The sequence below is a fragment of the Pteronotus mesoamericanus genome, unplaced genomic scaffold (assembly GCF_021234165.1).
Source record: "Pteronotus mesoamericanus isolate MK-2021 breed Mesoamerican mustached bat unplaced genomic scaffold, CSHL_Meso_final contig_272, whole genome shotgun sequence".
NCBI lineage: Eukaryota > Metazoa > Chordata > Mammalia > Chiroptera > Mormoopidae > Pteronotus > Pteronotus mesoamericanus.
In genome coordinates this window covers 412,621-484,709 of record NW_026555116.1, presented here as the reverse complement: position 1 = coordinate 484,709, position 72,089 = coordinate 412,621, and the positions used below count along the sequence as shown (strand labels likewise).

Genomic DNA, 72,089 nt, shown 5'->3' with positions numbered 1-72,089 from the left:
GTGTCCTTACATTATAATAAAGACAGTGCAGCTTGGAATTCCATTGTTCCACATGCAAGTTTCAACTTCAGGTTTGGTGACCAGAAGTCTTACTCTGTGGCTACAACATATAAGGGTGTTTTGAGGGGGAGTCTTGGGAGCTCCCCGCATGCTTTCCCAAACCTGAGTATGTTACAATAGCATGAATAACAAATTCACTCAAGAGGCAAGGAAGGGTGATGATATTTAATAGAACAGAAAGAAGATTTTCAGGAGCTCTTTCATACAAGGTGCTATCTAGGTGTGCCCTACATGTAATCCTCACACACTGCTGGTGGGAATGTAAATTGATGCAGCCTCTATGGAAAACATTGTGGAGGTTCCTCAAAAAATTAGAATAGAGCTCCCATCTGATCCAGCAATCTATCATTTGGGTATGTATCTAAAGAATTTGAGAACACTGATTCTTAAAGATGTATGTACACCTAAGTTCACTTCAGCAATATTCAACAATAGTTAAGATATGGGAAAAACCTTAGTTTCTTCTATGGGTGATTAGATAAATATTTTCGGTACCTATATACAATGGAATACTATTCAGCCATAAGAGAGGAGGAAATACTGCCATTGTCAAGAATGTAGATGGGTCTTGAGAGTATTATGCCAAATTAAATGAGTCAGACACAAAATGACAAGACTCACATGACTTCACACATATGGAGGACATGAAACAGAAATCAGCAAGTGAACAAAAGAATACTCAGACATAGACAACATATGGTAGAGACCAGAGGGAAACGGTGTTCAGGCAAGATTATTGTCCTCTATAAAATTAAATAAAAAAGGGGGGCAAATTGTATGGTGACCAAGAGAGACTAGACTTTTGGACGTGAGCATACAATGCAACATACGAGTGATGTATTATGAAATTGTACACCTGAAACTGATATGATGTTATTAACCAATATCACCTCAATAAATTTAATTTTTAAAAATGAACTAAATGGATATTGTATTACTGATGTGTATAAACACATTGTACAAATTTATCAATAGCAGGCATTTGAATTAGATACTTGAAAGATTTCCATATGAAGTAGCTCAAAGTATAAGCTCTCATATCACCCAAACTTCACCAACTTAATAATAATGTTGATTTAAAGAAGTCCCTTATACTCAACAACCTTCACTTTATCCATGCATAAAATCAGAGAGTACATATTTACAGGGTGTCATCAGTACTAAAAATAATATATGTAATAAGCTACAGTGCTTGCACCTCAACAAAATTATTTGTCTTATATTTGTGTATATCCTGGAGTATAGAAGCTTAATACAATCTATAAAATCTATTATACACCCTCTCTTCCTTTTTCCTTGAAAGTACAACCATCCACAGTCATCTCTATTTGTTGATCACCCTATATTTTTCCAACCCTTTTCCAGCAGAGTAATTTGCATGTCATATATGTGTAATTTGCAAGGGGATATGTTTTAAAAGGAAATTAGATATTGTCACCCTTGACAGTTGTTTTAGTCATTTTATATTAGAGCTTTTTACCTGTAAATTGATTTCAGGGAAGAAATAAGGCCAAAAAAATGAAATGACAGTAATGGAAAGTAAAATTTAAGGGCAAAAAAAATGTTTTGGAACATAAATTTGAAAACCCAAAGATGTTCAATGCTAAATAAAAGGTCAAAAGGCCTGACCCATGGAAGGGGTGGAGCTTCAGGCCCAGCTGCAGTTTGGGTACAGGCTGCACATCACCTGAGAGCACTGTGCCTCCGCCGCACAGAAGTAAGTGGCTGAGTCTTCCAACTGAGAGTTTGTGATGTGCAGGGTACTGTACAGGTCCTTAAAATTTATTGTGGAGCTTAACCTTCCAAATTGCTTTGACCCTGAAGTCAAGTAAAATAAATTGATGAGGCCACCACCAGGATTCTGTCGGAACCACTGCACATAGGTCACGGTGGTAGAAAAATTGCATCTCAGAGTAGAGTTGGTTCTGTCCTGGAGGCTCAGGGCTGAAGGACTCTGCTCCACCTTCAGCCCTCTCACCCCTGCTTGGAAAGAGAAAAACAGACACAAATGATGTCACTGGGGGGTGAATGATGCATTTTTCAAACCTGTGAAACATCCCAAGAAACACTCAAGTGGGGCCATCTCAGAACTCTGTGTCAGGTCTCCCTCCTTCTCCCTCTGTCAGCTGTGGACACTCCCGCTCCGGGGCCCCATCTGGGACGGCCCCAACTCACAGCCAACCTGGGCCCACAAAAGCCACAGCAGAGATCCCAGGTGTCTCTTCATGACTTTTTGCCCCTGCTCTGGAGGATGTAGGGTCCTGGACTCAAGCAAATTTTGTTTCTTCAGTAAATATGCTCCACAAGGCTCACTGAACGCCAGTCACATCTGTGCTCTGAACAGCAAACTCCACCCACAGTGGCCAACGAAATGCACAGTCATCTCTCCAAAATCCTGAGTAACAACAGTGCAGGAGGGTAAAGGACAATATATACAATGTATGGAGATATACATTTGGTTTTTTTTTTAATAATTAACGTATAAGAAGTTTGTGAGATAATGTGTGAGGAATGGTGGATATTTCTGGAAGAATCGTTGTCTTGGATATAACATATGATCTTAAAGAATCCTAAGAAGTGTGACCCCTATTTCCCAAATTGCATGGATTGATAGAGAACTTGAGAATTGAGTTATATGATTATTCTGATAAAGGAAAGCTGACAACATGTGTTGTGTATTGCACAAATTTAATCCATTTTTTTAAGTCTGTAGAGTCCTAGAAACCAAGGCATACAGACACTATCTGCATTAAATTGATTACAACAAAATTAGCCTGATGAAAATTAGAATACTTTTGTAATGTCTACTCTGACCTAATTTCCACCTCTCCCATTCCCATCCCCACCTTGGGCACCCTGCTGACCCACACGGCCAGTTCTGGTCCAACCACACTATGCTTGTCGAATTAAATATTGTCCTTTCCCTTTGTTTCCGTTTTTCTTTTCTTTTTCTCCAGTTTTCTATTTTTGTTTTTAATTTGTCCTTGTTCCTTCACCTTCCACAGAGATATATCAAAAGGTAGGATATTTGGGGTGTAGGAATAATGCTGGGTCAGTGGGTTTGGGGAATTTTAGTCATAACAATTAAAAAATTAAAAACAGGTTATCGAGATTTTTTCTGTTGAGCTTCCATGCTCACAAGGACCAGCAACATCCTCACTCCTGTGACTCGGCACAGAGAACCGCTCTCACAGTGCATGGACAGCACGTGGAGTCCAGCTTTGTGCAGTTTACACTGAGTGGCAGAGCTGAAAAACGGAGCTGAACTTCACCCAGGCACTGTGAACCCTCTCCTCATCTGTGCTGTCTATAATTTGACTGGCTCACATGCTCACTGGTCTCCTTTCTTAAGGGCTCGCTCAACCCTCAGAACCATGATAAAGTTATTTTTTGTAAAGCCTGCCTTGCCCCCTAGGGGCCCAAAGCCATCAGTAAAGAGGACTTTAGACCTGCTGACTCACCAGTCACACTGCCCCAGCCTCACTCACTCCTGGTTTCCTGATGGAGGAAATGCAGATCCTTAGAAAACAAGGTAACTCCCTACAATGAAAGGAGATAAAAAATGAACCAAATCCGCCTATATGATCTTATTGACCAATGTTACTCCAATCACTTAATTTTAAAAAGAGCCAAATCCTATTTTTAAAACATCATTTCATGAAAATTATTTTTTTAAGATTTATTATTTTACTATATTTTAAATTTTAATTTATTTTTTTAATTTTCAAATACTTTTGTCTCCATTTACCCACCACCACTTTCCCCTGCCCCACCCACCCCCACCTCCCTCCCTCAATCCTTCCCCACCCTGGCTTCCTCCATGTGTCCTCCACACCCTTCCTTTGTAATGGGGCACAGCCAGGGCCCCCGTTAAGGGTATTTGTAATGGGGTTCCGAGATTGGGGTGTTCAAGAAAAATACATTCTCCCCACCCCAGGGCAGACTGCCATGGGGGATGGGAACCTTCAGCAGGGCCATTGAGACTCATTTAATATGTCAATAACAGGATAGCTTCATTCTTCATATGCAAAGAGGGTTATTTTGCATATCACCAAAGCTAATCAGGAAGGTTTCAAAACTTAATAGAAAATGTAACAGAGAGAAAGAGAGACAGGGGCCTGCAGGAGAGACAAAGGGACACAGACTCTGGGGAACAGTGTGAAGACCGCGCAGGAAGAAGGGGGGGAGAAAGGACTCTTGCTAGTGGGCCAGGAGAAGGTGCCACATGGTTATGGATTAAGAGCTGGAGATCGCGGCGACACAGCGGATGGTGCTGAGACCCGGAGAGGCCTGCCTAGCGGAGCCCCGGACTTCTGTTCTTTTTCTTCTGAAGGACGGTACCCCTGACTGGCCTGACTGGGCAAAGGGGGGAAGGCAGGACGGTGTGTGTGCTGGTGATTGTTTTGAAGGGATTTTGAGGTTTAAGGGTGACATTTAGCCATTAATCAAACCTGTAAAACTTTTGAATAAATAGTTCCTTTTCCTTTTCACAAAACTCTGTCATTCAGAGCCATAATTCCAAGGGCCGCAGACAAAGGACCCACAACCGAGAGATCCTGGGGAAGGAGGGTGTCGTTGTTTCAGTAACAGCATCTGGGCATCCCCCACTCCACGGGTCCTTTTGTTCGGTAACACTTTGATCTGACCCTTTTCTTTCCCCTCCCTACTACCCACCTCCCTCCATCCCTCCCATCCCTGTCAGTTTCTTCTTTCTTTCAAAGTTGCTTGGTCATATTTTCCTTGCCTGCTTGTTTTGCTGGTTAGGTTCCACTTATAGATGAGATCATATGGTATTCATCTTTCACTGCCTGGATTATTTCACTTAGCATAATGTTCTCCAGTTCCATCCATGCTGTTGTGAAGGGTAGTAGCTCTTCCTTTCTGCTGTGTAGTATTCCATTGTGTAAATGTACCATAGTTTTTTGATCCACTCATTTACTGATGGGCACTTAAGTTGCTTCCAGCACTTAGCTATTGGGAATTGTGCTTCTACCAACATTGGGGTGCATAGATACTTTTGAATTGGTGTTTTGGGATTCTTAGGGTATAATCCCAAGCAGTGGAATTGCTGGGTCAAAAGGAAGTTCCATTTTTAGCTTTCTGAAGAAATTCCATTTATTTTTAGAGAGGAGAAGGGAAGGAGAAAGAGAGGGAGAGAAAAACATCAATGTGTGGTTTTGCCTCTCATGCCTCCTACTGGAGACCTGACCTGAAACCCAGACATGTGCCCTAGACTGGGAATCGAACTGGTGACCCTTTGGTTGCAAGCTGGCACTTAATCCACTGAGCCACACAGCCAGGACTGAAAATTATTATCTTAAAATAATTTCACAAACCACATCTTGTGCTTTTTACCTGTTTAATGTGATTGTAATGAATCTGTAAAAATTTATTGAAATTTTAGTGTAAATGCAGTAATTAACTAAACCTTAAGAATATATAAGAGAATAACATCCAAAGTAAAGGCCCCTGGGGAAGACAAAAATATAGATAACTACAATATAGTCAGAGGATGACCCCAAGGGAACTGAAAACTCAGGGATGTGGTCCCAGAGGAAGAAAACTGCTTATACCTGGGGTGGGTGAGCAAAATCTTATGAAGTATGTTAGGTGCCATTTTCTCCTTTTTCCCTTTATTTGTGAGAAGATTAAAGAATATGCTTAAACCTTTATAATGGCTTATGACTATTTATTAATTTTAACAAGAGGAAGAAGTCTTGAATATGTGAATTATTAAAAGTGATAACACATTACATGTAGACTAAACTCCCCTTTGAATACCACCCTCAATTCCCACTCTTCCATCACTTATCACTCCAATTCTTCATCCTGACCAATTTGGCGTTGATACTTTTGGGTTTATTTACTAAAAATTTAAATCAACAGAAAATATATAGTATTTTATTTATGTTTTATTATAATACAAACAGACATGTTGTGCATACATTGCTATAACTTGTTTTATAAACTCAATTTTATATAACAGAGACTAAAATTTAAGTCTCTCTTAACGCACACAGATCCTTCTGCTACAGCATTTCCCATATTAAGGATATACTACTGTGTAAATAGCCCTTCCGAAGTGGACAAACAGTTAAAATGTTGATTTTTATCAATGAAACACAACACTACAACAAACCTTTCTGAGCAATTCACCCTTATTCCCATCCACACATGATTCTCTAGGAGCAGAGACTAGGACGAAGTGGAGGAGTGAGCCCTGAGGCCAGTAGGTGAGAGTCACTCCAGGCAGAGGGAAGATCGGGACAAAGGCTCTGAGGGAGAAAGGAGCAAAGTCCTGTTCTGATTATTGTGTTGGATGGTTCTCTACTTTATTCTGCTAAACTGCATTGAAATGTAATTTAAGAGCAGAGTTGATAGACTTTCTCTGAAATTACTGTCCTACCATACCGCTGGTGTGTCTTTGTTCAACCAGACACTGAGGTCATTCAAAAGATAGTAAATCAGCAAGAGAAAAGGTAATCCCCTGTTGGGAACCATCCCACCTGTTTTCAGGGACCGTAGTCTTACCTACAGGCGAAAAGGCCTCAAGGCCAGAGCTGAGCAAGGAGCCCTTGGGAAAATAGGCCACTGAGGAGACAAAACCTGTCCCTCTGTCAGGACTGCAGCTCCTGCCTCCCTCACATCACCCTGTTTGGCCCCGGAAGATGCCTGGTTAGTCACAGAGGGGTAAGACCTCTCGATGGCAGGGGCAACCTAACACAGGCACAGTCGCATAGGGGCCATCAGGAAAAGAATTGGGGGACACAGAGAAGGGGAAAAAGACCCTCACCACTCAGCTCTGTCACGGCCAGAGTCCTCATTCTATCTGACAGAAGTCTTATCTCGTGGCTGCTCTGCTCCGCTCTCCTGGCTCAGGCTTGAAACAATACTTAAGGCAGGTACAGCCCTAAATTGGATCAGGCAGTTCCCAGGGAGAAATCAGGTCTGGAAAAGGAATGTATTAAATCCTATGAAACTTTGCTAAGAATGCCCTCAAGTTAATGAGCCCTGATGTTTGCACTGAATATTGAATGGGATCAGTTTCCCAGATTTCAGGGCTGAATGGGCACCACCCTGTCTACAAGACCCTGACCTGAGGCAAATCTCTTGTATTCCTTCAATTGTTATCTATGCTCTCTATTTGTTTTATGTAAACATAGCCTTTTGACATTGATTGATGAGCTTTGCATCCATGCTGTATACCCCTGCCCAAATGGTTCTCAAAAAAAGCCACTTCAGGAGATGGGCTTAGGGCATTCTCCATGAGAGGGAATCACCCCCTCCTTTTCCTAATAAACTGAGAAATGTCTAGAACGACTTATTTTATTTTCACTGTCTGTGGAAACCCAGGGAGACTCTGCAGGAATGGGGCACCCCCATCATTTGGTACCCACACAGGAACGCCCCTAAATCCCAAAAGAATGATATAATAGAAGGAAATGTTATAGAATAACATACACACAGAAATAATTTAAGGATAATGGGATAATGGTCTAAGAAGAGAAAACTTACATTTTTCAAATCAGCAGAGAGAAAAAAGAAATTTTTATCAATGAAACAGGAGACTAAAAAGAAAAAAAAAGCATGGGAAGCAAAACCAAAACATTAGCAATAGGTCCAAATATATCAGTAATCAAAACATATACAAAAGCATTTGATTGAGTCAAAATTTAAAAAGTCTTGTTGCATATTGCTTAAGAAAAAATACTTAAAAGAAAATGCTATATCCAAGAAGCTGAGCACATAGGGTGGGATTCTTCCAGATGCTCCCTTGTGACGAGAATGAAGCCTCTACCGACCCACTGTATCCAACACACCTTCCAAGAGTCATCCCAAAGGAAGGCTGATTCTGCTGAAGGGGCCAGGGGACTCCAAGAGAACACCAAGTCAGTGAGCGAAGTTAAGTCCTGCACGATGAGATCTAGGAAAAAAGAATAAAGACAGAGTTTCCAAAAGTTAATCTTCAGATACAAAACAGGAATGAAAGGAAAGCTGGCAGAGACAAAACAGGAAAGAGAAATTAAGAGTTACAGAAAACGATGAAATCAAAGTTAAGAAAATCCTGTATGTTTCTGTGGCAAAGAATAAAGAAACCAAGTGTTCATAACAGCTATTACATTTTTATCAGTGGTCCGTCGACACTCATTGTTTCACAACTTGCAACCTTTTATGAACTCTGTATAAAAGCATATTTCTAAACCTCAAAACACAGTCAGAAAAGGTGAAAAACCCTAATGATCAAAACTGTGTGTAACATTTTTGTGCACAAGCACTTAGTAAAATGTTGAGTCTAGGCAGGCTTTAATGCTCTGGCTTATAACCTCACATTTATTTATGCAAGGGCCATTTTTAATATCTTATTATATAAAATATGACATGAAAAAATTTGGAGTCATACAATAGCCTAAAGATTTTAATACTTTATCTGTTTTTATTTCCATGTTTTAGCACATTATTTCCTAAATGAAAACATTCCTTTGTATTCAATATCCTTGTATGTATGGAAGTCTAATATGCCCAACAACTCTATTAATATGCTTAAAAGATTGGAAATTTGTATTAAGTGTACTGTATATTTGATGTTCAATAATAAAATCCACCAGAAAGGATCACACAGTCATAGACACTCATTGGCCAGAGTTTTCCCTCAGCTCCCCCTGCAGTTTCTGTCACTGTGTCACTCAGAGCACAGAAGTACGTTGCCGAATCTGACTCCTGGACTGAGGCTTTCTCCAAGTGGAAGGAGTTTGGTTCTTTGCGATATGTGGCTTCAAAACCGCTGTTGCTTCCCTTCTCATCGGCCCTCGTGGCTCTCAGGAGGAGCTGTGGGCCTTCTCCAGGATACTGAACATACCAGAAGAGAGTGGGATAACCTGTGGTTTCATAGGAGCAGTTCACAGTCAGGGAATCCCCTTTAAACAGGGTCACTTGGCCTTCCGCCTGGGTCACTGAGTCTCCATGTGTTCGTCCTGGGGAAAAATAAAACTCTGCCACCTTAGATATAAAGTTCTCAAATGAAATCAAAGTTTAAAAAAGTTGCTGACAGAAGTAAGAATCCATTTTTAAGAGGCATGTTACTTACCAAGCACTAAGAGTACCACAGTCACTAAGCCTGGGGCAGAGTTCATCTCCGCAGTGTTGCCTGAATAATGTTCTTGATACTTCACATGAGGGAATGTTGGACTCACAGTGAAATGCTAAGTCAAAGACTACATTTCACCAGGAAATGTGTTTACATTAGGAAGCATCACCCCCTGGTGGACAGGGACTGACAGAATGTTTCTTAGGTTCCTCCCCAAATAGCAGTACATTCTCAACTCTGATTTTATTTATGAGGCACATGTCTATCTTCAGATAATGCTTAGAAACCTGAACAACAACTGTCCTACGCTCTCAGGTCTTTTTCTTATAGAACAATACCTGACATGGAAGAACTTTAACACAGCATGCAGGGTAGTATTCTTTGTAGTTAGAAAGCATAGATTTTCTCAAGCATTTTAATACAGTACATTATATTTTCATGTATCCATTGTGGACCTGCTTTTAAACCATCAAATGTTAGAAAATGGTTTGGGGCTGAAATCAGAGGAAGTAACACGAAGTCTAGTTTTGGCTGAGTAATTCTTAACTTTTCAGCATTGTACATAATATAGAACAGTGACCAACATTTATTACATATGTAGTAAATATTTGTTACATTAAACAGAAATAAACAGTCTTCCATTGAGGATTCACTACTACATGACATACAACATTTTCTCAGTCTTCAAATATTATCAATGGTAAGAAATGCTATCTTTTTAATAAAATTTTTCTGGAGAAAAAATCAAAAGTGAAATTATAAATGAATAAAGAGAGATCTTAGAACAATATCTTCATCTCCCACTATTTTGGTTCTTCCAAGATAAGACGGCTAACCAATGTGAGTCGAGCAAGGAATACTAGTCCTATAGCCTTAATGAAGATTTAGAGTCAAAAATGCTTTCTACCACCATTTATCTGCCACAATCTGTGCCCAAACTTTTATGACATAATTTCTCCCAAAGCGTAGAGAACCCTGGAGATGTGGAAATGTATGAATAGCCTGGAGCACAAGTTAGAACTTTCTCCTTTATCGTCTATCTAATCATTAAAGATATAGCACCTATTATTCATACAACACCTGATAGCAGAATCAATGTGAGTGATTTAAAGTTACAGATCCTGGAATCTCAACATAAATTTCAAGAAACATATTTTCCAGGATTGAGACCCATATGAAAATTTTAAAAACTCCCCCAGGTGGTTTTCTTACATTGAGCCTGATACCCATTTGAAAGATTTCATTTGTGATAACTGTCTAAGACCAAGGTGACTCTGGGAAAAAGTCCTGGGATCTGCGTGGGGAAATGTCCCTATGGCAACACAAATTTTTAAAAACTAGCCCTTTTCCATTACTGCCAGCAACAAAGGCAAGCAATTCTTTGGTTCATTTTCTATGATCTACCATTTTATAAAACAAAACCAAAAACCACTGAGAATTATCAGGGTAAAGTTCTGGAGAGGGACAGATCTCTGTCAACATTTATCCACAGACAAAGATAGAAGCTTAGTTCATGCTGTTTCCTGGAGTTCTCTTTACACAGACTCAAATCAAGGTGTTTCATGAGTCCTTGAGTCGACCTGTGAATAGATACCCAGATGTGAACTTAAATCCAGGCCCAGATGCTTAACTTCTCCTCCAACTTCCAATTTACATTCTCAGAACTGACCACAAGACCATGCTAGAAAGGAATTCTGAAAAGGTAGCTATGAACTTGTATTCTGATGTACAAGGAATAACCAAAGTAAGTTGGGATAAAGTTGGGTTTAAAGTAAACGATACAGCACATGGGTATACAGAGTTGTTACGTATACTTTAAAAAACACATAATTTGGCCCTGGCTGGAGTGCTCAGTGGATTAAGCATCGGCCTACGAACCAAAAGGTCACTGGTTTGATTCCAAGTCAGGATACATGCCTGGGTTGCAGGCAAGGTACCCAGTGGGGAGCACATGTGAGGCAACCACACATTGATGTTTCCCTACCCCTTCTTTCGCTCCCTTTCTCATAAAATAAATAAAATCTGTCGTTTTAAAACACACATAATTTAAACCCAATGAGAACCAAAAGAAGACACATTTTTTTATTTTGTGTTGCACAAGAAAACTTGTACAGCATGAAGGAAAAATACTTGTTAAATTTTAATACTAATGGTTTTGTAAAGGCATAATCTTCAAGCACCTATTTATTGTAAACAATTTTATAAGATATTAGATTTTTTTATGTACTTGTGAAGCCATCACCGCAGTCAAGATAATGAATACAGGCCTCACCCCCAAAGCTCCCCACGTCTCCTTGGAATTCTTCCCTCAACCTTCTCCCCACAACCTGTCCCTACTTTCAGACAACATCTTTGTCACAAATTACTTTGCATATTTTATAATTTTACATAAGTAAAAATCATATGTTCTCTTTTGCCTGGCTTCTTTTTCTCAGCATATTTTGAAATTCTTCCATGGCCTCATCAGTATCAATAGTTCATTCCATTATGTTATTCAGTAGTATTCCACCATATAGAGATAAAATAATTTGTTTGTATATTCAGCTGCCCACACACATTTTTGTCTTTCCCAGTTTTGGACTGTTACAAACAAAGCTGCTATGAACATATGTGTATGAGATACACATATGCTTTCATTTCTCTTTGGTCAAGACCTGAGAGTAGAATGGCTGGGTTATATGAAAGATTTACAACTGAATTTGTTAAAATTAATTACTTGTTCTAGTAGCACTTTTGTACATATGCTTAGATTTTCTACTAGATAACTATGATGTCTATGAATTAGGATAGATTCACTTCTTCACTTCTGAACTGCATGTCTTTTGTTTCTTTCTCTTGCCTTATTGCACTGCCTAGAATGTCTTGGACAATACTAAACACAGGAGATGAGAGCCAAAATTCCTGACCTTCGAGGGAAAGCATCCAGTCTTTCACTACCAAGTATGACATTAGATATAGGGTTTTTTGGAGAGGACTTTCATGAAGTTGGAGAAATTGCCTTTGATTCTGAATTTGCTGGGAGTTCGTAATGAAGAATGGAAGGAAGATTTCTCAAATGCTTTTTCTATACCTACTGAGGTTACCCTCACTAATTGATCATCTGCTCATTATCAATCTTTTTGAATATATTATTAATTTACCTCTAACATGAAAAGAAATAACATTTTAAATAAAAAGCATTGTGGTTAATAATGTTTCACTCAGTCAAAACATGAAGATGAGGCAGAGAGATTTGTCACAAGCTATCTATACATTATGCATACATCTGATACCTTTGTGCATTCTATAAATAATAATAATATAGCTGATAAATACTTATAAAAATGTCCCTTTATAGCCCATAATGGAAAGAAAAAGGACAAGTCTAGGAATAAATTTTATTGGCTTAATATAACAGAGCTTTATTAAGAAACAAAGACATGTGTAAATAAAAATTGTACATTCTTCGATAATGAAATAATCAACTATACATATTTAAGTCATCTTCTGATATTCACAAATCAATTTATAAATTTAATTCTACCACACAGCTTAAATTAAAATTATGAATAAATACCAGAATTCACCTTTTGTACTTTAACAAACATCTATTGATTATCAACTATGAGAAAAAATTTGTGGTAGGTATTGAGGCTATAGCAGTAAATAATAAACAACTCTGTCTTCTAAATTCTATGAGAAACTAAATGTGAACAAATATGTACAGAATTTGGTAAAGAGTATTGTTTTGTGAGTTTTATTAGAAGCTCACATTCTCAAATCACTTCCAATCTTGATTGCCTCAAACACACAAATGATACATACCATCAGCGAGCTCTAGGAAAAAAAACAAAAAACATGTCATATTTTATTAACCAGAAAGTGTACAGAAAACATAGAAAAGACTCAGATTTTGCCACAAATGTAGACAAAGGAAATTAATATAAACTGTGATTTCTTAAAATCTCTCACAGAGCTATTAAAAAGTAGGTTTTGCAGGAGAAGACTTGATGAAATGGAAAATGCTCAAGTCAAGGTATATAATTCAATGAAAGAATTATGATTCTAATTACAATAAAAATTGATGCAAAAATTAATTAAGGTATCAACTATTATCTGACTACATAATTATCAACTTCATATTTTTGTACTCTACATAATTTATACATTTAGCATATAATTACTTTTAATAGTAAAATTAAAAATGCTGTTTTGAAAACACAATATTTAAAAACTCGTCCATAATAAGGATTGTGATAGTGACGCTAAGTGTTTTTTTAATAGGACAGGAGTCGATACATCACATATAAAATAATCATTAAAGCCTTAATTTTAAAATTAAACATTGCTAACTCACTTCAAGAATTCATTATGCAACAGTCTATCTGAAAAAATGTTTAACACTTTCTTCATGATCTTGAAACTATCCTTTTTATTAAGTGTTTTCAACATACAACACATTAGTTTCCACTTGGAGATAGTTTACATACAGGATTCGGGTTCGTGGGAAGCAATGTGCGCGCTGCACAGAAGTACACAGCTGAGTCTCCAGGTTGAGTGTTTTCGATGTGCAGGGAGAAATGTTTGGCTTTCTCATACAAAACAACAGTGAGTCTTTCTTGCTTCCTTTCATTCATATTTGAACGAATGTATGTAATGAGCTCTGGACCTTTTCCAGCCTCTTGCTTATACCATGGAAAGTACTCTGATGCACTGTCTGAGTAAGAACAGGTGATGACAGAGGTGTTTCCCTCTGGGACACTCAGGATAGGAGGTTGCTGATCCACTTTCTCTCCTCGGCTGACACCTGCACAGCAAGAAAGATTCAGAGAAAGGAGAAGAGTGACCAGATTAATATGTTTCAGGATTTTCTTTCTCTTTAGTAACTAAGGAAACCCAACTAAAGCCACGCTTGGCTCCTAAGGAATACCCACTGATACACTCTATTCCCCATTCACGATCAACTCACAGGCCAGCTGCAGACAAAAGAACAAGAAAAGGGCTCCAATGGATGTCTTCATTCTTCTTACTTAAGGCCAAACGTGGACCTGCAACCTACAGCCAGGGGACCTACTGCTGTTACCAAGTTCTCTCTTTTTGTCTCTGACAACATGAAAATAAGCGTTTCTCACATTCTCTACCCAGCCAGTAAGAAAAGGACTGTGCTTCTCTCAAATGCACTGAATGCACTGAATGCATTCAGAATGCACTGAATGCATTCAGAATGCACTCAAACGAACTCTCCACAAATGCTGCATCAGCAGAGGTGCACTGCCACCTTGTGGTCACATCTCGCACTACTGAACTAGCTGCTTAAATGTTATTTTTCCCTATGTCTGTGAGAGACTCTGACACAAAAAGACAGAAACGAGTCAAAAAAATTAACTCTTAGATCAGAGACTAAGAAAGAATGTATAGATCTATATTTATATCTCTGCACACAACTGAGTCATTGTTAATATTTTGGGACGATGCAGGTGCTCTTGGTACTTACGCAATGATGGCCCGGGTTTACATGTTTGAAACCAGGAAAATGCCGTGATTCACTCTCATAAACAAAGAAAATATAAAGCCTTCCTTTTCAAGCTGTGGTACATATGCACAATGGAATGCTAGTCCACCATAAAAAGGAAGGACCCCCTACCCTTTGTGATAGCATGGGTAGACCTAGAAGGTGGTATGTTAAGTGAAATAAGTTATACAAAGAAAGACCAATATCATAAGATTTCACTGACGTGGCATTAGCCCTGGCTGCTGTGGCTCAGTGGATTGACCACTAATGTAGGAACCAGAAGGATGCTGGTTTGAGTCCCAGTCAGAGCACATGCCTGTGTTGTGGGCCAGGTCCCCAACTGGTGGGATGCAAGGGGCAATAGATTGATGTGTCTTTCACACATCGATGTTCCTCTCCCACTCTTTCTCCCTTCCCCTCTCTCTAAAAATAAATAAATAAAGTCTTTTCTAAAAGATAATAGTCACAGGGATGTAGATTACAGGATAAAGAACAGATTCAATATATCAGAAGATCTATGTATGGGGCAGGGTGGGTACTTGAAGAAGCATGGGGACCACTCTGTAGAGTATGAGTTACTAACACCTTGGTGCACATCTGAATCTGATACAAAATACTATGGTTGCAAAATCTAATTGAAAATTATTTAAATAAAAAATATGAAAACACCTTTTCTTTCAGCCTAGCCTTACTTGTCTGTTTTAAAGATAAGGTCTTTCTTAAAGTAATATGTAAGTAAAATATCAGAGTATGAAGAACACTACTGGATATTTTAAATACCTATGTCAAACTCCACTCCTCCAAGCTGATCTTGCCTGTGACCTTGCTATTCCCAGAGAACAGATGGTACCAAAGTAGAAATTCAGAATCTTTCCTAGGCTTGACTGTAATCAAAAGTAAAGAATCAGATCTCCATGGTAAGGAAGGAGGGGCATATCTTCCATGAGTTATTAGGATTTCAACCATAGAAAACAATCTGACCCATAGATTGGGTTGAATTTCAGTGAGAAATCTTCTATAGTCTAAGAAACTTATTCTAATTCTGTGCCTTATATTCTTCAAAATATTGAAATAGTAGGGTTTCTGAGAAAACATAAGGCTGCAGATTCTGAAAATAAAACCACCTGTAAGTTTATTCTTAAGGTGGTTTCATTTTCTCATCAAGACAGATGGTCTCTCCTAATATGCATATTGACTCAAATCCTTAGTAGAACTTTTTATACAATTCTTACAGCATGGATGCCTGCCTCTCTGGCCATTGCTGTCTCACATTCCATCAGTTATCACTTTTCTCCCAAACTCCACTTTCTAAGAGAATAGTACGAACAGGAAGTGACCCTAAAGAACTGATCATTAAAAATGGTTCCTGGGAAACCAAGGCCACCTCATTTCTAGAAGTGGGAACTCCATTCCTGTAATTTGAACTTTCTAGTCCTCTAGAATTACAAAGAATAAATCTGATTTCTCACATTCTACACCCTTGAAGATTTAAAGGCAGCTATGGTGAAGAATATCAACTCAGTATATAAATGTATGTGTATCTGTGTGTGTTTTTAAGTATGTAAAATTACTGGATTTTGACGGTCTTCCATTCTCTGTCAGATAAAATTTTGTCAATTCTTACTCTTGGCATATTTCCCTCTTTTTGAAGAGAAATACTTAGGTAAATATTTGTGCTTTTGATACATACAGCATATATATGATATGAAAACCAGTGTTTCACTTATTAACTACAGCATGAATATAGCAATGCCTTGGACAAAATTGTCAGTTCTATGATTCAGTGATAAAACATTATTTTACCTGTCATCAAAATATGGCCTCAAAACATTTTTCTAGCCTCTTCTGCAACTGCCAACTGCATGAGTTCAAATTTCAATTATCATTTTTGATGACAATATGTGATCTATGTTCATTATACTCATATCCTACCCTCATATCCTGCCCTCAAGGGATCTCCTCTTTGGAAAATGAATAAATTACCTACTTTCTGGAAAGTAATAGAAATACATCTGTGTGTTGAGAATGGGACCATCACCCTCGGCTTCCTCTTCCAGAAACAGTAAGTAATGGACTAGTTTGCAGGTACAGTGGCTCAGCCTGAGTCTTCTTTCCTGCTCAAGATGGGAAACATTTGCACAAAATAAAAATCTCTGTTCTGGTGATCACGTGATTGACTGTGGTTTTCCCAGAAACAAACTGCAGAGATCTAAGTGGCTGCACTTGAATTACACAGTTTCTCTTTGCTCGGAAATTTGGTCCTGCAAGAAGGAAGCAGGGGAAATTTTGGTTAAGAGTAAATAAGGAAGTCCAGTTTTTTCTCACTCACATCTAATTTATTATCTAATTATTATTATACTGAAATCCTGGATTTAGTTTCTGTCTTTGTAAAATAAGGTTGACCTAACAGATATTTAAGGACTCTTGAAGTACTGAAATGCCTGGGTAGTATGGACATTTTGATGATACTAATTCTTCCAATCCATGAACACAGTATATATACTTACCTTTATTTGTGTCTTCCTTAATTTCAGTGTTGTGTAGTTTTCCAAGTACGAGTCTTTTACCTCCTTAGTTAAGTTTATTCCTAGGTACTTTATTTTTCTTGTTGCTATATCGAATGGTATGTTTTTCCTGATTTCTTCTTCTTCTATTTCATTGTTGGTATACAAAAGTGCTTTTAATTTCTGAATATTGATTTTATATCCTGCTGTTTTTGCCAAACTCACTTATTAGTTTGAGTAGTTTTTTTGGTGGAGTCTATGGGGTTTTCTATGTACACTATCATATCATCTGCAAACAATGACAGTTTTACTTCCTCCTTTCCAATTTGGATGTCTTTTATTTCTTTTTCTTTTCTGATCACTGTGGCTAGGACTTCCAATGCTATGTGGAATAGGAGTGGTGAAAGTATACAACCTTGTCTTGTTCCCAACCTTAGTGGGAAAGCTTTTAGTTTTTTCCTATTGAGTATGATGTTGGCTGTAGGTTTTTCATATATGGACTTTATTATGTTGAAGTATGTCCCCTTTATTCCCACTTTGCTGAGTGTGACTAAAATTTTTTAAAGCTCCCTTTTTCTCTGAAGTTCCAACAGTAAAAACAAAACACTTCTTTAGCTTCTTTTTTATGACCTTTCATTTATAAAAGAACACAAAACAGAAACTTCTGAGGGTTATCAGGACAAAGTTTTGGAGAAGGACACATCTTTCTGTAAACATTTATCTGTAGACAGGGAGGTAGAAGCTTAGTTCAGTCAGTTTCACGGTGTTCTCTCTATAACAGATACAGATCAAGGTGTTTCATGAGTCCACAGTCAACAGGAGAAAAGATTCACAGATGTAGCCTTAAGCAGCAAATTCAAACTCAAGTACTGCTTGGGTTCACATATCCCTTCTTTTTCTCTTCCATCTTTTAAATTAGACTGCTAAAACTGGGCACAAAACTATGCTAGAAAGAAACTCTGGAAAAGCAACTACAAACATCTGTCCCAATACACACATAGAATGTAAAATATAGGTTGGGATGATGCTGGGTTGAAAATAAACAGTATAGGATATAAATACGCAAAAAGTTGTTTTCTATACCTTAAAAAAAAACAATTTTAGGCTAATGATAATCTACAGGAGGAATATTTTGCTTTTGGGGGCACACAAGAGAAATCATACAACATTGAGGGAGTATACTTGTTAAACTTAGACTTTAATGGCTTTAATTATGTCTAACTTTCATAAAAATAGACTGCACCTACTTAAGATGAACAATATATAAAATATTCTATAATATTTGACATTTGTATATACTTGTAAAGCCATCACCACTATCAAGACAATGAACATATTCATCACCCCAAAACTTTCCCCATGTCTCTTTATAATCCTTCTCTCAAGCTTCCCCCCAACCTCCCACCCCCTTTTTCAGGCAATTCCTCAGTCATAAATAAGTTTGCACATTTTATCATTTTATGTAAATGGAATCATATGTATTCTTTATCTGGCTTCTTTCTCTCAGCATAATTATTTTGAGATTCTTCCATGGTCTCATGAATATCACTGGTTCATTCGTTTTGTTGCTAAAGTATTATTCCATTATATAGATATGAAACAATTTTTTCATTCAACTGTTGATGCATACTATGGTTAGTCCCAATTTGAGGCTGTTACAAGTAAAGCTGCTATGAATATATATTTAAAACATTTTTGTATGAACATATGTTTTCATTTCTCTTCAGTAAATATCTGGGAAGAATGGCTGGATCATTTGTTAAGTTTATATTTGACTTCAGTAAAGTTACTTATTCTTTCTAATAACATCCATTTTAGATTCCATTGGATTTTCTACTTGGACAATTATGCAATCTGTGAATAAAGATAGATTCACTTTTTCCTTTTTAAGATGTATGTCTTTTGTTTCTCTTGCCTATTGCACAGGCTAGAACCTCTAGTACAGTATTAAATACAAGAAGTGAGAGCCAAAATTCTTTCCTTATTCTTATCATAGAGGAAAAAAATTGACTTTCACCATCAAATATGACATTTGATGTAAGGGTTTGTTGTTTTTCTTTTTTTTATAGAGGTCCTTTGTTAATGAAATTCCCTTTGATTTCTAATTTTCTGGGAGTTCTTAATCAGGAATGGATGCTGGATTTCTTACTTTCTTTTTCTGCACCTGCTGAGATTACTCTTATTAATTAATCATCTTTTGTCCAAAAGAAAAGAATTGATCAAAATCTCTTTGGATACATCTTTGATAAATTGCCACAACAAATAATAAAGAAGATATCCCCTTTTACAAATAACAAAACACAGCACACAAGTGTTTGATTTTGATTCATCCAAATTGAAATATTGAAAAAATAAATAATTGCAGGTTGGACTATTTACCAAAAGATGCAAAAAAAATTATAAAATATATACAAATTATAACTCAGGAACTGCCCTCCAGATAGTGTCATGAACATTCCTCTCAGACCAATTATTAGGCACTTGACTTGAGCAAAGCATGCAGCCAAGGGTTACACACTCTCTAAGCTTTTGAGCTTCCTCATTTTTTTCTGGATTATGTTAGTATTCTAAGTGGGTTTTTTTTTCAGAATAGATCGTTGTTTCATCATTGACTTTATTTTTCTTTGACCAATCAACTTCTTCTCTTATCTTTGATCCCTTTAATATGCATTATTAAATTTTATTTTATTGTTTATTTTTTAACTTCTTGAGTTGTATGCCAAAGTTATTTAGTTTAGTTTTTATTGTTCAGTAAAAACGTGTCAACTGAAACCAAATGACCTGAGTTGAACTGTTAAATTTTCCATTTACTAGAGTTATGCACAGGGGTAAAACATAATGCTAATATATCTCTATAGTATGTGTGGACCTTGAGAAAGAAGGTCATACCAAGAAAAGTTCCTGATAGATAACTGAGCCCAAATTCTAAAAACAGAGTCTGGCAGCCATTTCTAAACAGGGGTCTCTCACACAAACTGTGATTCAGAGAGAAGCCTGCACTGAGCTGTCAGCCTCTTGCACTGTACTGCCTGCATGCACTTTGTTTCTGCCATCTGAGCCAACCCTTAAAAAATGAGTTCCAGGAATTGTATTTCCATCAATAGGACTGAGGCTTTCCCCATCCAATCAGAGCTGTGCAACTATATTTCCATTAGCATCTTCACCAACCAATCATAGTGTCTCCATACTAACCAGTCAAGACAGTGCTCTTCAGATCAAACCATGAGGATTTGGAGTTCTCCTTTGCCTGAGGATGGGCCTGTTAAGGACTGGAGCTGGAACCGTCTCTCAATACAAGTCAGCTCATCTCTGGCTTGGAGAGCACATTCTCCATTCCAACTGAAGGCTGAATTGACCCAACAGGAACTGACACATCTAAGATGCCTCACAGGACCAGGGCACAACAGAACCGAGCATAGCAGAGCAGAGTGTAAGAGTGTATGGGACTGGAGCAGACAAAGTAGAGCTGTCTAGCTAGAGAGGCAACTCACCTGAGGGCTGTCTCACCTTAAGGCCAGCTCACAGCCATCCTGTTCTACAGCTATGCTATATCACAATTGAGCTGTTTTCACAGACATCAAGTTTCCTTCTTCACTCTAGTAAGGGATTTCTATTGGTGTTGAATTGATGACAATGAACATTGGTCATTGGCATATAAAAAAATTAGAGTAGACTTTATTTTTGCCTGCTTTAGTATTCTCAATTACTAGTAAAACATTGCTTTAAAATCAATATTCAGTTGTAAATTCTGCATTTAGTTCAGCACACCATCATGTATTAGATATTTATTATTAGAAAGATCATCCTCTCATGTCTCAACTTTTAAATTAAGATGTGGAGAAATCAACTGGGAGAACCAGCTGAAGACTAGCTGAACAGAAGTCCTATAACTAAGACTATAAAGAAGAAGCCACATCAGGATTGGTAGAAAGGGCAGAAATGCTAAAGAGCCTGACCCCACACCCATGTGTGGCAGTAGGGAATTGTAAGGGATATCTCAGCTGCAGCAGTTCCCTATGAGAAATAAGGTGTGCCAACTCCACAACAGACACTCCAGCCCGGAATATCATGCCAGGAGGAGAAGCTCACACAACATCCAGCTGTGAAAATCAGTGGGGTTTTGTCCCATTCGTGTGAGACAGACGGCTGCTAGAAACCTAGGCCAAACTTCATCTTCCTAGCCAGGGAAGGAAAGGACTAGTGAAACTTAGTTGGACTTCCATTAGTTCACACACATTGGTCTTACCAATTCTACATAAATTTATTGTTTTTTATCAAAAAGTTTTAAAAGCTTCCTGTACTGGTCACATCTTCAGATCTTCATTTTCTTATGAGGGCTTCCATCTACAAATGAAAATTCAATAAAATTTTTATGCTTTTCCTCTGTTATTCTGTCATATGTCACTTTAATTGCCCCAGCAAGTGACCCAAAGAGGGTAGAGGAGAATTTTTTCTCCCATATAAAATATATACCCAATCAATATTTACTGAACAAAATAATCTGAAAATACAATTCATGCATATGTTTCTTGATTTGGAGTCAGATATTTCTGAATTTCCTAAGTCAATTCTCCTAGCTCAATCTCTCACCAAATGGCAAGTTGTTTATTGTGGCTGTTCTTTAACTTCAATAAACATTTTCAACCCGAATGTTTAAGGATACAGATGTTTTTTATTAATGATAACTCTACACATGGTCTATGGACCTAAAGAGATATTTTCATAGAGTGTTTTCCCTCAAACCCTACCTACACCTGTGCTACCACACCTCTTGCCACTTCCTGGCTTTGTTGACAACCTTGGCCCTTGGTCCCTACAGCAGGTGCATGTGACAACCAGGTCCCTGGGGTTTTGCTACACCTCTTCCTACACATCTCTCACTGTGGGCTCACTCAGGGCACAGAAATACACTGCAGAGTCCTCCAGCTGTGAAGCTGAGACGACGAGGTTGACAGAACTGTTTGCTTTCTGAAAATTCAATGAGTAGCGACCTTCAGTGGCATTTTTCTGGTTATAGGAGTCCTGACGAATAAGAAAAATCAGAGCCCCACTGCTGAACTGCTTGTACCAAAATAGACTATAACGACTATCTCTGGTGTCATATGTGCAGTCCAGGGTCACAGCCTCCTTCTCCTGCACTAACATTGCTGGTTGTCCTTGAGTTACCTTCTGGGCAATACTGGATCCTGCAGAAAAAAATACAAATAGAAGGTCTGGGGATAAATGGTGTGTGGCAAAAAAAAATTCTTTTTTACATCTTGCTACCTCTCCTTCCAAGGACACTTATAAAACACTGCCTGGACCCACCGCCCCTTCAGATTTTAGATCATAGAGGAGACCCATTCCCACTGGGGCATGCCTACCTAGCCACATTGAAGCCAGGACCACCTTCAGAAGGCTGAAGAACATGGTCAAGTTCTCCCAATAGGTGAAAAATATCTTGTTCTTCAGTTTCAGGTCTCTGCAAGGTGAGGTGACTCTGAGAGAGGAGAAAATAATCCTAGGCTGTGTGTTGCTGCTGCCCCAGAACAGGAAACAGAGTTTCCTGGAGTAACAAGTTACCGTTGGTCACGTCAGACTTCTCTGTGGACTAGCTGAGAGTCTCACCCAAGCCAAACTTCCTTTTGCATTAACCAACTCTTAAATGATAAAAATTACATCTGAAGATAAACATGGTACGTTTTGTATTGAAAGGAAGATTGATGATTTGACCAACTGCTATGTTCATTCATTGCATCTGTGATGGAAATGGGTGTTGGTACTTATTTAAAAGAGTACATGTGATAGATTATGGAAACAACATAAGATGTAATAATCATGTATCCTCACAGCTATTAATGCTGTTATTGCACCTCAGGTGAAAGATACCACGTTGTGATTTGAAGGCAATGCTGTCTGGACTAATTACTATAGCTCTTTTGATCTACCTACTGTTGTAGCAATATTCTTTCTCAGTATCACTGTCTGTTCTGTTGCCTATCTGGGACCAAAAGCAGGAAAACTAAGCACTCTTTGCTGAAGGGTTTAGAATGAAGCCCTCAGACATGAAGTTCTGTCACAGAGATCACTTTCCCTTCTCCATTTAATTTTGATAGCTCACTCTGTTCAAAAAGGATACTAGAGTTTGGTCATTAGGTTATTAAGTCTTTGAATTTATATTTTTCCCAGTATCTCAATTGTGACCATAATAGAACCATTGTAAGTTTCTATATATTCTGTATACCCATTTCTAAAGAGAATATATTCTTGGTGACCCCATATACTTCCATAAGACAGCTGATCATAGGATCATTATAATTAAACTTTCTCTGTGTATGCATATTAAAAGTATGGCCATCCCTGGGAATAGTACTCAACTATATGGCAAACAACAAAGATCCATGGTCTATCATTGCCTGTCTCTTGATACAGTAGCCAAAGCTTATCATCCTTCTCTCAAAATGACTGCAGCCTCAGCTAAATTGGTTGATGTATCTTCAGATCTTGCACCAAAATCTCCATTGAATTTGATGGTACCATGCACAGTGCAAACTGTCCTGCTCTCTGTTATGCACTATAACTCTGTAAAAACACCATACATTGGAGGAGGGTGCAGGTGGAAGTGGAAGAGGGTATAAGGAGGATAAATTGTACTGGAAAAAAAATGCAATAAAAAATGAAAACACCAAATTTATCTACCAGTTGGCAAATATATAAAATATTATTAATTTTTCTCATATTATTCAACTCCAGTACTTATCTCATGATTAACTTCTGTCATTCAACAAGTGTCCATGTCCATAACAGATCATTTGGATGTTCTCAAACCAAATTCTGCACTAATTTCCTATATTAAAATCTGAAAGAGTCAATTCCAGACCTGGTTATGCAATAATTACTCAAGGCTTCTTTCTAAAATCCAGTCCCTTAACAAAGCAAAATTTACTCAAGTAGCTGAACTTGTAGATGTTTTTTGAGCATGTCAATTTATAAAAAAAATTACATTCAGCATTATTCAATATGTTTTTAACATAGTTTACAACTTCAAATACTATGGAGACCATGAGGTTTCTTTACTGTCTAATTTTTCTTAACTCTCTTATGTACCTCATGTATACCTATTTAATATAAGTACCAAATACATGAATTATTTGATTCTTCCTACTAGTCAGAGAAATTTTTGTCATAAATACGAAATCTAACAGGGTAAAGTATGCTGTAGAAGCTAGGAAAATCTCTTGGGCAGACTATCATGCTAAACATGCCTTTCTGAGTAAAGTATTTATTCAAGTACCTCTTTAGAACAAAGACAAATTTATGGAAAAGTTCAAAAATTCTACCTTAGATTCAGAATGTTTGATCCCCAACTTTGTCAAGAATCACCAATAATGACTGATTTGTTTGGACCATCAGGACAAGCTATATTAAAGCCAGGACAGCTGCCTCGTAAAGCCAAATGATCTTCAATAAACATTTGCTAAAACCCTCCAGAGACAACACATCACAGTAGGGATGTATTGGCTGCAGTAATAAACAAACACTGGTGGGTAAACTTGTAGAGGATGTCAGAAAATGGGACCTGTTCATACCTTTCTTGGAAAAGACAAATTCCCATAAAAACTGTAAAGGCGGGATATGAACTGGAATACTGTCCCGAGGAAATACGTTAGTATCTCCAAAGGATCTTACACAATTGCTTTCCCTCCATGGGTCATGATATGTACAAGAAATAGTATTTTTATTTTCTACAAGTGCTCTCCTGTCAAAAAAGCACACACTCATGAGAGCAAAAAAAATTAATTTTGTGTTTACAAGTCATGCCAGTTCATTTTATCTATATGTAGGGGAATAGATTTCTCAGGGACATTATGTAAAGCTTTGTCCTCACTCAGAAACGTCACTATTCTTTATCACCCCACTATACTCTGAAAAAGTGAAAAGAACAAATGAAATATTAAAACTGAAATGAAGCATTATAGCAGATAATGTTGAACTCCTATGGCCTCGTGCACTCTTAGCCTTAGCTCCCGTGGCCCTCCCTACTTCCCCTCTCAAAGCCATGAGTTGTCTCACTATGAATCGGTCAACTAGCCCATGTAACTCTGAAGGTCCCAAACCATATGCTCCAATGTTTTAAGAACTAAACTAGATAAACAGACTCATGACTCTCACTCCTTTTACCACAAGTACAGGTTAAGTTCCTAACTTTTCATATATTCTGCCATCATATGACCTTAACCTGGGTGACTTGGAGCTCAAAAAAAACAAAAAAACAACAACAACAAAAAACCTCAGAGAAAGACTGCCATTGAGCTTATAGAAATTATCTTATTAGGTCCTACCATTTTAGCAGATAAGGTATAAGAAATTGACCCTTAGTTACATGTTTATCAACTACTATTACATCATAGATCCTTAATTGACAACAATTAAAAATTTACTCTGATTAAACATCTTAAACTAAGGTTCTCTAGAGAATCGTTGGAAGCAGACACAAAAGATGAACATCTACCCAAGATTCTTGAAACAAACATATAATTACAAAAAGTAGACAGCTCCATCCAAGACTATCTGAAGAGAAGAATTCTCCTAATTGTTTAAAACTACCGATTGTCATAATCTACTTTCTACTTTGTTTTGGTCTTTATTTTTTTGTTTTTAGTTGCATCTTCTCACTTTAATGGTAGAATGTTATATATTTCTGATTTACCCTACTTTCTTCTCTTACTCATAAAATAACTTGCAAAGGTATTGGCTTTACATGAACCAATACCCACCCTAAAGCTGTAAAGCAGCTCTATAAACCCGTTCCTAGTACAACGCAGTTAAAGGATTCTTATGTAGTGTCCAACCCTGGAAAAGCCAGATAATGCCCTCTTCAATTAGCATGGCAAAAGTGAATATTGATCAATAAAATTTGTCTTAAAGTACTAAAAATTAAAAAAGAGATGGTATTGACCTGAGCATGAGAGTTGGTCCAATACTCCCCTGAGTTAACATAGTGTTTGGTAGGATATTTTTAGAATTATGAATCAAGTCTCCAGTGGAATCTAAAAACTTGAAATGGTGTATTATTCTTATAAAATGATGTAAAAGTTCAAAACTCCAGTTGTAGAAAAAACTGAGTGGAAATCAAGCATGTACTGACTGGGTGGCCAGTACTTCCTCTCATCAAGATGGAGAATTCACAAAAGATTATGTATAGTGTGTTTCCATTCATATGACATTCTTAAAAAGACAAAAATGTAAATGAACAAATCAAGGTTTTCAAGGATGCAGGGATGAAGGAGTGTGTTATTACAAGATGATAGCACGAGGGAGTTTGGGGAAGTAAATTCTTTTGAATCATGATTGTATGATAGTTTACATGCTTTATACCATATATAAAAATTCAAAATTTCAGATATAACTGTACAGAAAAATATTCATTTTCTTTTATATGACTTTTAAAATAAAAATTTAAAACACTGAGAAAATACAATGAAGTAATTGATATGGCTTCTATTTTCATGACTGGACTCTAGCTAATATATATTTTATTTTCTCAACTTGGAAAAGAACAGCACCAGCCATGCCAACTGTGATAGGCAAAGTATGGCTTAAAAAATCAGGTCCTAATCCCTGCAATCTGTGACTGTTGCCTCATAGGGAAAACATACACATACACACAAGAAAACAACAACAGCAACAAACCACAAAAACTTTTTGAAAACCTTTGAAGATATAATTAATGATCCTGAGACGGGAAGATAATTCTGGACTATAACAGCCTAAATGCAATCACATGTGTATTTTAAGAGAGATACAGAGGGAGATTTGATGACAGAAGAAGCCAATGAGACCACGGAAGCAGAGATTGGAGCAATGAATTCACAAGCCAAGAAATGGCTGCACCCACCACAGCTGGAAAGTCAAGGAACAAATTTTCCCCAGAGCAGTTGCCGCCCTGCTGACAAATTGATTTCAGTTAAGAGTAAATAATTTCAACTTCTGTCATCTAGAACCATGATAGAAAAATTTTCTGTTGTTTTAAGCCACCAGGTTGGTGGTAAATTTTCCAGAGGCAGTAGGAAACAAAAAATACACAAACCATGATGATGTTTTAAAGTGTGAATGTGCCCCGAGTGTGAACTAAGTATACATTGACACTGCACACTCTGGCTAGAGCACTGTATTCTTCCATCAAAGAAATTCTCACCCAAGTATGATAAAGCAGTTAAACCCATAGTAATAACACTCTCTCTTCTCTACTTGGTTTTGAGAAGAATAAATCAATAAAATATAAGCCATGCTTCCCTCTCACTATGTTATCAGTCTTAGAGGAAGAGGGTCAAAAGAGACTCAATTTGCTTCTACTACACAAGAGTTAGTGGTTATAGAGGGGGAAATAATGAAAGCCTTTGAGGTGTAAGGCTACCATACTGACCATTTTGGTTCAGATATTTTAAATCTATTTAATCTAATGACTTTCCCTATAAAAACAAAAGTTAGCTAATAACCCTCAACCATAATTCAGCCAAGGAGGATCATCTCACCATACCAACTGCCAACTATATCTATCCTTGGAAAGAATAAGGGATCTTGAAAATAACCTACCCTTGACCAGTAATGAAAGAATTAATTGTTTATGCAAATTTATTCCTTTTATTGATTTATCTACAACACTAGAAGAATTACTTTTCTAAAAGAAACTTGTGGAAGTAATGGTTAATTCAGTCAAAACATAAACATGAGGCAGGGAAATTTGTAACAAGCTATCTCTGAAATAAACATTAATACAAAAGCCTTATGTGATCCACCAATTAAGACTTGAAAAGGTCATGATAAAAAAAATTTCCCACATGCCCCACAAAGAATAATTTCAATCATAAATATAACAAAGACAATTAAACATCTAAGAATAAATTTAATTATCATAAAACAATGGAGCTTTACTGAGAATGACATAAACAGAAATAAATATGTTCTTTAATAAATAACTATACATTCTCAGGAGTTTAGTTTTCACAAGACAATTCATAAATGTAAATGAATCTCAAAGCTTAAATTAAAATTTTGATTACATGTAACAAAATTCACCTTTTCCTTCTTAATCAAACATCTAATGATTATCAACTATGTAAAAGAGTTTCTGTTAAGTAGCTATGCTTATATAATCAATTAAATTTGTGACAAAGGAGGCAAGAACATGCAATGCAGAAAAATCTTCAGTAAATGGTGTTGGAAAACTTGAATGGGCAAAAAATGTAAAGGGGATTAAGAGGTACAAACATAATGTAAATAAGTCCTGAGGTGTAACATACAGCATAGGGAATACAGTCAATAATATTGCAATAACTTTGCACAGTGACAAATGGTTAGTTATTAGACCTCTCATGGTGATCACTTTAAAAGGTACATAAATCTCAAGTCACTATGTTGTACACCTAAAATTAATATAATATTCTATTTCAACTATAATTTAAAAGAGCTTTACTTTGCAGAATGAAAAAGAGGATCCATTAAGAAACAGTCATCTAACAAAATGTTCTAACACTTTCTGGGTCATCTTGAAACTAATCTTATTATATATTTTTAACATAGAACACATTAGTTTCCACTTGCAGACAAACAATTTTGCAAGTGCTCTTCTTGAAGGTCTGTCCCAACGGAGAGGGAGCTGCTCCACCTGCAGGTTTGCACACAGGTTGTAGGTGCTAAGAAGCAAGGTGCACTGGCTGCACAGAAGTAGGCCGTTGAGTCACTAGGTTAGGTGGCTGCAATGTGCAGGGAGAAATGTCTGGCTGTCTTACTCAATAGAACAGTGAGGCTTTCATTTTGGTTTTTGTCCTTAGTTAAACAAATGCCTATAATGAACTGGGGACCTTTTTCACATTCTTTCTTATACCAAGAAAAGTAGGTTGAGGTGAAGTCTGAATAAGAACAGGTAATAATGGAGGTGTTTCCCTCCTGGACTCTCAGAGTAAAAGGATGCTGATCCACTTTCTCTCCTTGGTTGACCCCTATGCATAAAGAAGGAGTCAGAGAAAGATTTGCCAGATAATCACAGTCCAGAATTTACTTCTCCTTTTCTATAGTAACTAGAGGAAACCTGAATAAAGCCAATCTTTTCCTTGACTTCTCAGAAATATTCACTAATATATGCTCTCCAGTTATACTCCCCCAGTTTCCTTAACTCACAGTTCAGCTGCAGCCACAAGAACAAAAATAAAGCTCTAATGGATGTCTTCATTGTTCCTCTTAATTAAGATCAATTATAGACTTGCAATCTCCAGCCAACAGAGCTACTTCTATTTTCAGACTGTCCATTCTTTTCTTCAACAATCATAGTGATTTTTCACATTGTCTACCCAACCAAAACAAAAAGATTATGGTTCTGCCATAGCCTATCAGAATCCACTAAAATGAACCCTTTATATATCCTGCATGAGCAGAGTTGCACTACCATCTTGTGGTCTCTAACTGTTGAACTTGCTGGTTAAATGTTCTCTTGCCCTGTGCCTGTGAGGTACTCCGATGTGTGAAGTCAGCAACAGGTAAACAAGTGAGGCCTTAGATTAGAGATTGCATGCACAATAAGAATGTAGAGATCAAGATTTACAACTCTGCACACTACTGGGTCATTAAGGTGGAAAGAAATAGATGCTGCTGCTATTTTTTCAACAATGGCCTGGGTTTTCATGTTTGAAATCGGGAAAGCACAAAGATTCACTCTCTTAAGCAAAGAAAACATAAAACCATCCTGGCTGGTGTGGCTCAGTGGATTGAGCGCTGGCCTGCAAACCAAAGGGTCACGAGTTCAATTCCCAGTCAGAGCACATGCTTGGGTTATGGGCCAGGTCCCCAATAAGGGGTGTGAGAGTGGCAACCACACATTGATGTTTCTCTCCCTCTCTTTCTCCCTCCCTCTCTGCCTAATAAATAAATTAAAAATCTTTAAAAAAAAAAAAAGAAAACATAAAACCTTCCTTTTCAGCTAAATCTACCATCCTCATTTGTCTCTTATGAAGAAAAACTCCTTCTAAAAGAAACATGTAAGTCAATGATCAGAATAAAAGAGAGAAGATCATCCAATATTTCAAATAGCTATTATCTCAGGCTCTGCTCCTCTAAGCAATCTTACCCATGACATTGCTATTCCAGCGAACTGACAGTACCAACAGTTAAAATGTGGAAACTTCCTTCAGTAAAGATTTCTGTTATAAAAGGCTAAGGACTGACTCTCAGTGATAAAGGAGCAAACAGTGAAAAGTTCCATGAGTTGGGAAACAGTGTGACTCACAGATGTGGTTGATTTGCCATTAGAAATCTGACATGCTTAAGAAATCTATTCCTACTGCTATGTGGATTATATGCAGCAAAGTATTGAGAAGAAGATTAGAAATTCCCAAAAAAAAGTCAGGCTGCAGGTTTAGAAAATGTAACTATATGTAAATTTATTCTACAGGTGTTTTTATTTTCTGATATCAAAAAGGATTGTATATTTTAAATGGAATGGCTGACTCATATCATTATTGAAAATTCTCTTAAAGAATAAGCCAACTTTCCTGGCATGTATTCCTGTTTCCCTGGCCATTGTTGGATCAGATTCCACAATCTATCATTTTTCTCCCAAACTCCACTACAGTGTTTTCTCAAAACATGATAAAATTCTCGGTTCTATACACTTCCAGAACTATCTCCCTCTGTTAAAAACTCTTTTTCATCTTTTTTAATAACATGGTATTTTGCAACTATCTTTGTAAAAAAAATCTGGGGCCCTGGCTGGGTGACTCGGTTGGTTGGAACACCGTCTGTACACCAAAAATTTGCAGAATAAAGTATTTTCTGTTGTTTAAGCCATCCAGTCTATGGCATTGTATTATCACAGCCCCAGAAAATTAATACAAGGGTGAATTTTAATATCATGTCACATAAAATATGTCACAAAAAACAATTCGAAGTCATAACTATATATAACATATTTTAAACATTTTAACAGTCTACATTTTATATGTTTTAGTGCATTTGTTTACTAAATAAAATTTTCTTTGTCTTAGATATCCCCATAGGAATTGTATATGGAGGACTAATTATCCTAATGACTTTGCTAATGTGCTAAAAAGATTGGACATGTATATTGAATGTGTTGTGTATTTGATACTGAGTAGATAATAAAATAGTGGAATTTTTTAATAAGTTACCAAATAAGCTTTACAGTATGTTAATACAAAGGGGTACCCAAAAAATAATGGAATTATCTTCTGGAGGGTGGGCCCCTTGTAGTACAGGCTTCCCCTTGTAGGTGAGTGTTCTAGGAACCCATCTGTGTCAGTGTTCCAGCTGGTGTTGTTGGGAGAGGTTGAATTTGACTTCAGTGAATTATTTTTGAAGACTCTTTCAAAGCATTTGCCCATTTCACAAGAGTGATTTATGAGTGCACCTGTCCACACCATGCCGAGCGTTCAGCAGTTGTTGACCAAAAACAGCATGACCCCCATGCCTTACCCTCCATATTCACCTGATCTTGCCCCAAGCAACTCTTTTTTTATTTCTGCGAATGAAAAAAACTCCTCAAAGGGAAGTGATTTTCCCAATGTGGAAAAGACGAAACAATGAATGGCAGAAGCACTATAAAGCATCAACATCAATGAGTTCACAAACTATTTTGATCAGTGGGAAAAAATATCTCAATAGGTGTATTTCATCAGCTGAAGAGTACTCTGAAGGTGACTGAAGTTTAAACATGTAAGAATAAATAATCAGTTTTTTATAAATAAATTCCATGTTGGGGGGTCACCCTCACATTCTCTTATGGCAAAGTGTCTCTAAATATTAAACTAAAAAATAATTCCTGGAGTAACTAATTAAAAAGGACTATAGTTACATGTATTATAGATTTTCAGAAATTTCTTCAACAATTATCTACAATTTTTTTTATAGTACTGTATATCACAATGTAAGAGCTGAATAAATTGTTGGTGTATAATTTATATTAAAACTTTTACAACACAGACAATAAGATATTGTTCATGTGTTCCAATTAAATTAAACTTCAACTCTAAGGAAAATCAATTGACCTAGTCAAGAAAGAAAATTCCAGGCCAGAGGTGTCAACTTGCATTATGTAATAGAAGGTCAGCTACAGAAGAAATTACAAATCAGCTATGTAATATATCTTGATCAATTCCTAAAACTTTGATAAATAGCATAGTGTGGGTTTCAGAATAAGTCACCCAAGATGTGCCTTGGTGGTATAAGTATTGTCTTGAGCTAAAAACACCTTTAGTTATAAACTTGAGAAACTTTCACTTCTTCCTTAACCACCTAGAACTTAAATTAGAGGTCTTGCCCACAATAAGAGATTATCGGTGATAACCTCTTTTAACCTATTTATAGTGAAGGGTAAACTGCTATTTCCCAAGCATTGGCTGTTCTTATCACCCTGCAATGACACTTTGAAGCCCCCAGGGCACATTACCTCATCCCTAGCTCAGAATGTCTTATATATTCTTTTGTTGTTGTTGTTGTTGTTGTTCTGAACCTCTTCTCAGCCCTAGATCAATACAAAGATGAATTTTAATATCCTGTTTATATAAAACATCAAGATGTTTCGGCAGATCGGGAAAGGACTCAGTAGACACCAGGAGTAGCGAAGGGAAGGTAAGCTTTCTTAAGGCATGTGGGCCCAGTGGAGTAATCTCACAAAGTTTGGGCCCCAAATCACCGTTGCGCGGTCCTGTTGTGCTTGATTTAAGGGGGAGGATTCTACGGGGCGCGGCATTGCTTTTGGCACGAAGCAGGTTACAGAAACGGAAGAGAGACGTTATTGTCTCAGCCGGGGTCAAAATGGCATTTGCCGCCAGGGTCATAGTCTTCCCTCTACAGCAAAAACCAATTTGAAGTCTTAACTATATGTATAACATATTTTAAACATTTTAATAATCTACCTTTTATACACGTTTTAGTGCATTTGTTTAGTGCATAAACACTAGGATAGAATGTACAAGGAAGGGTTCCCCACCCCCACTCCAGGACTGAGACCAGTTCTTGGAGTAGAAGACCATTAACTACCTAGAAGAGCTTGAATTAAAGGTCTTGCCCATAGTGATAGATTAACAGGGATAATATCTTTTTGACCTATCTTTAGAGCAGAACAAACTGCTATTTACTAAATAGAAGTTTGCTCTATTTATCATCCTGCAATGACACATTGAAACACCTAAGGCATTTTACCTCACCGCTAGCTCAAATGTCTTATTATGTCCAGGTTCCCTTTCTATCCCTGAACTTCTCCTGCATGTGGGGTCTCTGACTCTCTCATGTATGCAAGGTTCCTGTAGATGTGTATGTATTAAATTAGGTTATTTTGTCTTGCTAATCTGTCTCATGTTTATTTGATATTCAAATAGCTAGATAAAGGGGTGTCCAAACTTTTGGCAGCTGGGCCACACTGGAAGAAGAATCATCTTGGGCTACTACATTAAATACACAAACACTAATGAAAATTGATGAGCAAAAAAAAAAAAAAAAGTTTTAAGTAAATTTACAATTTTGTGTTGGGCCACATGCATAACCATCCCGGACCTCCTGTGGCCCATGGGCCATGGGTGGGACACCGCTGAAAGGACAGAGATAAGTTTGCTGTCCCTCTGCACCATATAACCATTCTCTGTGGTGCTGGAGAAAGATGTTCACAAGTAAGTGTCTCACTGGAGGTACTCTTATACAAACCACCTGAACATGGGGACACTAGGAATAAGCTGCTGTCCTCCGGGAGCCGCAGGAACCCGGTGCAGGTGCCCTGCTCACTGGAGAAGGTTCCCATGCGGCAGGATCCTGACAAGAAGGTAAACAGAAACCAGGTTGAGGCAGGGGATGGTAACCCTTTCCTTTTATACTCTCTACTGACGCAGTTTAACGTTGTGCCACTGGCAAGAGAAAATACTTGAAGGGTCCATGTCTATTGTCATAAAAAAAAGCAAATGATGCATTCAAACTAAGAATCAATAAATCAGTCCACATGTTTGACTAGTCAACTTCTATATACAACCTTTTGCACACATTTGAAACACACGGATACAGCTACCCTTATTAAAACTAGAAAAGTCAGCGTTCATGCTGCCTGTCACTACCAGAACCAGTAAGTAGAGAAAAAAACTGAATCTTCTGGGACCTTTAGTGAGATGGCCAGTGATCTGAGCAGATTATATATTCTCAAAAACGATTTTAACATCTCTTTTCAAGCCAGCATTTTTATAACGAGAAGAAAGGGTGGGAAAGGGTTTGGGAAAAGGTTAGTTAAACATTGATTAATTAAAAGAGAGCTGCCGTCTGCAGGCAGTTTTCTAGTACTTCTTTATCTGTTGATCAACAATCCTTTACCTGCATCAGGGGCATTCCCTGCCTGGAACAGGATGGCTCAGATTTCATCTCAGTGGCTTGCAGACCCCTGGGGCACAAAGACTGAATTGCTTGTGACCTGGAGTCCTGCATTCCAGTTCCTGGAATAACAGCATTCCACTAACCTTCTATGTAATTTCTGAAACAAAAGCATTAGTCACTTAAGCATATCAACTAAGGCTAAAATCTTTAACTGGAGTTCCCCTATTATTCCTCCCTGTTAATTTTTAATTATATAAGATTAGTTTACAAACTAAAACAGTGTAAAATACATTAGAGGCTGTGTTGCAATTCATCTGAAACAGCTTTAGTACAGTTGACAAAAGTTGCACATTTTCCAGCTGAGGCAACTTTAGCATTCCAAAGAAAACATTTCCCTTTTCTTAGAATTACCATAGGTCCCCAATTATCTTTCCAGAGGAGTATAAACACCTACAAGACATGCAATAAAAGTTTGTTTGACATAAATTGCAGTCCACTTTTCTTTTAGTTGACTTTCTGGGGATCCTGTCTTCTAAGTCTTGAGTAGCACCTTATCTCTAGGCTCCAAGGAATGTAGAGGAATCTGTGGGACAGAGGTCTCTAGTACAGCTCAGCTCATTAATCAGAGCAAAGATCTGGCTTAAATGTTGTACATAGTTACTTAATTTCACTTCTTGATCTGCATACATATCTACCATCCCAATCATAACCTGAAATGGTCATCCATACACAATTTCATAAATACTCAATTGAATCCCATTTCGAGGAGCCGCTATTACCCTAAGTAGTACAATAGGTAACACTTGACCCTAATGGAGATGAGTTTCTTGACACAGTTTGGCTACATTTTTCTTCAAGGTATGATTCATCTTCTCTACCTTTCCAGAAACCAGAAGTCTCCATGCCCTTTGGAGTCTCCACTTGATTCATAAAAATTTGCTAACCTTCTGTGTAATTTCTGAAACACAAGCAGATCCATTATTGCTCTGGGTGCTGTCGGGTAGGCCAAAGGGAGGAATTATTTCCTTCAGTAAGGCTTTCATTACTTCTGAGAATTTCTCCATTCTAGTAGGATAGGTCTTTACCCATCCTAAAAAGGTATCAACAAAGACTAACAAATATTTCCATCCTCTGACCCTTGGCAGCTGGGTAAAGTCTATACTCTCCAGTCCTGAAACAGGCACTGTCCTTTGTATTGTTTCCCTTAGTTTTTTTGTTGTGTTTTTTTTTTCTGACTAAGATCTGTCTTAGGGTTGTTCTGGCACTCATGGCTTTAGAAACTCCAGAACCTGTGAGCCATGATTTAATATAGATGGTTCAAAGCCCCAGCTCTCAGCTTCTCTAAGTCTGCAGTCAAATATTCAGGGTAGAATTGTAACAAGTCTAGAACAGGTAACAAGGGCATTATAAATTTCCCTTTAGCAGCCTCTTTTGCTCCTCAATGAGCAAGATTGTTTCCTCTGGCCACTTCAGTGTCCTCTTTCTGATGCCTGGAGCAATGGATGCAAAACTTCCACCTGCAAAGGTAGCTGGACAGCTTCTAATAGTAATAAAATTTCTGCTGCATGCTTAATTTCCTCTTTATTGGAGGTTAATAGTCCTCTTTCCTTCCAGATTGAATCATGTGCATGCAAAATTAAGAAAGCGTACCTTGAGTTGGCACACATTCACTCTCTTTTCATGAGACAGTTCTAGTGCCTTCATCTTTTTGAGCAGAGGTTCCCAGAGGTAAGGCCTTGATCTCTACTATTCCCTCAAGAGTCACAACTGCATATCCAGCCTTTCTATTTCCTTTGTCCACATAACTGCTTCCATCTGCATATAGTGTCCAGTCTTCCTCTTTTAGAGGATGGTCCTGTAAATTGATTCTGCTGGAATAAACTTCATCAATTATTCATCAGTCATGAATTAGCACAGCTGAGTCAGGCTCTGGAAGAAGGGAGGCAAGATTTAACTTACAGTTTTAAATTTCTGGGTACCTGCCCATTCTTCCAGCAGTGAGCCACAAATTTTCTTTTTGTTCTAGCAGCCTCAGCGTTTGGTAGGTTGCATAAATGGTGATATGCTGTCCCAAGAAAAACTTTTCAGTTTCCTATAAAAGCTTGCAGGTGGCTGCCACAGCTCTCAAGCAGGCTGGCCATCCCTGGACAGTGTGACCTAATTTATTCGACAAGCCTAGTAAGATTCCTTCTGCCAGGTTGAAGCAGGAACCAAAGAAAGCTTACTCCTTGTTGGCAAATCTGGGCCTTCTGTGCTGATACTTTATAGACACAAGATGCCAAATTGTTCAAGGTAGCTATAGTATTAGTTAAATGGCTCATCTACATATTGTAACAAAATTCCTCCTATTTTAGATCTTTTTTAAGTTTTGACTCAGGGTCTCCCCAAAAATCATAAGGGAGTTCTTGGACCCTTTTGGTAAGATTGTCCAACAGTACTGAATCTTGATCCAAGATTCCAGGTCCTGCCATTTGAAAGAAAACAATGGATGAGAGTCTTGGCCAATCAGTATACAAAAGAAAATATCTTTTAAATGCAATACTGAATACCAGAGGTAGTCCCCAGGTACATAAATGTACAATGTCATTTATGGCCCTTAAATCTTGTATTGTACAGGGAGCAGCAGGGCTGCATGAGTCCATATTCCTGAAACTTCTGAATTATTGGGTGTATTCCTTCTAGGGTCTCTTTTTGCAAGGGATACTGCCTCTTAAAGTTGGCCTGGTTTGAGGTCAACTTTAACAAGGGAGAGTTGCTTAGCTTTTCCTGGTCTTCCAGAAGCCCACACAATGGGGTTTACCTGATTCTCAATTTCCCCTGGCCAGAGTTGTTTTCCACCTTCCCACAGTTTCGTAAGAAACTACTGGGTGTGCTCTTCAGGGACCTAAAGGCAGAGCTGTTGTTCTGGATACAAGGGATCAACAAATCCCTTCCCAGAAAAGAAAAACCATTATCTCCCACAGCACATTCTAATGGCTTCAAGAAAAATTGACTTTCCGGGCTTCCAGAAATTCTAGTTACAGTTCAGCTAGAGATCTATTGACCATGGAATATGTCTTTCGAGTACCAAATCAGAAAGGTCTACAATTTTTCCCCCAACATGTTTAGTTTTACTCAGATCCTCAGATTCTGACTCTTTTTTCCTCACTTGGGACACTCATTTTTCCAGTGCCCTTTTCCCTTGCAATATGATTGCCCTACGTTGGTAGAGGTTTGCCATCTCCCCAACTTGGTTCCCGGACATTTTCAGGATGGAGAAACCAGTTCCAGGTCACCTCCTTTGGCTCCCTCAGCTGAGTAAGGAGGAGGTACCCCCAGGGCTGGAGGGGCTGTGGGAGCCCTGACCGTGCTTGCAGCAGCCACCCTGACCTTCCTGGTCCCTCTCTCCTGAGCTTCTGCTATTTGTCACAGGAAAATTCTTTTTTTCTCTGAACCATTTTCCCATTTCCCTGACCTTTGACAAAAAACTCTGATTGCAGTATAGTACACTAGTTTAAAGACCCATTAAGCAGCCAGCATTCTCCTATTTCCAGATTATACATAAGCCAAGCAGTATTAAAACAAATTTTTTTCTTAGGTTCATAAGCATAAGTTGACCAATCTGCCAGAATTCACCCCAAAGGGCTGTTTTTCAGAATGGATGCCCACCCTATTCTACCAGACAGAGCTCTGTAATATCACACAAACCAGAATGAAGGCTTCTCCCCACTGCCCCAATTCTACCAGATAGAGCTCAGTAAGCCAGAGGCTCCAGAAGGCACTTTAATACCAGACAGAGCTCTGTAAACAAGAAGGTGCCAGAAGGCACCTTAACCCTGTGGAGGTCACGGCTGATCTGAGAGATACAAACAAATTCTATTCTTAAATATTCTTACACATATTCAGTGCATAGGTTCAAGGTCATAACTGCCTACACATTTGTACATGACTAATGTTAAGCCATAATGTTTAAGCCATCAGTTGGGGTACAACACATGTTTCATAAGGGTGTGTGATATTTGATAGTAAATTGTATCTGAGATATACCACAAACACTGAAGTCAGTGTTGGTGTCTTAAACATATCAATATTGTATATGATGACTGTTACACAAACATTTTGAAAAGCCAACTATTGAAGATTCTGATTAATTAATATTAAAGATATTTTTTGGTTGTATTTTTTTAGCAATATCCATGTTTCCATTATTAGAAAAGAAAAATTTTTATTTTTTATGTTTTTATATTTCTTTGTTTAATAATTTCTATATTGTAACTGAAAACAAATAAAAACTCATGCATTTAATTATATAAATATAGCAAGTGTAAATTGGCAGTGTTTTTAATTTTTTTTAGCATTTCAGTTCATTCTAATAATAAATATATCTCTCAGATACACACAAACTATGCTGTAATTTTTTGACTACAGCCTCTGCAGGGTTAATACAAGACAGCTCTGTAAACCGGAGCGTGCCTTAATTAACCCAGGACTATAATCCTGAAGCAGAAAGTGCAGCAATGCAATCAAAAGTGAAGGCAATGGACGGAGGTAAGAATCAGAGATGGAGAGTCTCCAGGTGAAATCATTTGAAAGCTTCCAGGGAGTCACCAAATTAGAACCACAAGGTCCCCCAGTGGAGGCAGCCAATGAGATTTCCCCCACCAAATACCCAGACTTGTTGGAGAGTCCCAAAGTCTTTCCCACCAGAGCCTCCAGAATATGAAACCAAAAAAGTCAGCATTCATGCTGCCTCTCACTACCAGAACCAATAAGTAGAGACAAGGATTGAATCTTTATGGGTGCTTTACTCAGATGGTCAGCAATCTGAGAAGATGGTAGGTTATGTACTCTCAAAAACTCCCTTCTCATATAAAGAACACTTGGAGAAGCCAAAGTGGGGAAGGAATGAGGGTGGGAGGTGGGGGTGTGTCGAGCAGGGAAAAGTGGTGGTGGGAAAATGGAGACAAATGTATTTGAACAACTGAAAAAAAAACCTTCTCTTTTCAAGCCAACCTTTTTATAAGGAGAAGGAAGGATGGGTAAGGAGTTTGGAAAAAGATTAATTAGACAGAAGAGTAGAAAGGGGGTTGGAAAAGGGTTAATTGGATAAGAGTTGCAGTGTGGCAGCAATTTTTCTAGTACTTCTTTATCTGTTGATCAACAATTCTTTATCTGCATCAAGGGTATTCCCTCCCTGGAAGGCAGTGACTCAAGCTGTCTCTGTGGCTTGCAAACCTCCTCGGGTACAAAGGTTGAATTGCTTGTCAACCTCAGCAAGTCAGGTAGGTCATGCATTCCAATTCCTGAAATAACATCCTTCTGCATGTACTGGTCACTTAAGCCTATTATCTAAGGCTAAAATCTTTTTGTTGTTGGTTGGGGGGGGTTTGTGTGGGTTTTTGTTTGGTTTTTTTTTAACTCTTGTGTTCCCCTATCATTATGACTAAAGATCTCCTGCTTCTTTTCCCGAAATGATGAAACGCACAATCATAGTTGTGTCATCGCTGATTATATATATAACTCTTCAAATTCAGACAAAGTCCCCCTAAAAATTCTGTTACCTCTAGGCTACACTGTAAAGTTAAATTTCCAATAACTACTATAGAAAATAAAAATGTGAAGGAGAGAGGAAAAAGGTTAGAACATGCAAATAAGCACATACATATAAAACAAGCAAATTAAAAATATACAAAAATACTAGTCTGTCTTTCTGTCATGGATCACAAGGCTGTATGTGGTATCTATGGCCTCCATTCATTCCTATTTTGTATTTCTGTGAACTCTTTCTGTTACTGTAGGCAAGTAGATATTAACAAAGGAAGGAAGTAAAAGGAATCTGACCTTATTAAGAATAATAATACTGGGGAGCATGAGCTACTTGCTTCACCAGGAAGTTACAGCTTCTCATACAACCCAGGGAAACACTGGTCTATTCCGTCTCCAGATCACTGGGGGAAAATACTTATATCCTACTTTGTGGGATATAATAACATATAAGAGTCTCACTCAAAGCACATGCTGAGTCCTATTAAACAAAGTGCCATCCTGGCAGGGCATTGTCTCCCAGCTGACACTGTAACACTCTCCAGTGAGCTATTCCACCTTTCAATTAGGACAGCTGCTTGGGAGTTGTGGGGCATTCAGTAAGTTAATCACATGAAAAGTCAGAATTATTAATTTCATTAATAAAATAACTCAGAATTTCCACCTTATTCTTATAAAATTTGCAGAAATTTTATCATTAAAAATGTAATTATATAAATAAATAACAAGTTATTAATGAAGGAAGGAAACATGGAGGGAGGAAGGAAGACACTTGGATTTCTCAGGTAGAGTTGAGGATAGGGGTGGGAATATGATCTCCCAACTCTTTCAGGTCCTTTATGTAGAATTTATTTCTTTCATACTCTGCTTGAGTTCAAAATCAGAAAAGACAGGTAGCTCTTCTTCTCATAGCAACCGACACAAAATACCCACCATAGTCCCTTTGGGCAATAGGCTGAAGCAATGACAGTGAGTCACCTGCAAATAGTCAGATGTAGAAGAGAGTCTGATCAAAAATAGGAAGGAGGGAAGGAAGGAAGGAAGGAAGGAAGGAAGGAAGGAAGGAAGGAAGGAAGGAAGGAAGGAAGGAAGGAGGGAGGGAGGGAGGGAGGGAGGGAGGGAAAGAGGGAAGGAGGGAAGGAGGGAGGGAAGGAGGGAAGGAGAGAAGGAAGGAGGAAAAGGAACATTAATTGAACATACATTTCTTATGCATAATTCTATGTATCTAACACCCCATTTACATCTTTTTAACTTTATAGAAATGACACAAACACCTATACTACATACAACCATATCACTATGCCCTAAAAATTACTGTTTATATCCTGGTTTGCCATTTGGCTAAGATGACCTATTGGTCACAATCTACTTACTATTTTTTTTTTCTAAGACTTTATTTGTTTATTTTTAGAGAGAGGGGAAGGAAGGGAGAAGGAAAGGGAGAGAAACATCGATTGGTTGCCTCTCACACACTCCAAACTAGCGACCCAGCCCGCTACTCAGGCATGTGCCCAGACTGGGAATCAAACTGGTGACCTTTCCGTTCGCAGGCTGACTGACACTTAATCCACTGAGCCACACCAGCCAGGGTGACTTTCTATCTTGCCACGACCCATGCAGAGTGGTGGTTCCTGAGTGGGAGCGATGGGAGATTGAGAAAGATACAACACAGTTTAGAGAAAAGCGGGGGCCAGGTGGGGCACTGCCCGCTGATGGAGAGATAATGACCCTGAACACGGTTTCCATGTTTATTTTATAGGGGTTGGTTAGATAAAGCTCAGGGGAGATTTGCAGACTTTAAGGGAATGCTGTGGGCAGGGATTGTTCCATTCCCAGGCTGTCTACTTGATAAAGCTTTCTTCTGTGAAGGTGACAGTCCTCTGCAGCTGAAGCTTGAGGTTATCTACTCCCTTCTCAACCCACCCTGCCCTCAACCCCCCACCCCCGGTTGTCATCACCTGCTGGTTTGCTCCACTTTGCAGGTGCAAGCCAGTCAAGCATGGCTTTGCCAAGCAGTCAACCTGCTTTTGAAGTCAGCCATCAGCATCCTCCACACTATTTTTATATTTTGAGGGCTCCTGTGGATGTCTCTTTTTATACATTACAGTGTAGGCTAACTAGCAGGAAGCTCCCTCCTCCTCTTCTTTCTCCAAATTATGCACCACTCCCCAACTCTTTTGTTTAAGAACAAAGAGGCTATAACAGCTTCTTACATAGTTCTTTCCATCCATACACAAAAATAAACTCAAGATGGATAAAAGACTTAAATATAAGTCATGACACCATAAAAGTCCTAGAGGAGAACATTGGCAGGAAACTCTCAGATGTCCCACACAGCAATATTTTCACCAATATGTCCCCTAAGGCAAGGGACATAATGGAAAGAATAAACAAATGGGACCTCATCAACATAAGAAGCTTCTGCCCTGCTAAAGAAAACATCAGCAAAATGATAAGGGAGCCAACCCTATGGGAAAATATATTTGCTAATGATACATCAGAAAGAGGTTTGATCTCCAAAATATATAAATAACTCACACGATTCTACTCCAAGAAGATAAATGATCCAATTAAAAAATGGGCAAAGGACCTGGGCAGACACTTTTCCAAGGAAGAGATACAGAGGGCCCAGAGACATTTGAAAGGATGTTTGGCATCACTAGCCATCAGAGAAATGCAGATCAAAACCACCATGAGGTACTACCTCACATCAGTCAGAAGAGCCATCATAAACAGATCAACAAACAACAGGTGCTGGCGAGGCTGTGGACAAAAGGGAACCCTAGTCCACTGCTGGTGAGAATGCAGACTAGTGCAGCCACTGTGGAAAACAGTTTGGAATTTCCTCAAAAAGCTAAAAATGGAACTGCCTTTTGATCCAGTGATTTCCCTGCTGGGAATATACACTAAGGATCCCAACATGCCAATTCAAAAGAACCTATGCACCCCAATGTTCATAGCAGCACAATTTACAATAGCCAAGTGTTGGAAGCAACCTAAATGCCCATCAGTAGATGATTGGATCGAAAAATCATGTTACATTTACACATGATTTACACATGAAATACTACGCAGCAGAAAGAAAAAAAGAACTACTATACTTCGAGACAGCATGGATGGAACTAGAGAGCATTATGCTAAGTGAAATAAGCGAGGGAGTGAAAGAAAAATACCATATGATCTCACCTATAAGTGGAACCTAACCAACAAAACAAAGACGCAAGGAAAATATGACCAACGACACTGAAAGTAAAAAAGAAACCACCAGAGTCAAGAGGGAAAGAGGGAGGGGAGGGTGGGGAAAAGGAGGGGAAGAGTCAAGTGAAGGAACATATAGCAAGGACTCATGGACAAAGCCAAACTGGGGAAGGATTGAGGGAGGGAGAGGTGGGCGGGACAGGGGAAAGTGGTGGTAGGAAGGCAGAGACAAATGTATTTGAACAGAAAAATAAATTTTAAAAAATAATAAAAATCAAATGACAGACTTAAAAAAAAACAAGATCAGTGAACACCTGAATCCACTGCAACTTTAATCATTACTTCTAGCAGAGCTGGCAATACTAAACTTACTACATGACTAATTATGACAATGTTAACATCAGAATCCTTCTCTAATATTACAACAGTGAAATCATACAAAATTAGAATGAAAGCCAAAAAAAAATCCACAACAGGGGGGAAAAAAAAGACAGCAAAAGGATTATACCCACAAATTTCTTATGTAGATTTATAGAGTTTAAGATATGGAAATAGGAAGATACATACATAACTGAGAAAATTCCTTGGACAAATACTGATGAATTATACATCTTCATTCTCTTTCTACACTATTCTTAAACAGTTGCCATAATTAATATGACCATGACAGTTTTCAAAGCCTTTCACAAATTTCATCAATTTCCTACTGTTAACCAATAATTTTTCAGAATTCCTGACTAGACGTACTTAGACTTAGAGAAAATGTTCTAACACATTGTGACTGGCACATTGAGGCACAAGGAGAAAATATTCCAAGAAAATTGTGAATGATCAAGTAGACATGGAAGAAAACTTACAAGAAAAAAAACATAAGAGGTTCATCTTTTGTTTTCTGAGTTGATAGAGGGATAAAGTGATTAAAAAAAGCCCAGAATCAATCCCTTAAAGCCGTCATCCTTAGAGCAAGTAAAAGCTCTATTAGAAAAGAACACTCTCTCCCTCATCATTCTAAAATACTATCTATTATTATGTATTTGCTTTTGTTCTACAAAGAGCAAAAAGCTTTTGAAATAATGTGTATAAGGCACTGAATTGTGGGATTATATAACAAGCCTGAGTCTGCACACCTCTCTTTGCCTTTTTTGTTAACATATAACATAAGATTATTAAAAATACTACAGGAAAAGTAGGCCTCATCCAATTAGTTGCAGCAAAAAACCAAGGTTTCTGGGACAAAAAGGAATTCTGCCTCAAGACTCTAGCATAGCAATCCAGCCTGAACTCTATCCTGTCAGCCTCCCTATGGATTTAGAACTTAAGACTGCAACTTCAACTCTTTCCTGAATTTCCAGCCTACATGATAAATTTTGGACTTCCCAGTGTCCACAGTCACATGAGCAAATTTCTTAAATAAATTTCTATAAGAGGGACAATTGTTATGACTAAAAAAAAAAAAAAAGCATGAAAACATATCTTAAGACTGAGAAAGCTCCATTACTCTGAGTCATTTGTGTTCAGCTCCCCCTGAGGTCTCAGATACTGTGTCGCCCAGAGCACAGAAGTACACAGCTGAGTCCCTTCAATGGGCTGAGGATTTCTTCAGGTTAAAGGAAGATTCATTCTTCTTAAATTCATCCAAAAAGTCTTTTTTTTTTTTTTTACCTTTGCTTTCTTTATTCTTTGAAATACAGTGTCAAATCTATTAGGTAGATCTGCTAATGGAGTTAATATAGTCCAATTAACTCAGATGCAGTAAAACTACTCTAATTAAGACTAATTAGCCATTAAAAAAGTAGAATTAATTTAAAATTAATTAATTGAATATTTTAAAAGAACATATAGTATGAGAAACCAACTGTTAAAATAAGAATTCATTTTTAAGAAGGATGGGTTTGAACAAAGAGATTAACCTAATTTGTAATTATATTTTTTTCTGTTTTTAAATTTATCTTTTCATGTTTTTTTAAAATTTACTCTTTTATTGCTGTTCAGCAACAGTTGTCTCCATTTCCCGCCACCAGTTTCCCCTTCCCCACCACCCCACCTCCCACCTTCAATCCTTCCACACTTTGGCTTTGCCCACATGTCCCTTACACATGACTGTTGCTTGACCTTTCCCCTTCTATTAGCCAATAACCCTCCTCCTTCCTCACCTCTCATTACTGTCAGGTTGGTTTTTGTTTTCAGTTGCTGGTAATATTTTGCTTGCTGTTTGTTTTCTTAATTAGATTCTACTGAGAGGTGAGATCCTATGGCATTTGCCTTTTAACTCCTGGCTTATTTTGCTTAGCATAATGCTCTCCAGTTCTATTCATGCTGTCAAGAAAGGTACTAGCTCTTTTTTTCTTTCTTCTGTGTAGTATTCCATTGTGTAAATGTACCATAGTTTCTTGATCTACTCATTTATGGTTGGGAACTTAAGTTGCTAACAATACTTGACTATTGTAAATTGTGCCGCTATGAATATTGGGGTGCATAGGTCCTTCTGAATTGGTGTTTTGGGATTATTTAGGGTATAATCCCAACAGTAGAATTGCTGGGTCAAAAGGCAGTTCCATTTTTAGCTTTTTAAAGAAATTTAAAAATTTCTTTTTTAAATTTGTGGGCTCTTTCCCACAGTGGCTGCACCAGTCTGCATACCCACCAACAGTGCACTAGGGTTCCCTTTTCTCCAAAATCCTGCCTGTACTTCTTGTTTCTTGATCTGTTTATGATGGCTATTCTGACCGGTGTGAAGTAGTATCACATTGTGGTTTTAATTTACAGTTCTCTGATGGCACATAATAATCAGCAGCATTTCATGTCTCTGGGTCCTGAGTGTGTCCTCCTTGCAGAAGTGTCTGTTCAGGTGTTTTGCCTATTTTTAAATTGGATTGTCTGTCTTCCAGGGGTGGAGTGGTGTGAGTTCTTTATATATTTTGGAGATTAAAACCCTTGTCCGACTTTTATCATTAGCAAATATATTTTCCTATATGGTTGGTTCCCTTTTCATTTTGCTGATGTATATTTTAGCCATGCAGAAGCTTCTTATTTTGATGAAGTCCATTTGTTTATTCTTTCCTTTAAGTCCCTTGTTGTAGGGGACATATTGGTGAAAATATTGCTGTGTGGAATATCTGAGAGTTTCCCTCCTATGTTCTCCTCTAGGACTTTTATGGTGTCATGACTTATATTTAAGTCTTTTATCCATCTTGAGTTTATTTTTGTGTATGTTTCAAGTTGATGGTAGCATTTCCATTTTTTGCATGTAGCTGTCCAGATATCCCAACACCATTTGATGAAGAGGTTATTTTTACTCTGTTATATATTTCAGACCCCTTTGTCAAATATTAACTGACCATAGAGAAATGGGTTTACTTCTGGGCATTCTATTCTGTTCTATTCATCTATGTGTTCTTCTTATGCCAGTACCAGACTGTTCTTATTACAATTGCCTTATAATATCGTTAGATGTAAGGTATTGTGATCTCTCCTACTTTGTTCTTCTTTCTCAAAATTACTGCAGCTATTCAGGGTCATTTATGGTTCCATATAAATCTTTAGATGTTTGTTCTATATCTGTGAAATATGTCATTGCTGTTTTAATAGGGATTACATTGAATCTATAAATTGCTTTAAGCCGTATGATATTTTGATGATGTTAATTCTTCCAATCCATGAACACAGTATATGCTTCCATTTATTACTGTCTTCCTTAATTTCTTTCTTCAGTGTTGTGTAGTTTTCTGAGTAGAGGTCTTTTACTTCCTTCGTTAAGTTTATGCCTAGGTACATTATTTTTCTTGTTATAGCAAATGGGATTTTTTTCCTGATTTCTGATTCTGATATTTCATTGTTGGTATGCAAAAATACCTTTGATTTCTGAATATCAACTTTGCATCCCACTGTTTTCCCAAATTCACTTAATAGGCCAAGTAGTTTTTCAATGGAGTCTATAGGATTTTCTATGTACACTATCATGTCATCTGCAAACAATGAAGTTCTACTTCTTCCATTCCACTTTGGATGACTTTTATTTCTTTATCTTGTCTGATTGCTGTGGCAATGACTTCCAAACTATGTTAAATAGAAGTGGTGAAAGTGGAAATTCTTGTCTTGTTCCCAATCTTAGTGGGAAAGCTTTTAGTTTTTGCCCACTGAGTGTGACATTGCCTGTAGGTTTTTCATATATGGTCTTCATTATACTGAGGTATGCCCCCTTTACTCCCACTTTGCTGAGTGTTTTATCATAAATGTGTGCTGTACCTTATCAAATGTTTTTTCCGCATCTGTTGATATGATCATGGGATTTTTGTCTTTCCTTTTGTTTATGTGATGTATTACATTATTGATTTGCAAGTATTGTACTATCCTTGCATTCCTAGGATGAATACCACTTGATCATGGTGGATGATCTTTTTAATTTATTGCTGGATATGGTGTGCCAGTATTTTTTTGAGGATTCTAACATCCATGTTCATCAGTGATAGTGGCCTGTAGTTTTCTTTCTCTGTTGTGCCTTTATCTGGTTTTGGGATTAGGATGAAGCTGTCCTCATAAAAAGAGATTGGGAGGCTTCCCTCTTCTTGGATGTTTTGGAATAGTCTGAGAATGACAGGGGTTAGCTCTTCCTTAAATGTTTTGTAAAATTCTCCTGTGAAACCATCTCGTCCAGGGCTTTTGTGTGCCAGGAGTTTGTTGATTTGTTGCTCCAATGTCACCAGCTGTTAACTGTCTGTTCAGGCTTTCTGCTTCTTCTTCATTCAGTGTTGGAAGGTTATATTTTTCTAGAAATTTGTCCATTTCATCAAGACTTTCAAATTTCATGGCATATAATTGTCCATAGTAATTTCTTACACTCCTTGGTATTTCTGTGATATCAGTTGAATTTCTCTTCTTTCATTTCTGATGTTATTTATTCGGGTCCTCTCCCTTTCTTTCTTGATGAGTCTGCTTAAAAGCTTGCCAATTTTATTTATCTTTTCACAGAACCAGCTCCTGGATTTGTTGATCCTTTGAATTGTTCTTTTAGTCTCTCTGTCATTCAGTTCTGCTCTAATCTTGATTATTTCCTTTCTTCTACTTGCTCTGGGCTTTGTTTGTTTTTGTTTCTCCAGTTCTTGAAGCTGGAGAGTTAGGTCGTTTATTTGAAATGTTACTATACTTTTTAGGTAGGCCTGTATTGCTATGAACTTCCCTCTCAGGATTGCCTTCACGGTGTCTCATAGGTTTTGGACTGTTGTGTGTTCATTTTCATTTGTTTCCAGAAATTTTTTATTTCTTCTTTGATCTCATTATTGACCCATTCATTGTTTAATAGCATGCTGTTCAGTCTCCATGAGTTTGAGTGTTTTTCAGTTTTACCAAGAGATTGGTTTCTAGGTTCAGGCCCTTGTATTCAAAGAAAAGGCTTGTTATGATCTCAATTTTCTTGAATGTGTGGAGGCTTGTTTTTTGTCTATCATGTGGTCTATCTTTGAAAATGTTCTATGTGTTTTTGAGAAGAATGTGTATTTTGCTTCTTTGGAATGAAAGGTTCCATATGTGTCAGTTAAGTCCTTTTGATCTAATGTATTGTTGAGTTCCACAATATCTTTGTTGATATTTTGTTTGGAAGATCTATCCATTGTTGACAGTGGGATGTTAAAATCTCCTACTATCAGTGTGTTGCTGTCAATATCTTTCTTGATGTCCTCCAAGATTTTCCTTTTATATTAAGGTGCTTCTATGTTGGGTACATATTTTGGGTGTATATAGGTTTACAATGTTTATGTCTTCTTGATGGATTCTTTCTTTGAGTATTAAGTGTCTTTCTGTGTCTCTTTTTAAGGCCTTTATTTTGAAATCTATTTTGTCTGGTATAAGTATTGCTACCCTGGCTTTTTTTTCCTGTCCATTTGCTTGGAATATTTTTTTCCAACCCTTTACTTTCAATTTTGTAGGTCTTTTGTTAGGAGGTGGGTCTCTTGTAGGCAGCATATGTATGGGTCATATTTTCTTATCCATTCAGCTACCCTATGTCTTTTGATTGGAGCATTTACTCCACTTACATTAAAGCTATTATTGAAAGGTACTTATTAATTGCCATTTTTCCCTTTGTACCTGTGTTCCTCTTTCTCGTACTCCTTTTCTTCATCTTCTTAAAGCAACCCCATTAGCATAGCGTGCAATGCTGGCTTGGTGGAAATGTATTCTTTAAGCCTTCTTTTATCTGGGAAACTCCTTATTTTTGCCTCCATTTTAATTGAGAGCCTTGCTAGGTAGAGTAGTCTTGGTTGCAGACCTTTGCTTTTCATGATTTGGAATATTTCTTGCCATTCCCTTCTGGCTTGCCGTGTTTCTGTTGAGAAGTCAGATGCTAGCCTTATAAAGGCTCCCTTTATGTTACTTCCTTTTTCTCCCTTGCTGCCTTTAGGATTCTCTGTTTTTCTTTGATATTTGCCATTTTGAGGATGATGTTTCTTGGGGTGGGCCTCATTGGGTTCGTCTTTATTGGGACTGTCTGTGCTTCCTGGACTTGTGTAACTTTTTCTGTCCTCAAAGTTGGATAGTTTTACATCATTACTTTTTCAAACAGGCTTTCTATCCCTTGCTCCTCCTCTTCTCCTTCTGGTATCCCTATGTACTATTATGTTTCCAGTAGTTCTGCATTTCCCTTAACCTCTCTTCATATTTTTAGAGTCCTTTTTCATTTTCTTGCTCTTTCTGGAAGCTTTTTACTGCCTTGTCCTCCAGCTCACTGATTCAATCCTTTGCTTCATCTTGCTTGCTTTAGATTCCTTCTGCTGTGCTCTCCAATTCTGAAATTGTATTCTTCATTTCCTCTTGCCTTTTATTGATAGTTTTTGTGTCTTCTTTCAGGCTGATATAGTTTTCAGTAAGTTCCTCATAGTTTTTCTGTTGTTTTTTGTAATTCTCCCTGAGCTCAGTGAGCTCCTTGAGCTTCCTTATAACCATTGTTTTTAACTCAGTATCTGACAGTGTATTTGCCTCTGTTTCATTTAGTACTCTTTTTGAGGATTCCTCTTTTCCTTTCAATTGGGTGTTGTTTCTTTGTCTTCCCATTATTTGTGAGACTCTTATTTTTTTGCTTCCACTTCATAAATTGATCTGTCTTGATTTCCTGACTTTGTGGTTTGAACTTCTATGGTAGGCAACCTGTGAGATTCAGTGGTGCCGTTTCCTTGATCTCCTCCACTTTACACTCTTTGGATGCCATTTGTGTTATTTGTGTTGGCTCTCTGAAAGTATTGGGTTTTAATTGTTGTTTGGTGGTTTCAGTGGGTCCTTCCCTCCAGCTGGTTGAGGATCAGTCTGCCCACCACATTTTGTGTGTTTTAATGCAAGTGCTGCCAAAACAAAACCACAAAGCCCAGGAAGTAAAAGCACATCCACAAAAATAACTCCCCCTTGCAATCCCACTATCAACAGCAAATGAACCAGTATTAGTAAGGCTGTAAAGAGATCAAGACTATTAGAAGAAAAGAGAGAAATAAACTATTAGTATAAAATTTAATGACTTAACATGCACAAACTTGATGGACAAGAAATGAACTTTAAAAAGTTATGTAGTAAAGAAAATATCGTAAATCATGGAGAAGACCACAGTGGATTTCATCTTAGTAGCTTCTAATATTTACTGCTGTTTTTTCTTTCTGGATCTGCTTCTGGTGATGTCAGATGTTGACCCTGTGTGACCTTAGGCAGTCTGTTCAAGACTTTCAGGGAACTACTGTCTCCTTCAGTTGTCAATCTAGTCTCTCTGCTCTCAGCAGTCAGGCTTAATCACCATAGAGCTGGGCAGAATTCTTCCTGGGGCCCAGGCTATTGTTTCCCCTCAGGCTGTTGCTGTTCCAAGGGGAGTGGTCTGCCCGAACAAAAAGTCTATCTGATTTCTGGGAACCATCCTGCCTGGTTTCAGGGACTGTAGCCTCACCAACAGATGAGAGAGCCCCAAGGCTGGAGCTGAGCAAGGAGGCCTTGGGAAATTAAGCCACTGAAGAGACAAAAACCTGTCTCCCTGGCAGGGGTGCTGCCCTTGCCTTCCTCACATCACCCTGCTTGGCCCTGGAAGATGACTGGTTAGTCAATGATGGGTAAGACCCCTCAATGGCAGGGGCAACCTAAGACAGGCATAAGGACCATCAGGGAAGGACTTTGGGGACATGGAGTAGGGGCAAAAGACCTTCACACCTCAGCCTTGTCATGGCCAGAGCCCTCATTCTATCTGAAAGAAGTCTCCTTATCTCTTCACTGTTCTGCCCACCACCTGACCGGGTCAGTGAAACAATACTAAAGGCAGGTACAGACCTAAACTGAATCAAGCAATTCCTGGGGATCAATTAGGCCTGGAAAAGGAATGTGTTAAAACCTATGAAACTTACTTTGCTAAGAATGCCCTCAAGTTAATGAGTACTGATGTTTGGGGTCAAGCAAAGGTGTGAACAGTTTCCCAGGTTTCAGTGCTGAATGGGCAACCACCCTGTCTACCAGACCTTGACCTGAAGCAAATCTCTGTGTTCCTTCAATTGTTATTGAAGGATGGATGATTTATGAGTGAACCTGCCCACACTGCACTGAGTGTTCAGCAGTTTTTCACCAAAAACAGCATAGGTCCTATGTCCCACCCTCCCTAATCACCCAGTCTCACCCCAATCGACTTTTTTGTTTCCCTGGATGAAAAAAGTCCTCAAAGGGAAACATTTTTCACATGTGGAAGAGGTAAAACAAACAACCCCCCCCAAAAAAAAACAGCAGAAGCTCTGAAAGACATCAAAATCAACAAGTTCAAAAACTATTTTGAGCAGTGGAAAAATCATCTCAATAAATGTATTGCATCAAATGGAGAATGCTTTGAAGTATTTAAACATGTAAGAATTTAAACATGTAAGAATAAATACACAATTTTTTATAAATAAATTTTGGGGTTTTGGGGACCCCCTTTGTATAATCACATCCCATCCTTTCCAAATGTCTTCCTAACTTAAAGAATAAAAATATAGAAGAGAACAACCCAAATCCATAAGTTAAGAAAGTAAGGTTCATCTGAACAGAAGACATTTATACCTGTTTCCAGGATACAGAAAGTAGATGGACTCATATTGAGGATTAAAGTTAGGAGAGGGGAAAGAGCACACAATAAGGAGCCATTCCCACTGGCTTTCAGGGTGGTGGTCATTTCACTTCCTGTTCATGTTGCTGGGCATTAACAAACACCAGCATGTACAAAATCAAACTCCAGAGGATTTTTGGTGCCTTGGACAGTGCTGTTTTCTCTCATCTGGAAGAATGTAAAGGAATTCTCCAATCTTTATTGGTGGTAAAGACAATGTGTTATAGTTAAAGAAAAATAAGACCAGAAATGGAATGTTCTCTTTTAAGAATTTTGACAGGATTCTAAGAAATACATAGATTGATTGCCAGGAAGATTAAAGAATCTCCTGAGACAGCCTAGAACACCATAAGTAAGATCCATTAAAAACAAGAAAATACTAAAAAAAATTTTAAAATTGGGAGAGGAGGAAAAAAATGAAAATGAAACTACTGTTTTAAGTACTGAAAAGGCATAGTCTTTTACTAGTCATACCAAGCCTATTGTACTCTGAGAAATGGATGCATTCTCCTCAAATTTTAAAATTGTAGCAAAAATTTTAGTACTTAAGGTAAAAACAAGTAAGCATTCTAATTTTCAAGTGGATTCTAAAACTTATACAAAAGCAGGATGTCAAAAATTGGAGAAGCAACCTACACAAGGATAAATTTCATATTTCTTTTTCCTTTTCTAGTGAGGTGGGGCACTTTTCTGTGATGCCAGGCTCCTGAAGGCACGGTGGCAAAACACAAGGCAAAAGGAAAGAAACACCCTCATGAACAACATGGAGAACAGATTAAGTGCCAGTCAAAACTGGGCATGCATGGGGCAGGTCCACACCAAGACAACAAAGCTGTGATGTGAACCACTGTTTAAGCCTCACACTGACTTTTGAGTAGACATGTGCAAGACAGACTCTAGCCAATGTAGTAGTGGTTCCAGAAACTGACCTGAGATTAGACCCACCCCAACAAGTGTCATACTAATCACTGAGCTACAGGTTACTGGCAAAGACCCAAAACAACATAGCCAATGATTAGAGAACTGATCTGAGACTTGAGCTACCACTCACAAAAGGAGAGATAAAACTTAGAATCTGAACTAAACTAGGTTGATTTTCTGCTACAACAAAAGCATCAACACTCTCCAGAGACTCATTGAAAAAAAAATAAGAGAGTTTTACACTACAAAACATTTAAAGGTTTAAGATAAATACCAAAATTAGTCAACCTACACATGTTAAAAAAACAATATTCAACTGACTATATTTGAAGAACTAATTAGCTTTATTGAACAATTCATGAATTGGGGAGCAGCCCACTAAGCAAATAGAGAGGTGCACTGAGAAGTTGTACAATATGGGAAGTTTTTATAGGAATAAACAGGGCAGGACAGGAAAGTTATTGGGAAAGAAAAGAAATGATTGTTTCAGACAGAGTCACACTTCAGAGGTGGTGGGGAGTGGGGTGGGGAGGGGCAGTAAGCTAGCAAGTGTCTTTCTTATCATGCAGAGCACCTCCCTAGTGTTGATCAAGAGATTCCAGACTGATAACACTCCTGCCCTGTCCAGGAGGCTCAGTTGGTTAGAGCATCATCCTGTAGACCTAGAGGTTGAGGGTTTGGTCCCTGGTCAGGGCACACACCTAGCTTGCTCGTTCCATCCATGGTCAGGGCATGTATGGCAGGCAACCAATCGATGTTTCTCTATCTCTCTCTCTCTTTCTCTCCCCACCCACCCATCCTGCTACTCTTCTTCCTCCTCCTCCTCCTCCTTCCTCTTGTAATAGGGAATAAAAAAATCGTATTACATTGGCTTACCATAAACTGAAATTAGTATAAAATATACTAACAAACTGATAAAGAACTCACATACTAACAATGTCTTTGTAAGCATATTGCAAGCACCAGCAGCTCCAGTTCTTATATCAGAAACAGCCGTTACCATGACTTCAGGTAATGTAGATCATCCAACTGCAGGAATTTGGTTGGCATTGACCACCTCCAGGATTCTGACCTTAAAGACCAACAAGGACACTGCCTGCACACCTACAGCCCATCCCTCTGATCTCTTTGCTTTACTTCTCCCTCTCCCTGCTTATAAAATCCCTGACCTCCACTGAGATGTTGAGATGGGATTTGAGACAAGAATCCCTCATCTTACAGGTTGCCAACATCTAAATAAAACCACTTTTCTTTACATCAACACCTGTCTCTGGAATATTGGCTCTCGAAGAGGTGGGCACCCAGTCTTGTGTTCGGTTACACTCTCAACAATCAATAAATATACCTTCAGGTGAGGATTAAATTAAATTAAATAAATAAATAAATGGCCACACCCCTGGGAGAGTTGAAGTTACAATTAAGTTTAAGTTGTTGTCCTGGAGTCAAACACCTTCACACTGAGCCTGTTGTTTCTTTCCTTTAACACAAAGAACCAGAAAATTTGGCTAATATGTTTCTAACTGTAAGCTATTCTACAGATGCAATTGTCAAGATGCTAAAACTAATAAAAAAGAAGTTAAAGCAAACCTTTTAACTATGCACCATAAAGTAAAAGGAAGGATACTTGAAATTGTCAAAATAATATAGAGCCACTTTTAAATGGAGCCAGATCTGCCATGCCAGAGGAATGCTTTACACTTCTCATGCCTCAAATCTTCAGAAAGTTAAAAATGGTAAAATAACTTTTGAACTGGGTATAAAGCAGTGCTGTTTACCAATGACCTATATGCAAAGCTAACAAGAAAATAGTTACAACCACTGGACTGATGACTGGAAAAAATTTTTAACCGTTTAGCATTAACATCACTATGTTATGTTATCTGCACCAATAGAAATGACTTCCCTCTATGATGTAATTGTTCTCCATCCATTTTTCATAAATACCCATTGACTTTGTCTTCTAAATGGAACATTATTTCAGCTTCTGTCTGAATCAGTGTATTCCAAATAATTATCTTTATTGATCTCAAATAAATGCTTGTTACCCGAAAACCTTTTATTTTAGGTTAACAAATTAATGATAATATAAGAGTTCTCAACAAAGAAATAAGTCCTACAAAAAGAAGCAAGTAGAAATGTTAGGGGTAAAAATACATGAAATAAAATCTTACAGCAAGGGCTCAATAGCAGAATGAAGATGATAGAGAAAAGAGTATGTGAACTTGAAAATAGATGAGTATAAATTGTCTAACTCAGTGATTACCAACAACACTTAACTCTGCCTCCCCCCAGAAAGACATTTTCCAACTCTGGACATATTTTGGTTCCCACAACTTGAGGGCACAGTACTGTTGGCACCTATGAAGTAGAAGCCATGGGTGCTTCAGAAAAGTCTCCAATTTATAGAACATCTTCCTAATAAAAAATTATTTGACCCTAAATGTTAATAGTGTCAAACTCTAATCAAATTTAAGAATAAGAAAAAAGCTGACACAGAAAGTGAGCAGAGCCCCCAAAGACATGTGAAAATATAACAAAACTCTAAATTGTATGTAATTGGGACTTCCAGTCAAGGTAAAGGCATAAGTAGACATGCTTTACCTCCTTGGGTACCCATGAGAAGGATCATAACTAACCTCAAAGCAAAAAACACCTAGAGCTGACAGAAAATCAACCTGTATGGAAGTCAGACAACCAAGGATTTTAACAAGTCATGTTCATCCAGACAGGTAGGAGGAGCAGAGACAGTAGGATGGAGATGGGGAGCCGGAGCTGAGGACATGGTGTGACAGCAGTTAGGCAACTGTGGCGAGACAATATCAGTGACAGCCAGCAGAATGGGTGGTCCCACATTCACGTGTGGTAGATAAAAATCAGGAAGGATACCTTGGGAGTAAGTGATTCTAGCCTCAGCTCATACCATGCAGCCCAGGGTTCCAGCTCTGGGAAATAAAGCCTCATAACTTCTGGCTGTATAAATCAGTAAGGGTTAGGGTAGCAGAAGAAACTCTTGGTCTTTCAGGAGAGTCCATTTAAAGTGCCAGCACAGTCCTAGAATATACGCAAACCCACCCACTCTGGGAACCACCACGAGGGCAACAGCTAAAAGGGCACCAGTCACATACAGGAAGTGGGTGAATTAACTGGAAATGGGATGAGTGCAGAGCAAGACTCCAGAGGCAGGAAGAGGCCTTGTCACCTCTCTGATATCTCTCCACACATAGAGCCACCAAGTAGTGAAGCAGGTTGCTCCACCTTGGCAAATACCTAAGACTCCACACCATACAACTTAACAGGTGTGCTGAGACAGGGAGCTAAAACAGCTCCACCTATACACAGAAACAAACACAGCTGGGCTGCCAAATTGAAACAAAGCAATATGGCCCAAAAGAAAGAACAAAACAAAACTCCCGAAAAGAACTAAATGAAACAGAGATAGCCAACCTATCAGATGCACAGTTCAAAACACTGGTCATAAGGATGCTCAGAGAACTCAATGAGCATGGCAAAAGCATAAGGGAAGAAATGAAGGCTACACTAAGTGAAATAAAGAAAAATCCACAGGTAACCAACAGTGAAGGGGAGGAAGCCAGGTTTCAAATCAAAAATTTGGAACTTAAGGAAGAACATCCAACCAGAACAGAATGAAGAAACAGAATTCAAAAAAAATGAGAGTGTAAGAAGACTCTGGAACATCTCCAAAGGAGCGCACATCCATTTCATAAGGATGCCAGATGAAGAAAAGGAAGAGCAAGAAATTGAAAACTAAGTTGAAAAAATAACGAAAGAAAATTTCCCTAATTTGACAAAGGAAATAGATATACAAGTCCAGGAAGCACAGAGAGTCCCAAACAAGGTGGGACCAAAGAGGACCATACTAACACAAGTCATAATTAAAATGCCAACAGTTAAAGATCAAGAGAGAATCTTAAAAGCAGCAAGGGAAAAGCAGAGTTACCTACAAAGGAGTTCCAGTAAGACTCTCAGCAGATTTCTCAAAAGAGACTTTACAGGCAAGAAGGGTATGGCAAGAAGTATACAAAGTGATGAAAAGCAAGGACCTATAACCTAAATTACTCTATCCAGCAAAGCTATCATTTAGAATGAAAGGACAGATAAAGTGCTTCCCAGAAAAGATAAAGGTAAAGGAGTTCATCATCACCAAGCCATTATTACGTGAAATGTTAAAGGGACTTACTTAAGAAAAACAAGATCAAAACTATGAGTGTTAAAATGACAACAAACTCACAATGATCAACAACTGAATCTAGAAAACAAAAACAAACTAAGCAAACAACTAGAACAAGAACAGAATCATACATAATGAGATCATTTGCAGGGTTATCAGTGGGGAAGTAGCATGGGGAGAACAGGTGCAGGGGAAGATACAGGAATTAAGAGGCATGATTTGTAGGTGCAAAATAGACTGGAGGAGGTTAAGAATAGTATAGGAAATGGAGACGCCAAAGAACTTATATGCTTGACTTGAGGACATGAAATGAGGGGGTGATTGCTGGAGGGAAGGCCAGTACCAGGCACAGGGGGGCAAAGGGAGAAAAATTGTGACAATTGTAATAGCATAATCAATAAGATATACTTTAAAAAAAGGAAACTGTCATTGAGTTAAATTCATCGAATGGACATTCATTAAAGTAGCATTTCTAGAAAACTAGATATTTCACACCTAACGTGTGCCTTAGGCAGGCCACAAAGCCTTAAAGTGACAGATCTTCTGTCATTTGTGAATGGTCTAATTCCTCTGTACTGAAATTAAATATTAAAGAACGTCTGATTTAAAAAATAAAATGTTTGTAATTGTAAACTCTTAAAGAAAGTAAAAGAAACAGATTTGGGCCTAAAACATATTTTTAAAAAGAATGTACAAAAACATGACCAATTTGATGAAAGACAGAAATTTACAAATTCAAGAACATTGGTAAATCTACAACAGGAAAATCATAGAAATATACACCTAAACCCATCATAATTAAACTACTCTCGCCCAAAGATTATATAATATTATATATGTAAAATAATGTACACATAACTTTCTTGGCTGGAAAAAACACATATATGTGTGTAAGAGTAAGTATTTTACTGACCATGGATTTCTTATCATAAAACATAGAGACAGTGACAACATAGAGACAGTAAAATAGCATATTTAAAGTGAAAAAATATGGTGGAATTGTTATTTGTGCAGCCACTATGGGAAACAGTGTGAAGATTCCTCAGAAAATTAAGAATAAGACTACCATATGATCCTGTGACAACACTTCTGCATATTTATCCAAAGAATGCATTTTATTGAAAAGCTTACCCCTATATTTATTGAAGCAATATTTACAACAACCAAAGAGTGAAAAACGATCTTAGTGCCTATCAACAAATTAATAGATAGAAAATGTGATATATATACACACAAAATAGAATATTTCTCAGGCATAAAAAGATAATATCAAGAGAGAGAAACATCACTGAGAGAGAGAAACACTGACCTGCTGCCTCCCAGAACACACCGACTGGAGATCAGGCTGATGATAGGTCACTGGAGAGTCTCTCTTAAATAGTCTTCATTTTATTAAGAAGACCCTTTCGAATCACCTGGAAAGCAGTGGAGCAATAGTGGGAGAGGAGCCTTGGTGCCGCGGACAGTGGATTCGACTCTCACACATCCCAACGGGTGAGAATTGCAGTGGAGGCTCGAGAGGGTGGGCTGGGTGCGCATGGGCACTGGCACCAGAGGGACATTGAAACGGCCAGTTAGCGTCCCCCCGAGAAGAACGGGGTCTGAATCATAAACAGGAACCCCTAAACTACAGCAGCTAAAGCCGAGAAAATACAGACAAAATGCAACCCCAAAAAGCTTAGGGGCGCTCTCTGCCAGAGACAGGTGGCTGGGGATGCAAAGAGACATTTAAAGGGCAAACGCAAAAGTTGCAGCGGCAGCCACCCTCCTTGATCGCTGGGTACAGGCGGCAGCAGGGTGGGCTGGTGCCTGGGAAAGACTGGTGAGGAAAACTTTGTGAGGAGAACTGACTCTGCGGCCGGTAGAGCCCGGGAGATAATGCACTTCCCACTCTGCAGCTACCATCTCGCTCAGGCATAAGGGAATCAATTAACCTGCCTTTTGTGCGCTCCGCACACAGCTTATACACGTGTGAGCTGCGGGGCTGAGTGCAGACTGGCTGGGAGAGCCTTGAGGAGAGACTGGAGACAGAGGCGTTGGGGAAAGAACCGGAGGAGGAACCGGGGAGTCCCGACTCCCTCCCCGTTTGGTAGTCTCCGTTGTGGGCTGGAAAGGCGCGACCCCAAAGAGGCAGAAGCGGGGTGCGCATGAACCAGACTGCCTGCGATTGAAACGCAGTCCGCACAGGGGTTGGATCCTTGGCCGAAGGGGTCACAGAACTGCCCAGAGGCCCCTGAGGGGAGATTAGAAACGGAGGCATTGGGGAAAGAACGGGAGGAGGAACCGGGGAGTCCCGACTCCTTCTCTTTGCCGAAGTCTCCATTGCGCGGGAAGAGGCCACACCCCCAAAGAGCCAAAAGCCGAAAAGCAAACATAGACACCCCCAAAACACCCAGAGCAGGCGCGCACACTTGCGCCGAGTGACTGGCGAGGGTTGGCGAGCGTGTGTGTAACCCGCGCGGGCTGGCAAACGCTTGCACCTGCCGGCAAGGCCTCACACAGACTGGCACCCATATGGCCTGCGAGGGAGTGCACAGAGGGGCAAGGGCAGGCGTAAATTGACCTACCCGCCGCGATTGCGGAGCGGCCCACAAAATAAGTAGAGCTGCCCAGAGTCCCTGGAGGAGAGACCAGAAACAGGATTAACCGGAGAGTCCTAGAGCTGATTTCCTCCCATTTCCGTAGTCCCCATTTGGCGAGGGCAAGCAACGCACCCAAAGAGCCAAAAGCGGGGAAAACACACAATAGAAGACCCTAAACTGACCAGTGCCGCGAAGCTCGCGTGCCAGGGAGGCCAGATGAGCACGGGAGGTCGCGAATAAGCCCCCCTGGTCTGGGGCAAACACATGCAAGCCCAGGCAGGTGGGGGACCCTGCCGCGCTGGGAACGCGCTCAAGGAGCTCTCGTGAGAGCGCAGAGAGATCCCCAAAAAATAGCCCAGCCCTGACCGAAGGGGTCACAGAGCTGCTCCAAGCAGGAGTCAGACACAGGCATTAGACTCCTGAAAGGCTCAAACAAACAACCCAAGGCCCTATAGGGTCAACAACTGACATCATCAGAGGCAAGCCCAGAAAGAAAAGTAAAGGACAAAAATACTTAACAGACTCTCACAAAAATGGGAAGAAAAAGAAGTTCCCCCCCAAATGAGTGGAAAAGGGGACTCCCCACAGAGAGAGCTCAATGAAATAGAGGCAAGGGAACTATCAGATATGGAATTTAAAACAATGGTTCTAAGGAAGCTCAATGAGCTCAGCCAGCTCAAAGATAACTATGAGAAACTGCAGAGAAACTATCAGGATCTTACAGCAAACTATATCAGCCTGGAAAAGGACATAGAAACTATCAAGAAGACACAAGAGGATATGAAGAATACCATTTCTGAATTGAAGAACACAGTAGAAGGAATCCAAAGCAGGCTGGATGAAGCTGAGGATCGAATCAGTGAGATGGAGGACAAGGTAGAAAAAAGCTCCCAGAAAGAACAAGAAATGGAAAAACGGCTCAAAAAGAATGAAGAAGCATTTAGGGAAATGCAGGACAACCTGAAACGCAATAATATCCATATAATAGGGATACCAGAAGGAGAAGAAGAGGAGCAAGGAATAGAGAACCTCCTCGAAAAAGTAATGATGGAAAATTTCCCTAATTTGAGGAGAGAAAGGCTCTCATGGATCCAGGAGGCACAGAGGACCCCACTCAAGAAGGACCCAAGGAGGTCCACTCCAAGACACATCATCATTAAAATGGCAAATGTCAAAGACAAAGAGAGAATCCTCAAGGCAGCAAGGGAGAAGGAGAAAGTAACATATAAGGGGGCCCCGATCCGCCTAGGAGCTGACTTCTCAACAGAAACACTACAAGCCAGAAGGGAATGGCAACAAATATTCCAAGCCATGAAAAGCAAGGGCCTACAGCCAAGGCTGCTCTACCCAGCTAGGCTCTCCATTAAAATAGAAGGAGAAATACAGAGTTTCCCAGACAAAAGAAAGCTGAAAGAATACATCTCTACCAAACTAGCACTCCAAGATATGCTCAGGGGACTGGTTTAAGCAGATGAAGGAAAAGAATGAGACAGAGAGGAACACAAGTACAAAGAGAAAAGATGAGTAAGTTTCTATCAGTAATATCTCTCAATGTGAATGGACTAAATGCCCCAATCAAAAGACACAGGGTAGCTGAATGGATAAGAAAACATGACCCACACATATGCTGCCTACAAGAGACCCACCTCAGAGCAAAAGACCTACACAGATTGAAAGTAAAGGGATGGAAAATAATATTCCAAGCAAATGGACATGAGAAAAAGGCTGGCGTTGCCATACTTGTATCAGACAAAGTCGATTTCAAAGCAAAGGCCATAAAGAGAGACCCAGAGGGGCACTTTATCATACTTAAAGGAAGAATCTATCAAGAAGACATCAACATTGTAAACTTCTTTGCTCCCAATATAGGAGCCCCCAAGTTTATAAGGAAATTGTTGGATGACTTCAAAAAAAGATATAGATAGCAACACACTGATAGTAGGGGATTTCAACACCCCACTGTCAAAAATGGACAGATCTTCCAAACAAAACATTAATAAACATATCGTGGCGCTGAATGAAACACTGAATCAAAGAGCCTTAACTGACATATATAGAATCTTACATCCCAAAGAAGAAAAATACACATTCTTTTCTGCTGCTCATGGCAGTTTTTCAAAGATAGACCACATGATAGGACACAAAGCAAGCCTCAGTAAATTCAGGAAAATTGAAATAATACCAAACTTTTTCTCAGACCACAAGGCCTTGAAACTCGAAATCAAACTCAAAGAGAAACTTCAAAAACTTGGAAACTCATGGAGACTGAACAGTACACTATTAAACAATGAATGGGTCAATAATGAGATAAGAGAAGAATTCAAAAAATTTCTGGAAACAAATGAAAATGAACAGACAACTGTCCAAAACCTATGGGACACAGCAAAGGCGGTCCTGAGAGGGAAGTTCATAGCAATACAGGCTTACCTTAAAAAGATAGAAACATTTCAAATAAAATACCTAACACTACAACTTCAAGAACTGGAGAAACAACAACAAATAAATCCCAGAGCAAGTAGAAGGAAGGAAATAGTCAAGATTAGAGCAGAACTGAATGACATAGAGACAAAAAGAACAATTCAGAGGATCAACCAATCCAGAAGCTGGTTCTTTGAGAAGATAAATAAAATTGACAAGCCATTAAGCAGACTCATCAAGACATAAAAGGGAGAGGACCCAAATTAATAATATCAGAAACGAAAGAGGAGAAATAACAACTGATACCACAGAAATACAAAGGATTATCAGAAACTATTATGAACAATTATATGCCAAGAAATTTGAAAATCTTGATGAAATGGACAAATTTTTAGAAAAGTATAATCTTCCAACACTGAAGAAGGAAGAAACAGAAAGCTTGAACAGACCGATAACAGTTGGGGAAATTGAAGCAGTAATCAAGAAACTCCCAGCACACAAAAGCCCAGGGCCAGACGGTTTCCCAGGAGAATTTTACAAAACATTTAAGGAAGAGCTAACCCCTGTCCTTCTCAGACTATTCCAAAAAATCCAAGAGGAGGGAAGACTGCCAGACTCCTTCTATGAGGCCAGCATCACCCTGATCCCAAAACCAGATAAAGACCCAACAAAGAAAGAAAACTACAGGCCAATTTCGCTGATGAACATAGATGCTAAAATCCTCAACAAAATATTGGCAAACCGCATCCAGCAACACATTCAAAAGATTATCCATCATGATCAAGTGGGATTCATCCCAGGGATGCAGGGATGGTTCAATATACGCAAATCAGTAAACGTGATACACCACAGAAATCAAAGAAAAGACAAAAACCACATGATCATCTCGATAGATGCAGAAAAAGCATTTGACAAGGTACAGCACCCATTTATGATCAAGACACTCAGCAAAATGGGAATAAATGGGGCATTCCTCAACGTAATAAAGGCCATATATGAAAAACCTACAGCCAATATCATACTCAACGGGCAAAAACTGAAAGCTTTCCCACTAGGATCGGGAACACAACAAGGATGTCCGCTCTCACCGCTTCTTTTCAACATCGTATTGGAAGTCCTAGCCACAGCGGTCAGACAAGAGAAAGAGATAAAAGGCATCCAAATAGGAAAGGAGGAAGTAAAACTATCATTGTTTGCAGATGACATGATAGTGTACATAGAGAACCCTGTAGACTCTACCAAAAAACTCCTCAACCTAATAAGTGAATTTGGCAAAACAGAAGGATACAAAGTCAACATTCAGAAATCAAAGGCGTTTTTGTACACCAGCAATGCAATAGAAGAAGAAGAATCAGGAAAAATATACCATTCGATATAGCACGAAAAAAGATAAAGTACCTAGGGATAAATTTAACCAAAGACACAAAAGACCTGTATGCAGAAAACTATACAACATTGAAAAAAGAAATTAAGGAAGACACAAATAAATGGAAGCATATACCGTGCACATGGATTGGAAGAATTAATATCCTTAAAATGTCCATACTACCCAAAGCAATTTATAGATTCAACGCCATCCCTATTAAGATACCAATGACGTATTTCACAGAAATAGAACAGACATTTCAAAAATTTATATGGAACCATAAACGACCCCGAATAGCCACAGCAATTTTGAGAAAGAAACACAAAGTAGGAGGGATCACAATACCGGACATCAAACTCTACTACAAAGCCACCATACTGAAAACAATCTGGTACTGGCACAAGAACAGACCCATAGACCAGTGGAACAGAATAGAAAGCCCAGAAATAAGCCCAGGTCTCTATGGACATCTAATATTCGACAAAGGGGGCAGAAGCATAAAATGGGGCAATAACAGCCTCTTCAACAAATGGTGTTGGGAGAGCTGGATGGCTACATGCAAAAAATTGGAATTGGATCATCAGATGACACCATACACAAAAATAAACTGAAGATGGATAAAAGACTTAAATATAAGTCGCAACACCATCAAAGTCCTAGAGGAGAACATTGGCAGGAAACTCTCAGATATCCCACGCAGCAATTTTTTCACTGATATGTCTCCTAAAGCAAGGGACATAAAGGAAAGAATAAACAAGTGGGACCTCATCAAAATAAGAAGCTTCTGCACGGCTAAAGAAAACATCAGCAAAATGAAAAGGGAGCCAACCATTTGGGAAAATATATTTGCTAATGATACATCAGATAGAGGTTTGATCTCCAAGATATACAAAGAACTCACTCGACTTTACTCCAAGAAGACAAACGATCCAATAAAAAAATGGGCAAAGGACTTGGGCAGATGCTTTTCTAAGGAGGAGATACAGAGGGACCAGAGGCATTTGAAAGGATGCTCTGCATCACTAGCCATCAGAGAAATGCAGATCAAAACCACCATGAGGTACCACCTCACACCGGTCAGAATGGCCATCATAAACAGATCCACAAACAACAGGTGCTGGCGAGGCTGTGGAGAAAAGGGAACCCTAGTCCACTGTTGGTGGGAATGCAGACTGGTGCAGCCACTATGGAAAGCAGTGTGGAATTTCCTCAGAAAGCTGAAAATGGAACTGCCTTTTGATCCAGCGATTCCCCTGCTGGGACTATACCCTGAGAACACCAAAACGCCAATACAAAAGAACCTATGCACCCCAATGTTCATAGCAGCACAATTTACAATAGCCAAGTGTTGGAAGCAACCTAAATGCCCATTAGTAGATGATTGGATCAGAAAATTGTGGTACATATACACAATGGAATACTACGCAGCAGAAAGAAAAAAAGAAGTACTAAACTTTGCGACAGCATGGATGGAACTGGAGAGCATCATGCTAAGCGAAATAAGCCAGGGGGCGAAAGACAAATACCATATGATCTCACCTATAAGCGGAACCTAACCAACAATGCAAAGAAGCGAGGAAAATATGACCAGCAACACTGAAAGGAAAAGAAATCAACAGAGACAAGAGGGAAGGGGAGGCAGGGAAAGGGAAGGGAAGGGGAAAGTCAAGGAACATATAGCAAGGACTCATGGACAAAACCAAAGGGGAAGAGCTGAGGGAGGGAAGGTGGGAGGGGGCAAGGGAAAGAGGTGGGGGGAAGGCAGAGACAAATGTATTTAAAAAGTAAATAAATTAATTTTAAAAAAAAAGATAATATCAAATAAAACAATTTCTAAAACCATAAAAAAAGATGGAATATTCCTATTTGCAAAAACAAGGGTGGGCCTTAATGGTATTTTACAAAGTGAAAAAGACAAAAATTGTATGATTTCATTCACATGTAGAATATATATATTATATAAATAAATAGATATATAAAAAGAAACAGACACAAACAAAACAAAAACAAACTCACAGATATAGGCAACATATTGGTGGTTACCACTAGTAAGGGGGTATGAAGGAAGGGAATAATGGGTAAAATGAGTCAAATGTATAATGACTGATGGAAACTAGACTTTGGTGGTGAGCATATATGGTGTATACAGCTAGCAGATTATAATGTTGTACACATGAAAGCTGTAAAATAATATTAACCAATGTTACCTCCATAAAAATTTCATTGATTAATTAAGATAAAGTGCAAAAAATACCATCAATACAAAACTACAGATCCAAAGGAGAATCTTCCCAAAATAAAGATGAAATAAAGAGATTTATAGTCAAAGGCAACTAAAAAATATAGACATGTTCTAAAAAAAAAGTTCAAGAGAGATTTTCAAGTTTGAAGAAAAATGCAACATTTCAGACACATTCCTGGAATCAGGAAAACTTGAATCTTCAGGAATGAAGAGAAAACACAGGAAATGATAAATCACTGATAAATAGAAAGGATTTCTTATTCTTTCTTTAAGTTTTAAAATATACACAGCTATTTGTGGTGGTGTTTTCAATGTATGTAGATATAATATAAGTCAACTATTAAAACAAATCTCAGTACTTGTGAATAAAGAAACATTTGGTGCAAGATTTCAACATTTTACATGAAATAATGCAATAGTAACCTTCAGTGGACTCTGAATAGTACTCATGTATGTTGTAAAATCTAGAACCATTCAAAACAGTACAAAGAGATACAACCAAAAACCAATATGTAAAAGGGAATATTAAAAAGTATCCCAGTAATCCAAAAACAGCCAGGAAAAAATAAGAGAACAAAAATTAGAGATGGGCCAAACAGAAAAACAATACTAAAATACAATGTCTAGATTCATGCAAAGTAATCTATTGAACTGGACAGAAGATGATTCCCTCAGGTCTGAAGCAGAGAGAGGGAGGGATAGCAAAGGGCAAGAGAAACCCTTTGTGAGTATTAGAAGTGCCCATTACCTTGATTGCGGAGTGTTAAAACTGATCAAATTGTACACTTTATGTGCAGTTTATTGAACTACAATTATAAATTAATAAAAGGCAAATGCCACACCTACAAGACTGGTCATCTGGTCTTTATGCTTATCAACCTGTATCCCTTCTAATATTCCCAAAAATTGTCCCAAGTGAACTAAAATACAACTTTTTTTTATTCTTCCTGTTCCAATGTCCCAAATTCTAAGGAAAATGTACCTTAAACTTTTTGTGTTAACTTCCCTAAACTCTCCACTGTCTCACAACAAAAATGAAGCCAGAAAAACCTAGGAGGCTCCTGGATGCATCTCCATGCTTCTTCACTCAAGGACATTGCACAGGGCTCCATCCAAGTCCACCTTGTCTGTCCTATATTCCTTCTGCCACATGAAAGGCAGACTCAAGTTGACTGCCTGGCTCATCACACAACAGACTTGGCTCTACTGGATACATTTATATCTACTCAAAGTGTCAGTTGTATGTATGAACAGAAAGACAACATGAACATTTTAGAGTTAATCTGCAATTGCTCAAAATTTCTCATTAACTTCTGGTTCAGAATCCTCCTCATTACTTGGCTAAGGGCTCTATATATACATCCATATAATGCTCTAGACTAATACTTAAGACATGTGCATTGAGAACCTGCATTTGAGTCCTGGCTGTTCTCCTAAGTACCAATGTGATCATGAATAAATGACTTAAACTCTTTGTGCCTCACATCTTTGTATTCACAATGGGCATAGTAGTATACAACAATCTCTGAGAGATTTAAATGTTCTGATGAATATTGCAGACATGGAGTAAGGCCTATATTAAGATATGAACTCTATTAGGGCAGCAAATTTTGTTTATTCCGCAAAACTATTTTTTTAGATTATTATCTGGCACAGAGTAGACACAAACAATTTTGCATTGAATAAATTCGTTTAATGAAAAAATTGGTAGCTTTTTGTGGTAGCAGTAATAACTTTTCCTACTCATTTATTAAGCTAACATATGTTTGAAAATATTTTACTGTGATGAAGATACTATTCTTATTACAGAAATATAAAACTTTTGCTTGAATGTGCACAGAGAACATCACCCTATGCCTGACATGTAAATTCCCCAAGAGAACTGTAAGAAATGTTCCTTCTTCTCCTCCCATATGAGTGTTTGTGTGTAATGCTCTCTCCTCCTCCTCCTTTCATTCTTGTATTTCTTTCTTTCTTTCAGGATCTATGACTTCCTGGGCTGACGTTTCCCTAGAAATCTTGTTTTCCAGCCCCAGCTTATCAAGGAGACATTTGCAACCTCATCTGTTACAGGTTTGTCTCTAAATCCAGTATTTTCCTGGATAACTTGGGACCAGCCAGGGGGCTACTGTGCTATGCAAGGATGAACACATAGATTATTTCTTTCATTCAAGATTTAGACATGCAGAACCACAAATTTCAGCCGTGATTAAGAAACTATGGTGACAGACACTGTTTTCACTCTCCCCATCAAAGTTCCTCATATGAGGCCTTTTTACTTCTTGTTCTTTCCTGTGAACAAGATGAACTCCTGTCAAAATGAACTCCTTTCCTGGAGTTCATTTGGGTGACTTTCATAGCAGCAAGAGTGCCTGGGCTGAATGATGGGTGACAACAATAGTACACTAGATCCTGGTCCCTAAACTAGAGTGGATCATCAGGTCAGACACCCAGCATCCATATTTCTCATTATGTCTCAGAGTTTGTGCTCAGCTCCTCCTGCAGTTTCTGTCACTGTGTCATCTGAACACAGTAGTATGTTGCCGAATCTGACACGTGGGGTGAGCGTTTCTCCAAGTTGAAGGAATTTGGTTTTCTGCGGTATGAGGCTTCAAAACCTTTGTTGCTTCCCTTTTCAGTGACCGTTGCAGCTTTCAGCAGGACCTGTGGACGTTCTCCAGGATACTGAACATACCAGAAGAGAGTGGGGTACATTGCGGATTCATAGGAGCAGTTCACAGTCAGGGAATCCTCTTCTGAGACAGTCACTGGGCCTTCTGTCTGGGTCACCAAGTCTCCATTGCTTCTTCCTGAAAAAAATAACAATAATGATTCTGGTTACCTTGAGCATGAACTGGATATTTACCCCTTAGAGAAAATCATGGTTAAAGATTTCCAACATAATGAAAAGAAAGACTTTAAGTTTTTTGTGCCTTTTACTTACCAAACATTAAGAACAGCCAAATCACTGATCCTGCAGAAGAGTTCATTCTTAGAGGCTCTGGTGTCCTTCGGTCTTGACTTCTGAGTGTGAGGAATGGTTAATTTGAGGTCAGAGTGAAAGGAGGAGTGTGAGCTCAGGACATGTGGGTCTGTTAGCAAAATGCGCCCCCCTGTGGGTAAGAACTAAACTCGTAGGAATGTTAACCTGTTCTTTCAAAAGTTAGCCTTATATCTTCACCTCTTGCCTTTCTTTTTGTTTGTTTTTTTAAGGACACCTGTTAACTGACAGATGGTCCTTTCAAAATCAAAAGAATAGTTTGTATTTTATAAGCTTTTTTTGCCGAGCACACTGCCTGACTTGGAAGCTTCATACCATGACATTTCCGAAAAGAATTCAATTTAACTTTTTCTTATTTAGCCATGTTTAGCCACCTTGTGAGTCACTGAAATACTATATAAGCAATGTGTAGCATAAAATCAGATGTATAATAAGACAACATGTTTAACTATTAGTAGATTTTTTGGTATCTCAGAGAACCATTTTTCACCACTTTATTTCCACACCTACAATGTTGGACATTCTCAGCAAGTGATGAAAAATATTTCTTAAGTCCAAAAATGGATAAATAAGTGATGGTCTTTCTTTGAGGAATTTCTGCTACTTGAAACACGACTTGGCTTAGACATCCATTGAAAGAAACACAATTTAATAAAAGCTTTCCAGAGAATAAAAGAAATTCTATATTACATATACATTGCTTAAATGTGAAAAAATATGTAACTCTTACCATTGGAGAAACATAAAATTCAAATTATTGAATTCCTATAATATTATCTGGTATCACTTTCTCCTTCCTTAGGATTATAATGATTCTCAGATAATCCAGTTGGCCTAAGCGCATCAGGCAAAATGTTCTACACTTTTAATAGAAGTTATGCCTCAAGTATGCTCTCTGCCCATACCCATTTGGCCATTATATTGCTCAACATGGTTCAACAAAATTACTTCTTGCCACATGAATCCACATGCATAATATGGATTTGCCTCCCAAGACAAAAGAATGGGCTGAATCTCAGCTTTTACGGTTGGTAGAGACATGCCTGCTGATGAACAGAAACATTTTATAGCGAGGGTGAAACCTTTTTTAGATGAGTTACTTGGGATGATCTGATCATAAATTCCTAACTGGGAAGGTCATGATAGGTAGTCTCACCCCAGGGACATAACTTCTTTAGTGAGAGTTTTTGTCTTTGCTTTAAGCAAGTCTTGTTCATGTTTTTGTGTGTGTGCATTCAGTTAACACACCTCTGAAGCAAGCCATTTCACCCTTAACTATCCTGTAGTTCTAATCCTGCCTTGCTTTCTCCCTCCTTCATGTAATCTTCCTTCCCTTCCCTTCTTAATCTCAAACACATAAAAGAAACTGCAAACTTTTATTCTCGAAACATCTATCCCAGTCTGCTGAGATCTTGCTTCTGGGTATATCTTAGTCTGACTCAAACATTTTTTGTAAAAATTTTTTTAAAAAGAGGTTATTTGGTGATGGAGTACACATTTGGAGATCTCTCCACTTTACAAAATCATAATCTCCAGGATTAAAGTCTGGGAAGTTAAAAATATCAGGTGTTTTATGATGCAGCCAGTCCTATACAAATTTACAAAATAACCACCAGGAACCCTGAACTAAGAGGACAGTCCTGGTCTCAATGAAGTACATCTGGAGTCAGCATGGGAAAATGCCTCCATTGCCACAAAATTCTGAGGTCATTCTCTCCTTGTGGTGTCTTCTTGTGATGTCACAGTAGCAAAAAAAAAAAAAAAAAGGGCTGCCTACTCTCACCATTTAACTTAACAAAACACACCGAATATTCATAGGACAAACAATGAACATTCATAGGGGAAAGGATGTCTTTTATGTCAAGCTCTACTAACTTCCATGTGTCTTTGAACATGGAAGTGTTTTTTTTCAAGGAGCCTCTTGGAAAATGCACTTTCCTCAAATTCAGCAAAGGCAGCTACATTGTCCTGGATCAAGTGACAAGCTTCCAACGTGAGCAGAAAATTTGGGTCTAGTTACTGTTTAGGTTCATAATCACTTCTTTCTGTTTTCTTATACACTGTGTCAAATCTCTGTGAACAAGCAGCATCTTCCTCCCTTTTTCCTGGTTATTTTGCCTCTAACTTTCTCTACCTGAAGTCAAAGTAGGAATAAACAGAGTGAATGGTCTCACTATCCATGATATACTTTATTTTTTGAAGTCAAGTTTGTCCCTTGTGTCCCAACAACCCTCCATTTCTCGGAAGAAATCTATCATCCACACCATGAGCCAGTAAGGACATGAATGTCATTGAAGAATTTTAACAGTAAGTTTTAGTGGGTCATATTAAAACTATGTGATCAATAACAAAAATTTCTTAAGCTAATAACCAATAATAGATTTTATTCAGATGTCCTGACTTCAAGAGCTCAGAATCTCTGCTTAATGGAATTTGATTTACCAAAGTATATTAGTCAAAACTAAGAAAAACTAGAAACAAGTAAAAAATAATTTTAAAATTTTTTAAATTTTAAATTGACATGCAATGTTATATGAGTTTCAGATGTAAACATAGTGATTATACACTTATATAACTTACAAAACAACTACCCTGATAACCTAGTACCCATCAGACACACTACATAGTTATTACAATATTATTGACTGTATTCCCTATGCTATACTTTACATCCCAGTGACTGGCAAGTTTTACATCTTAATTTCTTCTCCTTTTCATCCATTGATCCAAGTCCCCTCCCATCAGGCAACTATCTAAATGTTCTCTGTATCTATGAGTTTGTTTTTGTTTTGTTTATTTTTTTAGATTCCACATAGAAGTGAAATCATATGATATTTGTCTTTTTCTGTCTGATTTATTTCACTTAGTATAATAGCCTCTAGGTCTCTCCATGTTGTTGTAGATGGCAGGATCTTATCCTTTTAATGGCTGAGTAATATGCTACCGTGTATATATATGAACCCACATCTTTATCTATTTGTCTATCGAAGGACACTTAATGTTGCTTCCATATCTAGGCTATCATAAACATGCTGCAATAATCATAGGGATGCATATATCTTTTCAAATTATTAT

General features: G+C 38.3%; 2 gene segments (V, D, J or C); both read right to left on the bottom strand.

Annotated features, from left to right (window-relative positions):
* Positions 1-2,157: 2,157 nt before the first annotated feature.
* On the bottom strand, positions 2,158-9,227 carry LOC129071911 (T cell receptor alpha variable 9-2-like). The segment is given in 3 exon segments: positions 2,158-2,233; positions 8,729-9,032; positions 9,146-9,227. Coding segments are annotated over 3 exon segments (426 nt in total).
* A 12,779-nt stretch (positions 9,228-22,006) lies between these two features.
* On the bottom strand, positions 22,007-68,728 carry LOC129071910 (T cell receptor alpha variable 14/delta variable 4-like). The segment is given in 3 exon segments: positions 22,007-22,326; positions 22,504-22,601; positions 68,529-68,728. Coding segments are annotated over 3 exon segments (618 nt in total).
* Between the last annotated feature and the right edge of the window lie 3,361 nt (positions 68,729-72,089).